Here is a 60,948-nt window from a genome sequence, read left to right on the forward strand (position 1 = left end):
AACTGCAACCTGAAGTTAACTCTTCCTTAGCACTGACTTGTTATAAAAAGAGCTGGAGTCACATTTGTATTAACTGCAAATACTGTAGGAATGTGGTAGCGCAGTCAATTTTCTTCCTTCAGTATGGATCTCTTAAAGACTCACTACCTCCCCATGACGGGCCTAGAAACGAAGTAGTGCTTTCTCAAAGGCGATATTCAGTTTGGGTGCTCAGTTTCAAAAAGGTAGGAACAAAAGAAATTTACTTTGCTAAACTGTTACAAGAATGAGTTTAGATTCTTCTAGAAAAGTAAAAGCTGGTTAGCTATGATAACTTGAACATAGGAATTCATGTAGTTCCTTCTTGTTACCTCAGCCATCCTCACAACTGTTGGGCATTTCAATGCTGTAGTGAAGCAGCAGCTCCTAGATTTTTCTCTCAAAAAAGCATTGGTCAAATCTTAAGCCTAAAGCATATTCTGTAGATACAGCAGGGAGTTTGAGACTGATAGACACATTAGCATTACTTAATGTCAAGAAAATTAAAAAGGATACATATGGGTTAATATAGCTTACTTAATTATCCACAAAAATATAGTCTCACTTTAATTTCTACATATGTCTGATAGAGCAAGACCTTAAATAACTTGATAGGCTTAATTCATGCCTATCTTTCCATTATTTAAGGTAATTCACCACAGTGGTTGAACAGTGAGATAAACCTCATTGGTTGAGATGAATAGTTTGCCCAGTCCAATATGTTTTCTTCAGCAGCAGTACCCTTGTACTGGGAGCATCAAGCTTGGCCATTGCTTTCTGTTTGACCTGTACCTTGTCCCTCTCTTCCTTCTCTCCAGCACGAAGATTCCTATCCTTTTTAGGCTCCATGCCTTTAATCATTTTTGTTGCCATTCCTTTCTAACTCTAGTGCATCACCACCTCTGCTTAAGGTCCTATTTTCCTGAGGCAGAAAATACAATTTAGCAGTTCACTGTTTAAACATGAAGTCCCTTTATACGGAACAGTCATGAGGATGACAGCAGTAATTCAGCAGGGCATATGAGCCATATCTGGAGGAACAAAATCCATGTCCCTTGCTAATTCTATTCAATTTCCTCCAGACATAGATCAGGCCAAGGTCATTAATCTCTATTTTAATTGCTTTTCTTTCTCATTAACTCGTCTATGTTAGAAAGCTTGATTCATCCAGCTGCAGAGAAGGGACAATTAAAATCTTTTTGATGGTTATTGCCTAAAATCCAATCACAAGTAAAAAAAAGTTTATGAGCAGAAGAGGAAGGATTGGTCACATTAGACATTAATGTTAAGAGTATTCCAAAAGAACAGCTTTCAGTTTTTGATTTTTAAAACTTGATATCTAGTGAATGAGAGTTTTGTATCTAACATTTTTAACAATAGAAGGATGCATGTCTTCTGTACCATTATGCTTATATGTTTTAGGTTGTGTTTCCCATAAGCTAGCAATATCTACATTGTATAATTTGTCCAGCCAGATGAACGAATGTCCCTGTTTGAAATGGACATGATATATTTCTGGGTATTTCTTCAGTCTGTTACAATAAATAAGAGCTAGTTAATAATGTCATTCATTACAGACTTTTCTTTTTTACTTTTCAGAAAGGAGATTTAGAAGGAATAAACGAATACGCAGCAAGCATTCTAGTAAACCTTGCCATGAAACTTCTACATTTTTTTCTGTTCTAGTTATACTAGCGAAAGTATTATTTTTTTTTTCCTCTCTGTTTTGTTTAATGCTAAAACACAGCTAATGATGAACTGTGATCATTTTAATAATTACTTCCAAATGTACTTCCTTACATTAGAATATTGGCCCTGGTATTTGTATATCTGTAGTTGTATTTCTATTTCGCTATGCATCTTTTCTATTTTAATAAGAAAAAATTCCTTGGTGTCATGTTCCTTGAACTTTTGCTTTCAGGTCTACACCATTAAATTTATCTTCTTTCTTTATCCATCTCTTATGGTGGTTACAGTGATGTAAAGAGTAACAGCACAAGAAAGCTGTGCTGAACAAATGCTGGCTATAAGTTCAGGTACTGAAAAATCTGGAAGTGTTGGGAGTAAGTTTCTCTGTAGAAATATGATTTAAATTATTTTTTTCTAATATATTTTCATACTTATTTCATCAAATATCAAATGATCAAATCAAAGAAATTTTTTTTTCATAGTCCATATTTTATTTTTCTTAAAGAAATTCTCAGAAAATGGTGAGAATTTTTGCACTCAATTTTCTTTGCCTTGAAAATATAAGTAATAGAGCATGCAAGCTCAAACACTTAAGATTTTACAATTTTATAAGCAATGAGGTCTTTATATAAGATCTTTAATTACAACACAGGCTACTGCACTAATCTGCTGCTTGGATTACGACTGAGTGCACACTATGTCACGACAAGCATGTACCCTGGATGACCTTAGCCTGAATGAATGCTAAACTCACAGATCTCTTTTGCTACAATTTGGCATCCAGCATTGTGTCAGTGTATAGAATTTGCTCCTGAAGAAATACATCTTGTGTATATCTTTCCTTTCCAAATTGTGCAAGGTCCAGGAAAGCCTCATGAGTGATGACAGATTTTTCCGCACACAGGTATGTGCTTTGTGTCGCTCTCCATTAGACACTGCAGATAGTATGTTCTCTCTCTCAGATCTTTGGCAAGGTCAAAACATACTCAACTAAAGAGAAATTCATTAGGAGGACCAGATTAATCATTAGTAAAGGCCTTCTCTGGTGACTTAGGTTTATTTCAAAGATTTGGATTGATTTCCTCTTCCATTTTCTTCCCTCCTGTGGAGCAAAATAATGACAATTAACAGACGCATATTCTTTTCTCTTAGCTTGATACTTCCATCTTTTGCAATGCCTATACACATACAATAACATGAACAAAGCAGCATACATCTCCAGAGGTCTATTGCCTGTTTTACAAATCACCAATACCATTTTTTTTCCTGCTTATAGTATGACTGAGCCTGGCCACACTCCTCTGTATTTGATTACTTAAGTACAGAAAGGAAACTGAAATTTTGTTGGAGAAGTCCTTTAACATATCTCCATGTTTTCCAAAAAAACAAAGCTCACTTTCTGAAATTAATATTCCCTTTAGGCAACTTGTGATGCATAGATTATAGATCTATTCATTTAATGCTTTGAACCTCCACACAGAAGAAACTTTCTGCTGAAATGTTACCACTTCTCTTGTTCACTGTACACTTTTGGAAGAATCATTATGATTATGTAGCATGCAATATTACTGTTTTGCTGCCACACTAAGAGCTCTGTGGAAGGTATCTGGTGTTCATTAAATAATATCATATTTTGTTTTTATACTTGTCCATGGTCTCAAAGAAAAACTGCCACAAAACCAACCTATCTGTGAACAGTAGAAAAATGCTGTCTTTGATATCAGAAGCTTCAAATTCAGTTCCCAACGATACTGTTAGCTGAGTAAGTATTAAAAGATCAGCTAAACTCCCTTTTAAATAATAAAATAGCAACAACACTGACATCACGCATAAAACACTTCATGATCTATTGAGCAGAGGCCCTAAAAAAATTAAAATAAAATAAAATAAAATAACAGAAACACAATGAAATTTTTTTTTTATGTGTTAGCTACTGCTTTAGTATACCTGAAAATATGTGCTCTATTCATTTAATGCAAGGGCAAGTCAATAACATTAGATACCTGCATTTCATATATATCTTCAGAAATAAGCTTTTTCTGCCTCCTCTCTAATTGTAATTTATTTTTATTTCAAATTATACTCTCCTGGAGTGTAAGTATATATTGTACTTAGCATACCTCTTTGTTTTGGTCTTTCCATGAGAATATTTAAAAGAAAGTGCACTTGACTGTGACACAATAAAGAGTATGTGGGGAAAAAAAAAAACAAAATTTGCATAAAAACAATTACAATATTATTGGCATTTCTATAACATAGAAGTCTTGACTACTGTACAGTACTGCTTATCTACCCGTTCTGGCATTCTCCACAATAACTTTCATAACTGTTGGCTAGGTTTCAATATGCTTAAAAGAGAGACGTGGCCCTTAACGCAAATCAAGTTTGTACAAATTTCATGAGGTAGACTATTAATTAGGAGGTAAAAAATCTTGTTCACAAAACAATAAAACAAATCTCAAACTTTTTAGACACCCAAGAATCAACTTGAGAACAAGCTGTTAAGTGTGTTCCAAACACAGAAAAATCCTCAGCTGAGGATTTCTGCAGGTGGATATTAGATATTAAAAGTGTTCAGCCACAAGATGTAAATCTATTGTCAATCTGGCTCTTCTAGCTCCCATACCATGAAAATAATTTTTCCCTCAAAAAACATTTTCTAAGAAGCACCATTGATATAAGCAGATTTGTAATGCGTTTTGGCATATCCTTGGCCAGGCAGTTTCTCCAAGGAACAGAAACTGACCTCTTCAAGGTATTTTGTATGAAAAGTGAAGAAACATGGAGACTTTAGCTGTTTTGGATGGAGCAAGCAGTCCTAGGACAGAAATGTTATACAGGAAACAAATTTTTCAAATTGGGATGCTCTGGAAATATCAAGAACAGTTCCTTTCAGTTTTTGGCAGACATTAATCTGAGCAGAACATTTAACTGGATTTAATATTCTTGTTGCTGCTTCTAGTACATTGACTTGTGGTGGAAACTCAGAAGGGATAATAAACGTTATGAGTCAGAAGTTGAAAGAGGCTAAGGCAGAACAGATTCTATCACAGTTAACAGACCATCCCTACCCATCAGTCCATGCCATGCGTAATTTTGTTTACCATTGTGCTATATCCTCTCTACCAAATGTTGCTTTTTCCACACCAAGGATTTCTTTCTGAGCTGGTTGTACTTCATGTGTACATCATTCCAATTACACCTTTCGTATCTTTCTCTCAGAGTGAGAAAGAAAGGAGGATGAGACCAGAACTCCATACGAGTTGTCAGTGAATCACAGATTTATATGGTGGTGTAATGATGCTCTCTGTTTTATTGTCTTCTCCTTTTCTAATAATTTCTAACACTGGAACTGTGGTTTTGACTGTTGTGAGTACTGAAGCATAAAACCAATCATGCAGGAACACATAACTTCTCACTTGTTTATTCAAATGTAACAAAATATTCCGAATAGAAAAGGCAAATACTTCAGATTTTAATTCAGCATTTTTTGCCATTTATGCTCCCTCTGAAGACCTATTAGGGTATTAAAATGGAGGTGTGTGAGCCCTGTTTGTATAAAATTCATTTAATAGATACTTTAAATAATTAATTTGGTTAAAAATTACTTTGTAGAATTATGAAATGGTATGTTTCTTTGAGATTATTTTCCTCTGTTCTTTAGTAACATATTTTAATAACGTCCCACTTATATAATTGTTAATAGGGCCCATAAATGTAAGTAATTAAGCTTAAGAATTACTGAATTATGCCTTAATGTGATTAATTTTTACATTTGAAAAAACTATAGAATAAATGAGTAATTATTATAATTGATTTGCCATACTCATTAGTTAAGTGCAAGTAATAAATATGGGGTTATGTGTCTGATTCTACAGCCAAAATGCTGAAGCCTTTTCTATTCTATGCCATTTAATCCTGTGCTATATACATATATTTAGAAACATTTTTTTCAGATTTTAAAAATATTTAAATTACAACATTGTGTCATAAAGACTGAAAACAAAAATGCCATCTTTGAAAACAGGAACATTCCACTGTTTCCTGCTTTTTTTTTTTTTTTTTTTTTTTTTTTAGGTAAAAGAAACCCCAGCAGTGTAGAAAAAAACAATGAGTTTCTTGTAGAAATTTTCAGATTTTTCATGTGCCGTATTCAACTTTTTAATACGTGTCAGCTTCTATTCTCTTTTTTATTTTTTTATGGTTAGACCTCATGCAAAAAATTTTTTTTCACTAAATTATTAACATCAATCAAAGCAAGTGTGGTTACATTCACACTCTGTTATAAAGCTTTGAGGCAGAGCAGCTTTCATCTTGACTGTGTCAAACTTCCCTCATTTTAGCAGGTCAGTGGTATCTAATACCTAAAGGAGTGTTCAGCTCAAGAATTCCTTAGCTTTGTCTACTTATTTATTGTACCAATAAATATTGACTGTGAATTCATTTCATACCAAATTTCAATATTTAGTATTTGCTTTAGCTACCCGTTATGAAGCTGAACACATGCAGTACTGGTAAACTGCTCCTGTGGTTAACTGCTAGTGTCACTGTGAAAGTTTTATAGCTCTTTTACTTTGAGTTTCATTTTACTTTTAACTAATAGCTTCAACTGTCTCTTAATTATTTACTTTCTGTTATATCCTAACAGATTATGATCAAATCACCTTATAACCATCTCTGGTTTGTATATTTTGCTTCAAGGTGTCTGCTACATTAGGTTAACAAAGCTTATGTCCTGTAAGACTCCATTAGAAAGACATCCTTCTCTCAATTACGTTTGAAATGCAACAGATCACAATTATTTAATCAGTATAATGGCTGTCCCATTAAGCAGCGATGGTTCTATATTTATTGAAGCAAAATCAAATAAAATGCCTTGTATAAATACAGGTCATCAGTGGTTACCTTTCCCAAATACTAATCTTGTTAAAACATAAATTAGTTTGAAATTGCGAGTTTCCAAACCCCATGTTGATTGGATACATCGATTCAGTTATTTATTATCTGAGCCCGTAATTTGTTGGGATTAATCTTATGTTGATGGGCAAATAATTACTCGGGGTGTCTCATTAGCCTTTTACAAAATGGTATATTTATTTCTGATCTTTTCAACTTTCCCATTATTTTGTAACTTTGCAGAATTGAAAATTCTTGACCAGTTTTGAAATTTGAATTTCCCTCTCCCTCTCAGGTCTGCCCTGGTAAGGCCCCATCTGGAGTACTGTGTCCAGGTCTGGGGCCCCCAGTACAAGGAAGACAGGAAGCTGTTGGAGAGGATCCAGAGGAGGGCCACAAGGATGATTGGAGGGCTGGAGCACCTCTCCTATGAGGGCAGGCTGAGGAAGCTGGGTTTGTTCAACCTGCAGAAGACTGCAGAGTGACCTCATTGCAGCCTTCCAGCACCTAAAGGGAGCCTATAATCAGGAGGGGAGTCAACTCTTTGAAAGGGAATATAATAGCAGGACAAGGGGAAACTGTTTTAAGTTGAAGGAGGGAAGATTAAGGTTGGATATCAGGGAGAGAGTGGTGAGGTGCTGGAAGAGGCTGCTCAGAGAGGTTGTGGATGCCTCATCCCTGGAGGTGTTCAAGGCCAGGTTGGATGGGGCTCTGGGCAGCCTGGTCTAGTATTAGATATGGGTGGTGGCCCTGCCTGCAGCAGTGGAATTGGAGCCTCATGATACTTGAGGTCCCTTCCAACCCAAGCCATTCTATGATTCTATGAAACTCAGGTACTGTACTTAAGTACAGAATTGTAAGATATGTATCTCAAAACATACGTTTTACATACTTTTTACATGGATTATATTTAATCATCGTTTGGCATTTCAAATTTATCATGTCTTTTTTTAAATTTTATTTCTTCTTGATAGGAGAATGTAGAAGTATGATTCTGTCCATTTATAATAAGCTTGGATAGTCTTTGTTTCTAGTGATCACTTGTCCTTCAAATACTTAGCCTTCTTATTTTTTTTTATAGTCTACATCATCATTTCTAATATCAGTTTCCATATTTGTATTTTAGACGCACTTTTGTGTTTATATACACAGGGACATTCATGAAGAATAAATGCATAGTTGAAATATATTTAAAGCACATTACATTTTTATTTTATATATGGATAGAAAATATACACATTTCAAGTTTACTTTAATTTCGCAAAGTATAGATTTTAAAAAAAAATAAACATGTGCCTTTTTTTTTTCTGACTGGGATATGTTAAGAAACTATGAAATATTCTTTAACCATTTCCCTCTATCAATCATTGCAGTTTTTTCCATTTCAATTCTTCCTTAAATTGCCTTGTTTCATAATTATTCCAAGTCATTATCTGACAACCATTATGCACATGTGTGTATGCATATTTTTATTTGTATAATTTTTTCTCATTGAAAGTAGCAAAATAGCCATATCATTTTTGTAATTAAAATAATCAGGCATTATCTAGCAAACTAGAATCCTCCTATTTAAAATAAATATATTGATTTTAATTACCTTCCTCAAGGATAGGTGTTAATCCCATTTCAATCCCCACCCTGAGTTGGTATGAACAAGATTAAGTACTTATCTCTAAACAGAGATGATTAAACAATACAGAGATTAGCAGTTTGCTAAGAAATGAAACTGAGAATTCACCTTGTTGGGTGTAGCAGTATGGAAATTGGAGGCAAAAATTAAAAAAAAAAAACAAAAAACAGCGTGGGAGAGTCTTTACAATGGCTTTAACAAGTACTGTACCCCCACATAGTAGAAATACATGCTGTATTTTCTACTTCTCATCATTCTTCACTTCTGGGCTCTTCTGGGGACATACATATTTTTAAGATAATGTATTTGGTATAATTTTTTCTTAATTGAAAGTGTATCAATATTATAATTGTTTAAGAGATCTATAGGTCATACACCAACAGGGCGTGATTATTCTAATGAAATGGAAGTCATTTGGCCTTCAACTACACAGAATTTAATATGCACCTGAGGCACAGATTAATGACCTGCTAATATATCTCATTTAATCTCATTTCTTAATAGTCTCATTTCTTAAATAAACCAGTTCAAGTGATCTTTGGGAAACTATCCAATAAATAAATGAAAAAAGCAGTACCTGTTATGACTTACTGAGTGCGTGTTACTAAAATTTGGGTAAATAGAAAGTATTCTTTGAGGTTTAGGTACTATTTCAAAATTCAATCTGTGCTGCAAGTTTTCTAACAGTTAGGACTGTAAAAGAAAAGCTCCTAAAGTTCCATAGTGGGTCAGACACTGAAATGGATATTATGCTGAGTGATGAATGGAAAAAAGTTAACCAGAATGTGATGTCTACACATGCGGTGAAGGTTCTCAAAGGGTGACAATTAAAGGTTCACAGCCTTTTATTTTCATTGCTTGCTGTGACCTTGATGTGGTGGATGCTGCACCTAGAGAGAGCTTCTGGCAGCCTTGAAGATGGATAGGAGCACTTAGAGTAGCAGTGGGACAGAATATGAGCCTGGATGTGCCTTTGGCCATGTAATGGAGCTGTATCTTAAATGCTTTCATTCTTCCCGCCTGTTGCTGTGGTCCTAGGAAGCACCATATTCTCTCCAAATTGGTTGCAACAAAAAGGTTCCCCTGTCAGCCACAAGGAGCACCTTTAAGGCTGTACATGACCCATAGTACACCCTAGGAATGTCTGCTAGGAGCATACCCCCGTTTATGTTTTATATTCATTATTCATAACAATATTACATATTGTTATAAATGTTTAATATATGAAAGCTCAGCTCTTGAGGGCTTCACAAGGATCTTTTCCTATACCTACATAAGAAAGAAGGTGTCAGATACAGTCTACAATGTTGACTGAAATTTATAAAATTCTGCTTATTTTTTTCTGCTTTCCTTGCAGATTTTTATATTCTGTGCTTATTGTTGTTAGTTCTTTTGCATATGCCCATGCTATTGACATGCTGTGTGGTTTTTTTCCTTCGCATGCATCTGTTCAACGATCAAATTTAGAATCTTATAAATAGCACTAAGCTCATCCCTGTTAACGCAAGGGGATATTTTAGGTGCTTTCCAACATGTAAATTCAACAGACTGGTGTTTTCATCAAATATATTAAAAAGTAAGTAACCTTAGCTCCTAATTTTTCTTTAATAATAAAAAAAAAGCTTATCTTTTCTGAATTCTACTACACAGACAAAGTATGCACCTGTTTAATTAATTATTTATTTCCTTGTAGTAATAGTCTTTAATGTTCTATTAAAGACTCACAGGAATTGAACTATTCGGTTGGATTCTGTAGTCTTTTAAAATATAATCCATGTAAAATCTGTATTAAACATATTTACAACATGTTATTTTATTTCCTAAATCTGGAAATCCTGCATGACTTTTTCAGCAGTAAAGAAAACAACATTAATAATTGAATGTATTGGATAAATGAAGAAATTTGGTCCTCACAGATTCAGTGTGAGTAATTGCAATGCAATTTAGAAATTTTAATATGCATTCAAGGTCCCTGTTGAAATACTAATCTTTGTAACTTTTACCTTATAAAAATTGCTGCAAAGATCTTTACTGGAAGCAGCATGTGTCTGACAAAAAAAGAGATGTAGTAAAAGTGAAGAGTGTTTGGCCAATGATATTTGAGATGTTGGAAAAAAGGGCAAAAGTAAAGAAAAGGGGAAAATGTTAGGTTAGTCTAGTGTCTTATATGAAAATGTAAGTAAATCAGAAATTGTTATAGTTAAAAGTCAAGTTGTTGAGCAGAGTTTAACCACGGAAATGCTAATCAATTGGTAAAACATGTACGTACGTCTGCGTGTTTTACTTGTGGTCTGGTGTTTACATCCAGGCAAAGGTCCTGCCCAGAGCTTCAGGCTGGAGGAGAGCTCAAGGGAATCCTAATTGTGAATATAAACGTCCAATGAGAGGGACTAAAGATGAACATTAAGTCAAAAATCTAAAAGTAAAACGTAAAATAAAAGTAAAGATCACCAAAATTGTAATGCTGATGTGAATGAGTCCATTCTTAAACTTCTGTATGCTCTTTTATTTGTATATTTCTTTTAAAATAAGGAAATGAACTCCTTAGAATAATAGTTTATTTATCTTCTTTCTCACAGAATCGAAGGGATTGGAAGGGGCCTCTGGAGATCATCCAGTCCAACTTAGTGCTAAGGCAAGATTCCTACGGCAGGTTGCACAGAAAAGCATCCAGGTAGGTTTTATATATGTCCACAGGAGGAGACTCTCGGGGCAGCCTGTTTGAGTGCACCCTCACAGTAAAGAAATTCTTTCTTATGTGCAGATGGAACTTTCCATGTTCCAGTTTGTGTCTTCTGCCCCTTGTTCTGACAGGAAGTTACATATTAGTAATTGGAGAAAGTTTCTTCCTCCATTCTAATGCCATGTATAAAGTAATATACAGTAATATGGAAACTGAAGATTTTTTTTTTGTCAGTTCCTTCTTTGTTTCACTTCCTAACATTCTTTTGAATGCGTGGCTTAGGGCAGGTTAGATATTTGCTTGTACAAAAGAAGATTTTATCAATATACACAATTAATTTATATATATATTTTTTTCTCATTAGAATGGCACATTTTGAACAGTTTCACTGTGACTTTTACCAGTCCAATTACAACATAGATGACCAGGAAGATTACAGCACTTGTGACTCTAGTGAAAACTTGAGTGGAAATAGAAAGTAAGTATGCTATCAAAACAAAAAGAAGAGAGGGATTTCAAAACTGAGGTGAAATTAATGACAAAGAAAAGCATTCAGTTGAAACAAAAGGATTCCGTGAACAATACAGCTGGAGTTTAAGGGTGAAGTAGAAGTTGTAGCAGTAGAAAGATGAAGAAAATACGTTTATCCCTTTTTCAAATGTATTTTTTTGAAATCAAATGGTGACTTGTGCCCCTGGAAGAAAGACACTGAGGAAAAGAAGTTCTAAGTTAAGGAGATTTCTAAGCAACCATGTTGCAAGAGGCTGGATGTTGTTGCAGCCTCCCTGTTCAGCAGCTGATGGATTTGGCTGGTCCTAGGACTTGCACAGGGAGATGAAAAGGCCTGACCTGCCATAAAACTCTCTGCCCTACAAAGATGTTCATTTAGCCCTACCCACAATGGCAGTGCTCCACAGAGTCTGCACCTCCCTTCTGGAAAATATCAGGGAATAAAAAATAATTTTGATTGAAACAGAAAGATGGGTGTCAAAGGATGAGAGATTAGGCCCAGCTCTCTCTATGCCTTCTGGTCATACAGAAATAAAATTATATATAACAATAATCGGGAAATCATGGAAAATAGAGCAGCAAAGAGCTTTGAGATCTATACCTCCCCCAAGGCTGCTTTACTTATAATTAAGCCTATCATAGCCTATTATAAAGGATTGGGATCTGCACTAATGTTGAAAATAGTTGAAAATGTAAACCATGGCACATGGGTGAAAGAAACAGTTCTAGGGAACCATTGAGTTGCTCACTGCCATCATTTGTTTCACTGCAATTTGCTTCTTGTCCCAGGAGCCAGACAGGACACAGACCTCTGGCTGGTGCTTTTGTCCCCTCAGAAATGCTGTTGCCATCTCAGAGTTACACAGGTCAGATTTTACAGCCAACAGTTCTATACAGTTCCAACACTCTCTCTCACCTTAGCTACACTGATGGTTTTGATGAGGAACCTCCTTTGCTAGAAGGTAAAAATAAAACCAAGGACAATGCATGTTTGTATGCTTCTGTTTCCTAACTAGTGTCAGCCACCAGAGTATCTACAACAGGCGCTCAGCCTGGCCGTTGAACTTGCCCTTGTGAATTCAACTTTGTCCAACTACTCCTGTCCTTAAGCCTGAATTTTCTTATCTGAGGTCCGTAAGGGTTAATTCATTATGTCATTTATATGGCATATGCTTTACTACCACTAGATGACAGCATAACAATAAGTTTTACATTCATATTTCCAAATATTTTTCTGCTCCATGTTTATACTGCATGCATACTGGAATATCTTTAATTAATAAATATTGATAATAATCTTATTTGCTTATCTAGTAATAAATTTTACAGTTTGAAGATGCTAACTAGATTGTTTCAGTGTAAAGGAAATGTTTAAAGCTGCATTCAGCTTCAATTTGTTGATCATTTAACTGCATGGACAACATCATTCTTCATGATGATTGAATTATCTTAATGCTAGTGACTGACCTGTAGATGAACATTCAGTTAGCAAAACACCAGTACTACCTACATTAAGAAATAAAATAATAATAAAAAAATTGTGACTACTCCACAGTTATATAAAAGGAAAGTATGCAGCCTTTTTTTGCACTACTTTAAACCAGCAAGATCATTCTGAATGACATGGATAACTTCTAGACCTCCAACTCTCAGTCCTTCAGGCATGTAATCACACGGGCAGCTCACCCCATGAAAAGGATGTTGAAATACAACTACTTGTGATCTGCAGAGCTGCAGAGACATTCATGACTGTGTCAAATAAATTGACCAAGGTCAAACATTTTAATACTGAACAACCTTATTTATGTAATGTTTTGTCTTAGTTCGAGATGATGGATTGGTGAAGAGCTAGCTTTTCAAACAGCTCTAACATATTGTCAGTCTCAGTCATTTTGGCAACCAGTTCTGAATCTAGCTTTTCCTTGCTGGAGCATCTCAGGAAAAATGATTGATCTTTCAAGATGAAGTGTTTCTGAAGAAGTCAGAAAAGAAATCTTTGCAGTATCAGAATTCCTATTGACTTTAATGGGAAAGAAATTTGTTCTGTTTCCAGGGTTTCCTGTAATTACGTTTTAAATGCAAAAAGCTTATAAAGCACTCTACAAAGTATTATTAACTTGCCTTGAAGGAAAGAATGTCATTTTTAAGTGCCTCTGGCTGCTAAGGCTTAAGACATATCTCTTGTCAGACTTACCAGAATTAAATCATATATCTGTGTCTTCAGTTTTCCAGAATATCTTGAATTCTGCAGTTAATGTTAATTAGCATATTTTTCAGCATCTAAGTTAGTGCGGTTTATATATATATATATATATATATATATATATATATATATATATATATATAAATATAGGAAAAACAAATATAGGAAAAACAAATATTAACTTGAAAATGCTGAAGGCATTTCTTGACTCATTAGATTTAATAAAAAAATATTTCCAGTTTAGAATCAGAGCTGACTCTCAGCTATACTGGATGAAAATGTACAGCATGATCTACTACAGAATATATCATTCTACAACATTATCTTCATTCAAGTGATTAATTTGTTTAGGGATTTGTGATATCTACTGGGTTACTGTAAAAGCGTTGTTCTCTTGTAAGCAGTTCTGGAATTTCTCATTGCAGAACTTGGGATAAATTTTGAGCACATATGGCAAAAAACTTTAACAGTTCTAAATCCAATGAAACCTGCAGATGGCAGCATTATGATCGAGACGGACCTCACTGGACCTGTGGTTTTCTGTTTGGCCCTTGGAGCAACGTTGCTGCTGGTAGGTTGTGCTAATTTAAGTGATCAATTTTCTGACAAGTTAATGCCTCTGTGATTAATGTACATGAAGTAGCAGATGTAGATCTGACAAATATATGTATATATAAAATGAGTCATTCTCTGCTATTTTCCCAATATTACATGTAAAAAAGACTTCTTGCTTGAAAGCACATAATGTTTAATTGTAATGTAGATGTAATACAAGTAAAGTAGTGTGTTACTTCCAGTGGAAATAAAAGATCTCACCATTATTGGAGGTAGGGATTAATATGAACAAAGATCTGCACAGTACATAGGCTGAGGAGGCTCTTAACACTTGAGGTACAACATGAAGTAGATAAGGACATAAAAGGGAATTTCCAAAGGAGGGAAAAAGAAGGCATAGCAGACCAGCCCAGTTTTTAAAGCACTCTTGCTGCTTTTTTTTTTAATTATCCTCTCTCATTAGTTATTCTGGGGAGTGCGGAGATATAAAATAAAAATATATCTATCTTTATGCAACTAAAAATATTTCATCAAGAATTTCAACTTATTCTACCTACCTGTCAAAATTTACAATACCTTTCTATAAATTTTGCTAGCATCTTCTTAATCTACACTCTCTTTCTATATCATCTGCTAAACAAAATATTTAAGCCTGTGCTTAAATTTTTTCCTCTTCATGAATAGATTTTCCTACAGAAGGAAAGCTGAAAGAAAGATTGTACAATAGTCCAAAATTCATCTATTTGTCACTGACAACAGAGGCTCTCTGGTGCTGCTGAAGGACGGCTTTGATTGTCAGCAACCATTTATCAGACAGGGACAAAGTGGGACTGTTCTGGGGAGGGTTTGCTGCACTGACACCTGAGGGGAGAGAAAAGGGGCTCTAATTCTCCTTTTCCTCTGTGATAAATAGTGCTGAATCAGAAGACTTGAAAGTTCTTACTCAATTTGTAATGTCAGTGCAGTACCTTGACTGTGCAAACTGCAATATAAAAGGCAAGTGTTATTATTTATGTGCCTGTAAAACTGAAAATATTTTAAAAGAGCAGAAACAGCAGCAGGAAATGGAATTTGGGAAAAGAAGGTGGAAAGCTACAGAAGATGGCCTCTCTCCCACCTAGAGAAATAAAGATGAGGGGAATAAAGGAGAAAGTGCTGAATTGACTACAAACAGAACAATGGAAGGAGAGTGTAAAAAAAATAGTGCTGTTGATTTTTCTCCTTGGACAGTGAGATATTACAATGAATATTAAGCTAGTATTATTGAAATAAAGTACCTAAATTACCATTTTTATTCTAAGATATTAAACATGTTGTCACTGGAAAAACAACCACTTTCAGTGCTCTAGATTTTAGCAAGAACAACTCCTCTGACACAGTCTACTCTGTCAGAGTTTTTGTGCCACAGTTTCACAGGAAAATGTTTATGGGATTTCCATGGCCATTTTAAAAATTCAAACTTCCTATTTTTATTTTGGATACATTTGAATACCAGAGTTGCTCTTGAGCTATATAAGTTACAATATCCTTTTATACTTCATAGGAAGTATACTTTTATACTTTATAGGAATGTAATTTGGTTAAAAGCTTGTTTCAAGGAGTAATTTAGAAATTTTACTTACTTTCAGCTTTTTAACTATGAAAAATATGCAAAGATGTTCTTTAAATGTTAACATTTCTTTTGGATCACAGAGAAAATGAGAAAGGGTTTCTTAGGCTGGCAGCAGGACTTGTTCTTCCTCATGCTGGTGAAAAGCAAGGCAGCTCCATTGCAGAGAAAGAAACAACAGCAGTGCAAAAGTTTGCACGCTTTGCATTTTGCATAGTCATTTGTCACAGGACTTCTCCATATCCTGAAACTGAGGGTAGCAGCACCCACTCCAGGCAGGTGCAAACAAGCACACAAGGTCTGACTTTCTTCTAACCTTGTTCCTTCCGCAGGACAAATTTAGTACTTTCAATTCATCAAAGCCTGCCAGGCTAATCAAGTCTGATTCTGGTTTTGCTTACATTGCTGTGAACTGGGAGTATTCCCGTGTGCGTGAGTCAGTATATTTACATAAGTTAGCAACAGCTCAAATTGGAACAAATGCGTTCAGCTGCGTTTTCTCTCTCATTCCCCTGCACCACAAATCAAACACTGCACCAAATGGAGGTTTCAGTTGGCTATGCTCCCTTCATCTCTGTCTCAGTAATTTGGTAATCTTAGATTAAGCTGCCAAATAGTGCTGTATGAAACCATTAAAAACACCAAAACAAACAGCCTAAAATATTAGCTTATAGTCATTATTGCATCTCTGTGAGACATAATTTTTCCTAATTGACCAACAGTATATGCTGCCCCAAACAGCCACACACGTTAAACTTAATACAGAACTTTAGAAACTGAAATTGTGACTGATAATAATTCACCTATCACTGCTCTTCCATGCTACCTCTGTCATTAATTCTATTTGGTGAAGCAATTTTTCCTGATTGTTTTTTACAAGTAGTATGCAAACACTAGCAAAGGTCTCTTTCTTTAGCAAGCACTTGGTCAATGCAAGACTGGGTAACCTGATTCTATCTAACTCGGAAGCAGAGGAGAGGTCAGCAATGAGCCAGGATGAGCTGAAAAGCAGATGGTGCTGATGGAGTGTCAGGTCTTACTAGCTGAGTCTGCCTTTCATTTAAGTGCTCTTTCTTCGTAAGATGAGCTGACACCAACCTGCAACTTCAGGGTTTTCAACTTGTGCCACCACTAGATTATTCTCTCTCTTTTACATTTCTTTATATCTGTCCACCTCAATACTGCTGGCATCCCGTGATTAGCTTCCATACAAATGAGGGACCAGAGAAACAAGGTCTTCAAAGATGTTTAGTTTCCCCCAGGATTCATTAAAATATGAGCTTGAGGACAGTAAATATCAATCCTCCTAAACCATTGTGGATGAGATACCTGTAAATATTTTAAACCAGGAAAAGACTCAGTAATATTTCCATCTTTTGCACCATAAGAGAATCCAAGCATAAGCTACAAAATGAATGGAAAACTGAAACCCTCTCTAAGCTTCAATTCTCATGCAATTTATCCTATGCAGTATGTAATGAGTGACATATAAAAGTATACACACAAATGCATCTGAGTGTTAAGTATGTTTATATGTATTCTTACGTGTTAGAAAGGTGATGCATTGTGGCACTTCCTTTGACAAGTTTATTCCACAGTATCGAGCTGAGGGTTGAGTCATACATACATACAAGTAAAAACATGAGTCATGCAATGGCTTGGGTTGGAAGGAACCTCAAGGATCATGAAGCTCCAACCTCCCTGATGCATGCAAGGCCGTCAACCTCTATATCTAATAAACCAGGCTGCCCAGGGCCCCATCCAACCTGGCCTTGAACGCCTCCAGGTATGGGGCATAATGAGCTCAATAGGAAAAAGAAAATAATAGTATTGTTTAGGAAATGTAGAACCACGTTTTAAGTTGTATTGTTCAGCTTTGAAATTAAAGTCTGCAACATCCACAGTTCTCAATCTAACTGTTTTTGCAGTTGACTTTCAGTAGTAATTTGGGAAGTAGCAGCTAGGTCTGCTTTGCATATGGATAGATGTGTGCAAGGCATCTATCCAGGGTTTAAGCTATCCCCTTCATAAATGCGTGTTATCTTTAAGAAGCAAAGTTCCAAAACAAACAAACTTGTCTTCATCCCAGATCACCGTTTATTTTGGATGAACTGATGTTAAAATCACACTACTGTGTACCTGGCATTCAGTAGTTCTTTTGTTAGAATCTTGAAGAGAGAGAGAAAGATTTAGCAATATATCTTGAATGAGAAATGCACTCTTGTCTGGAGGTAATCCTCCAAAATAATGGCAAGAGATTAAGAAATTGGTGGTGCTATGGCCACTGGTGCCTGTTGTACTAGCTTTGTGTGTAAATTACAGAACATCAGACCCCAGGCTGTCAGGCTGGTACCTTTCAGAGGCACTAAATTCACACAGAGAAATAAAACCTGGAAGAAGGAAAACAAAACAAAACAAAACAAAAACAAAAAACAAAACAAAACAAAACAAAAACAAAAACAAAACAAACAAAAAAAAATCAACAGCCGTCTGGGGGATTTTTCTTTCAGTGGAGAACAAAAGAACATGAGCTGACTGTTGCTACTACAGTTTATCTAGAAATGAACGTGCTGTATTGATCTAACCACAGAGATGTGTCTTTCTCGTGATAGTCAAGGGGAAGAATGGTCACATTCACCTTGAAAAATAGCATAGTTTCAGCAAAGGCTTACTAGCTTTTGGGTTGTTGATTTTTTTTTTTTTTTTTCAGATCTACTTAAATCTGTAATAAAATGAAAAGTGTTTTAAGTGAGGCTGTTGTTTTACTTGGGACACTTTTCCACTGACCTACGTACTGAAATCGTGAAGGTTTTCAATTTCCACAGTCTTTGAATTTGTAAAGATTGGAAACATTTTCCTGACACTAAAAAGTGCTTTCCATGTCCATAATTTGTTCTCAGCTTGTTACCAGTTAGATCTTCACAAGCTTCCCTGACCAACTGCTGTGTTACTTCCGAGCCCAATGAGAATAAGGCTGAGAATCAGTGGGATAACTTTAAATTAGCAACAACCACATTGTCACAATTTTACCTTGGAATGTTTTGATGCAAAAATCACCCAAAAGTAGCAGCAGTGTTTTACAATTGAACCAATGAAGACAAAGTGAGGAGAAAGTGACTGTCAATAAAAAAAGTAGAACTAAGGTAGTGCTTAATTTCTTCCATCCACCTTGCAATTATTTGTTCCCTTCCAACACTATTTTTGGTATGTTTTTTCCAGGCAGGAAAAGTTCACTTTAGCTATGTGTATGGAGTGAGTATCACTGGGTGCCTTGTTATGCATGCCCTGCTGAACCTGATGAGCATCCCAGGAGTCTCGCATGGCTGTGTTGCAAGTGTTTTGGGCTACTGCCTGCTGCCCATGGTGATCTTGTCCTCTTCTGCAGCCATCTTCTCGCTACAGTAAGTACCAGTGCTTGGTAGCAAGAATCATCTGAAGGACCGTGAGTCAGAAGTGTTACAAAAATGTTTTGTAAATGGTTATGTAGTTAATTTTATCTTCCAAAATTGTGAAGAAATACACCATTCTATGTAGGTGAAAATGGGCAAAATGGAAGAGGAAGGTCTGTGTTTGAGAAGGGTGATATAAAATCACTTTAATATGATTCCACTATTTCCCAAGGGGACTAAGAGTGGCTTTGATTTTTGCAGCAGCCCCAAATATGCTTTTTGTTTTCCAAGAACCAATAGTATCCAAACTAAGGTATCAATTTTGAAAGAGACTCATAGACTTTGGTTTGACATAGCTGATTCTCTTGGTTGCTTTTTTTTTTTGTTTTGGTTTGGGTTTTTTTGTTTTTTTGTTCATAATACCAGGCTTCCATCCTTGTATTTCCTTTCTTTCTGTAGACTGACTTCTGTGTAACAGAATGAACCTTTAATGAAGTGGAGCATTAAGATGTAGCTAAGTCCTATTCTCCAAAGAATAGTTATGGTATAATCACTTTGAAAAAAATAATGTGCAGCACTGTATATACCTCTGTGAGTGTATGGAGGAGTGCTAATTAATATACATAAGAATTAAGAAATTTTCATGCAAGCCCCTCCTTCCTCTTCATTCCCTAAGCTTTTTGAGATATGGACTGTGTTTACCTCTATGCTGACATAAAGAAAAGCATAAAAATGTTCCAGGTCTTGCCTGAAGTTCTTTGGGCAGTACTTTTTATCCATAGTGAACACAGTATTAATAATAGCTCCCCTCCTTGGTCTTTTTGAATATTTTCTGAACTCTCCAACCAGCAAGACATGGGACTTGGCAGCTGATGAGTAATAAAATTACCTGTTTCTTTTATCTGATAAAACTGCAATTTTAGGTATGAAATTATTTTTTAAGGAAATGATACTGCATTGTTAAGATTTTAGCATAATTGTTGCTTGTTTTTGTAGAGCTATAATATATTAGACTGACCTTATTCTGTATATTCAAGTGTTACTCAATTGTCCTTGAAAAGATGAGCAGCAGTGACACTAAAGAAGCCACTCATTCTCTGTTCTCCAACACTTCCATATTTGCTTGATTAACCTGTTTAATAATCCACCCAAATAAAAGGTGCAAATATGTAATCAGAGGACAGATGGGGCTAACTCCAAGCCAGCTGTTATAACTGCATGGGATGCTGTTGACTGTACAAGGAGTCACCAAGCACACACCATAGCCTTGTAAAATGCTGTGAGTTTGAGAAAGCACATCCTTTGAAAATCTATAGTCTAGTGAGATAGACTTTACAAAAGTAAACTATAATTTCTGAAATGAATTGATAAGGTCAAGTATCTGTCTCTAAGATTCTGCAGTCCTTTCTCATTTGCTATATGAAACTCCTTGAATCAATAAAAAGTTATGTATTGCACAAAGATCTATTATTAACTTGTACTAAAATTAAGTAGCAGATTTAAATCCAATATGACTCATTGTTTTTAATTTTAAAGATTATTTAAAATTGCAAAGGAAAAACAGCAGTACATTCATGCTTTTTTTTTTCCTAATCTTTGTGAAAAGTTATTTCAACCATTTCAAATTGTAAAGAATTTGAAAACTTCAATCTGTTCTCATAGAAAATATACATAAGATTGTACGCATATAAAATGAAAGATAAATATTAATTCAACAATTTGTGGTATTCATGATCATCTATTTCAGTGTTAATTGGGAATGACACAAAATGTGAAACCTTTGGATGCTGAATGGCACCATAAGAGAGGACCAGTTCTCTTATTCAGACTTGTGTGGAACCAGATTCTCTAAAGCTTCACTTGTAGCCATCTATGCTGATGTCATGCTGAGGCCAAGCTGATTAAGCGATCTTTCTGGAAGAAATATCAGCAATTTTTTTTTTCCTGGAAATAAAAAATAATTCTTCACTATCACCTCTATGAACAGGCTGACCACAGCATTTCCTTGACTGAATAGTGAAGAAAATGAGTTCAAGATGGGAGAAGAGATTTATTTGACCCATCTGATGTACAGGACTCATTTGATGACTCTGTCTGCAAGTTGTAATAGAGAGGGAGAGGCACTGCTCTTGTTTGCTCACCCAGCTCTATCTTTGTACTCCTCCATAAACCCTCTAAGCTACTGTAAGCATGACACCTTTTCCTTGTCCATCTCCCATGCAGGATGATCTAAACCTCATCAACACATGAGACATGCTGTTTGCTAAAGCTAGCCTGCTCATATCAGCATTTAGTGTGCTGTAAGATCAAGGACTAAATGTACAAGTGCACAGATTTATCCCTTGGCTCCAACAGGATTTTATGTCACCTTTCCATCTTGCTCTCTGCCTGTTCTGGAACAAACCATTAGAGGCCATTGGATCCTCAGTGCAATGCAGAGCTCTAAATTGTACTGCCTTGTAATTGGCCCCTAAAGAGTCATTACAGTAGCTGCAAATTATCCTCAGGCAGCAAGTTCCTGTAGATTTCTAACCTCTGCAACCATATGGATAGATCAAGAAGCAATCCATACTAGCTCTGAGTTTCTGGCTAGCTGGTTAACTGAGCATCTTTGTGTCTCTGCTTGGAGAAGAGGCTTAGTTCACAGTGTAATCACAGTGTAATTCCCTGAATGCCTCTGCATAGGCTTAGCAGGACACTTCAACTGAGAATAATAAACTACATGGTCTTTATTGTTTTATTTATAGTGCCTTGATGTTGCAACAAGGTGCTGAGTCACCTTAAAATCAGTTTTCTCCTTCCTTTCCAAAGCTGCAAGAGCTAAGAACATCAAGTACCTTTATTGGCTTGGAGACAGAAAGAAAGGAATGAAGTATGACTTTATGTAAATGCAATACGTAAACTAAGGCAATTAAAGGAGAGCTTTATTCACTGTGGTTTAATTTAGTGAGATTTTGGAGGATTACCTCCAGCACAAGATTAGTAAAGATTATTTTTGACAAATGAGCCTAAGTAGGTATACGTAGTCTGTTTCTGATTCTGATTCTGTTTAGCTGGTGCTTTGGAAGAACAGAGTCCCACAAAGTCATTTAGCAAGTGGCAGATGTTCGTTCATTCTGGAGGTCCTTGAGACTGACACAGCAAGTGTGTGTAACACAGCCAACTCAATATGCACCTCAGCAGCATTGTGCACATGAGCTCATGCATTTTATAGAAGTAGACTGCAAATACAGTGCGCAAATAAAACATATATGAAACATTATTTATTGGCATGGTCTTGCTCCTACAGGGATTAATAGCCAAATCTCTAATATGCAGGAATATTTCAGCAGGCTTCTGACCACAGTCTCATAATCACCCATTCTCCTGGCCACCCTGCACCTGAGAAGCAGCAAAAATTAACTTTGGAACGGCTTAGTTGTCGCTGAGGGGCAGAGTAGAAAGCCACAATGTGAAGAGAATGTCAAAATGAGCAAAAATACATTTCCTCAGTGTTTCTTCTCCTGTCCCTTACACTACTCTAGATGTGAAGCTTTTAAAAGCCCACTTAGGCTTTCTCTTGGGAGACACCTACGTGCATGGCCAGCTGAGTGTACATCCTGAATTGTTGCTCCTCAGTCTGAGACACACTTCAGACCTTTGAAGTGTTACAAAACTACATCACCTCCAGGTCATCATTCTACCTGATGGAAGAGTAGGATTGTAGTGTCATTATAAATCCTAGTGACTTCTGCTTGATGGATTTTGGCTGAATAAGATCTTTGCTAACTTAAAAGAAAAAAAGAGTCTTCAGCTGCTGCATCTATTGGAGACCACAAAGATACTGGAAACCAATTTCTCTTTTTGGCAGTACCACTGATGACACTGCTGAAGGAATTACCTTGGTCTCTTAGTTCTTGCAGCATCTGTTATCTTATCAGTAACGAGTTGCCAGACATGAGCTCATGATTTGATGCTACATGTGCTAACAAACGCACTTTTTTGTTTCTTTTGTTTTTCTTGCAGTGGAATCCTGGGAACTTTGTTAGCTCTGTTTGTTATTGGATGGTGCAGTTTGTCAGCCTCCAAAATTTTTACCTCTGCCTTGGCCATGGAAGGACAGCAGCTCCTTATTGCATACCCATGTGCTTTGCTGTATGGACTCTTTGCACTTCTGGCAGTTTTCTGAAGCATATTTCCTGGTAGCCTTATTACAGTCTGTTTATGTTTGTTGGAGGGATAGGAGGTTATTTAGTCATTTTTAAATTGTGCAGAATTGCATTAAGTTCCATTAACAAAATTAGATTATAGAACTTACCTTTTATTTGCTTAATGGCTGATAATAAAATAAAAAAAAAAAGGAAACTAACAGGCAGATGATTGTATTGCTGATGTTTTGAGAATCTTGCAGCTTAGAGAAAATAGGTTTGTATGGAGAAGATAGTAAAAATAGTAAAAAAAGAAATAAATGACAATTAAAAACAAATCTTGTCTTTTGAGTGATTACAATACATATAGTATATACACTGGAGAGTAACTGGAAAGTAATAACACAAATATTTAACAGATCTAGTGATTCTAGTGAAAATGCACATTTGTTTCAGAAAAAAAAAAGCCTATTATTTGATTACTAACCACACAGAATTTATGCAGTTTTTTCAGTTATTATTTTCTATATTTAACAGAGGATTTAGTGGCTCTGCTTTGTGATGTGGAATGATTGTCCAAGTAACAGGAAGAACAGGTTGCTACAACAGAGGGAGGAAACTAGAAATGTCATCTTGTTTTATTTTTAAGAGGTTTTGCTGTCCAAAACCCTATTGTACTTTTTGTAATGTACAGTAATGTTAGATTTTAAAATTGCCACTAAACCACTACCTGCTGTCACTGCAGAAAAGCACCACACAAAGCAAATGCAGCTCCTAAAAATGTCTCCTGAAAGGCACAACTGTATTTAAGCAAGCGAAATAAAACCTCCACAATTTTATCTCCTCCCCCCTCTACACCCCACAATCTATTTGCTGCTTTTAGTCTTATAGGAACCTAACATTTTTATAACAGCAGTGAAGCACAGAATGCACAAGATGACATTTCAATACATAATATTAGAAGTATCGAGCCATCAACAGAAAATAGAGATGTGTGTGTAGTCATAACAAGAATAAAATCCAGTAGGCAGTGCTAGAGAAAACACATGTAGCTGTAGAAACAGTTAGGAAAAAGAAATATGAAATAAAGGGAAATGTGAAGGAAAGAAATGGCTGCAGATTATTTCATCAGTGTTCCAGGGTGTCTTCCCTCGTGATGAATGTTTTTATTATTTTAATTATTCTTCAATTTATTCATCATTTGAACTGTTCAGTGAAGTGCCTGAAAAATATTTCTCTCACTAAACAGAGGACAAATAATTCTGGTACTGAAAAACCAGAAATGCAAAAAAAATGCAAAAGCTTAACATGGAGAAACTGCCCAGCAATACGTGAAAAGAGCTGTCTTCTTAACCTTTTTCATCTTTTTCAGGACAAAAATAAGTTAGATATCAGTTTGTTTTCATGCTAGTGATTCTGTTTCTGAATTGAAAGAGCCACTGATAAAAATATTTCCCATTGCTCACATATTTGTTTTCAAGAGCACTTGAGGAAACCTTTTTGGAATTCACTGTACTGAACTCCTGTGGACAGAATTTACAGTTAGTAGACTTGAGAAGTAAACAAAAGTTAATGTATATTTATCCAGTCCTTAAAAATCACAGCTCATTTATAGAAAAGGACTTCTTGCAAGGCTGTGAGGACAAGTAAGGAGAAGCTGAAGGTATAATCCTGAAACTATGGATATTACTACATGGGGTCTCATTGCATGTAAGTGGGAACTTTGTGAATGTGGAAGATCAGCATTTGTGAACATGACAGATTTGGCCCTGCTGCATTAAGGAGTAAATTTGCCATTAATGAGATGCAGATAAACACACTGTGTGACTCCAGGGTATGGTTATAAAATCAGGCAGTTTGATTTACCATGCACTAATGCCATTCTCATCTCTGAATAGGGAAAGATTCATATGATCTGGTGTGCAGATAAGACTGTTTAGAAAAATTTAGATCCATTTTTGTTCCACACTTTCTACTGTCATCCACACAGACTAGAACAAGTATGAAATACCACTGTTGCATAGTACTTTATATTCATTTTCTTCCTAATATGAATGATATGAATGGCAGGAGAACTAGTGAATAGAGCCATCATTTTGTGTTTTGATGTCAGAGACAAGTCACATTACTTATGGAGAAAATAAACACCTTGAATATTTCCTGCTATATTTACAAAGCAAACACAAGTCTAATTACAGCTTTATGTTTATTCTCTCAGGATTTATAACTTTTTTCATTCCCGCACCTGCTTCATTTCAATTGATAACTTCTCATTTTTAATTACTTTCCTTGCTTTACTGGTGAGCTACTCTGTTCTCCTTTAAACTGTCCCCAAAATATTTCCACCAAGTGGCAAGTATTGGTGCTATACGCCCAGCATAGCATTCTTCAGGGGTCTCTATGTTGTCTGTGAGGATTTAATCCTCTTAACCATACTCCTTCAACTTCTTTTAAACAAGAATCTTCCTTTTTACATAGTTCTCCTTTCTGAAGTTGAGAATAATCACAGTGTCGTTTTTGGCCCCGCTATTCCTGTGTGGTTCCTCACATCAATATTACAGTACATATAGAACGTATATTATGTTATTATATGTTTTTATACAAGCTGTTACTAAAAGAAATGTTATTTTGATCTAAAATAAAAACACTTCAAAACATATACTCTGTAACATACCCCTTTTCCATCTCTTTGTGCAGGCTTACCCAATACCACCTCGTTTTCCTGTACTTTCCCTTGTCTAGGCCATTGTATTTCACTCCCTCACATCATTCCATGAAAATTTAATACAAGTCTGGCAAGTTATTGCTTTCAACTTGCCAAAGAGAGGATTATAAAATAATAATGGGTCACGGTATGATTTTTAATTCATGCTTCCTACCCTGAAGAGTTACAAAAACAGAAGACTTAAATATAAGCTTCAAAGCAAAAGGAAGAATACGGTTTTGGAGGAGGAAGGTTGCTGATCTGTCTTTGGCTTCTTGATTTTCTCTGCATGCATATGAAACTTCAATTCCGAATGCATATTTGCACACAAAGCCCCATAGTTTCTTAGTTCCTGGATGTTATTTGTAATGGCAGATTCAAGTGGTAAGGGTTCACCTGTATTCTATTGTCTCTGCTGTGTGCCAGACATCCCCAAGGTCACCTTCAGAAACCAGCTGGAAGCATTTTGCTATAGTCTAAACATTTTGCTGTTACATTGTGATGGAACACAAAAAAATGTTAAACCGTTCATATTTTGACTGAGGGAAGACTGTTGTATGGCTTGGAGCAGGAAATGATGATAAAATGGGTATCTGAACAGCCATTGCTTACAAAATGTTGGGTTGCATCCAGGGAACTGGTCTTCTTGACAAGGAACAGGTTTGTAGTGAAAAGATTGTTATTTGTCAAAAATCATCTTGTCAGATATCATCTTTAAAAGGTTACAATACAGGCCTAGAATAGTTTACTTATTGGTAAACTGAACTGAGGGTCAAATGCTGCTGACACAGTGAATTGGACACACTCTCTGTGTCTTGATGAAACAGCTCTATTAATGAAGGGTACAGTTTTTCTGTTTTTTAGCACAGAAACCACGGAAGGATTATATAAAAAAAAAAAAGCAGTGAAACTAATTTTGTAACAGCACTGAATATGTCATTTAAGGAGACATAACAGCTTTGTTTTTTGTCCTAACCCTCTGTTGCCACAATGTTATTTCAGCCCCTTACTAAGCAGCCACCTTTACATGTTGGGATTTCCGTCCACGGAATGATCTTAAGTGAATTTTGCAGTAATGTTGAATTATTGACCTTTATTTCTAGTTTTAATGGGTATAAATTCTATAAATTGTGTGCTTTAAATTTCCTTTTCCTCCCTTATTGTCAGGAGCATATTTAGTGGTCAAGCTGTTGTGGGCTTGTTCATGCCTGGTACCAAATATATACATATATATGATAGATTTCAAGACAGTGGAGCTGCAACAAGTTCTGGGCAGTACATCTCTGATTTCTGAGGTCTTAACACTAGCAAACTATTGACCCAGCCTGGAAGATGATGTATATGTTTTCAAAGAGTTCAGTGGCTGCAGCATCCAATAAATCTTATGGACAATCACAGCATGCAGTGGCAAAGCTCACAATGACACGATGCATTTGGTGGTTAATGCATTTTCTGGCAGATAACAAGAGGCCAGTGGATCAGCAAGAATAGACTGCTACATAACATCTACCAAAATAATCTAGAACATTCATGACTGCTTGCCTAGGTTGCTGTAAAGTGAAATTGACTTCTACCTGTGTTGGCAGTACTAGTAGGTATGTTCCTTTTCAAAATCTACTCTCTGACAAAATTTGCCCTTCACTGATTCCATTCTGATTTCACCACTTATACACTTAGTCTAAGCAAACTTCAACGGTGCTGTTAGCAGTACTGATTTTCCAGCTGTTGCCATGTCTTCTCTGGTTAACCAGTCTCACCTGCCAGAGATTCTTGATGGTGCATTCTTAAGAAAGGTCAAAGCATGCACAAGGGCTGAGTTTTAGTTGTGTTTGCCAATACTTTTGAAAGAATAACATCTGCAACAATGGTAATGTTGTGATTACCAAGCACATTTATTAGACTTATGGTCTCAATGTTAGCTGAAAAATGCCTGGCGACCTTGGTGCTGAGTCACTGAACCAGACAAACGATGCTATTCACAGTGATCTGCATATAGTTGCATAATAAAGACCTTGGACAACATAAACCCTCTGCTATGGTAGCACTTTAGTTACAAATGCAGGAAAGAATCCTTACTCTTTTTTTGCCGTGATGTTAACTGTAGTCATAATGAGTGAGAAGACCCATACAAAGCACCAAACACATGTAATTGTGATTATAATAGACCACATGGGAAGTCACCACTTTGTAGGGAATTAGGGGTAGATTTTCAGAGGCACAAAGGCCAATCTTTCTGAAATTCACTGAGAACAGAGCTCAAGCTGTACTTTGGTGATTCTCCTGACAGCCTCTTGACAAGCACTCCTGAGCAATCAAAGAGCAAGGAGCCACTGAGCCACCACGGTCAGTCTCCCAGGGGACTGATGTGATTCTGGGTAGAGACAGCTACAGTAATCAAACAGAAGATGCTATCCCAATGTGTCTTGCAAAATAGGATCTCTGGCTAAAACACTTCTTTTGTTTCATTCCAGTTTATTTAACCTTTAGCTTTGGATCTTGAGTACTTGCAGCTTGTCTTACTCAAGTACTCGCTGCCTTTTAGCTGTAATTATACTATATGAACACTGACTGGGCTTGGGCTTTGTTTTTCAGCTTGTTAGGTTATTAGTTGCTCTCACTTCGGAGTCTTAGCCCCTTTCCTAACTATAACTGTTATCCAAAATTTCTTCTTGTTTCTGATTTTAGCTTTCCTGTTATCTGGTTCCAACTTTTTTTTTTTTTTTAATGTGATAATCTTAACCTTTCAAAAGTCTGCATCCTTGCTGTATTTCTTTGATGCTCTATTCTCCCTCTAAAAAATGAAGTGGGAAGAAAGAATGCCAGTGAGTAATGTGAAAATATTTCTGAAATAAAATCCCATCAGCACTTGGCCATCATTGTTCCTTTTGGTCTACAGCTGACTGAAATCAGCTGCAGTTAGAGAGTACATGTCATCTCAACAGTAATACTGAGAGAGAAACTCCTAATATATTTTATGCATTATCTTCAATGTAATGCTTTCTTGGTACAATCAGGACCCTAGGAGTGATACAACTGCATATCTAGATGAAAAGGCTCCAGAAAAGAACATCCTAACATATAGGAGGCATAAAGCAATGCATTAGACTTTATCTCTCCATTGTAGAACAGTATGATAGTTGTGCATTACTGTTCAATTGCTCTTCTGAATTGCTAACTCAGTGGAGGAAGTATATTGTTGATGCACTGCAGAATGTGAAATAGTTTAGGCAGTTATTCCTTGTGAAAAGTAGCAATGGCACTTGGCTCTTCAGAAGTAGGCATGATAATATGATCTACTCTAAAGTGCACTTGTGCATTTTGCTTGGTGAGTCAATTTGCTGGAGGAAGATGATACTAAATGACACTAATAACCACAGAAAGGATGAGTGCAGCATAAATTTGCTTATATTTCAGACATTGTGCACATGGCGCATAGAGATCTGCAGTGTTGCAGAGTAGCAGCACTGCGATACATCTCACCTGCATAATGAGCTCTGCTGAATAACTGTTGGCACTGAGTAGGAAAGCCTTTGACTGAGATATGAGCATATCTAATGCTTCTGCCTTATAAAAAGGACCACTTCTCAAAACTGAAATTTGCCCTGGAGACACATGAATTTCTGAGAGCAGACATCAAACTGATCTGTTTAACTGAGCCCCTTTCCTTCACCAACACCACTGCCTGTGTAGGTTACTGTCTCTTTCTAGCACACTGTTCTGGTTGTTGATCAGGTCATACTGCAGATGCGGAGGATCAAATTTGTTTCTGAGATCAGTTGCTGAGAATACCTCTTCATGCAATGATTCTCCTTCATGCAAACATCCACTATAACCACAAGCTGGGTTTGGTGAATAATACTGAAGCATTTTTACTAAGACAGCACACCTGTGCTGCTGCTGTCTCATTCCCTGCTGTTCTTGGCCAGAAGATATACATATATATACATATACATATATATGTATGTATACAGCATTTCAGCTCTTGCGCTGTGTCTACGGCTTAACAAAGAGCTGGGTTCCTCATGTGAATGTTGTTTCTGCATCAAAACAAAATAAGAATTTTGTTAATTTCATGGCTTCTGTTACCATTTGGGTCCTTTATTAGAACTAACAGTTCTTTTCAGGGGGCCTTTCTACTTTATTGGGGTTCTCTGATAAGTTTTCATTGTTATTCCCCTAGACAAATCTTCCCTAACAACACATACTCAGTATATAAGTAATATGGATATATATATATCCGTAGAGATTAGGTAGATAGAGTAAATTATAACCACAAAGACTGAAGCTCCTGTCCAGCCATCTGAAGGACTTCTGGGCCTTCAGTTAAAGGCAAGCTAGATGTAATAAATATCTTTAAAAACTACTAGCTTTTGGTGCTGGATAGACAGGACCTGAGTCATAGAGAATTAAAGGAGGAGAAATTAAATAATTAAAAGCATACATATATAAGCTAGTAACAAATTATGTATAGCCAGCATTGAAAATATATGCCATACACAATGCAAGAGTATCCTGCACAAATTAAAAGGACAATTCATTACATGCCTCAGGGAGTGCCTGAAGAAGGTATTGAGGAAGATCGGGTACCTCCCCTTCATACTCTTTGTTAACAAGGTCTCTGAAGAAAATCACCATATCCATACGACAAGAGGAGCATTGAGACATCTTGGAAACAATAGGATAGCTACTGCTTGACACCAGAGAACACACCAATTAACAAATGTAAACTTTGATAAGACTGTGAACCTGGAGTACCCATCCAATGGGGAAACAGGGCAGGGGGATGGGCAAAGGGGGAAACAAGATACAAAAACTATCAGTTGTGTTCTTAGGAGCTCTCCTGCTTGCAAGACGCTCGCCATTGCAATTGCAAATAAAATCTGCTTTTATCAGAAGTACTGTCCTGACAGAAATTATTTGGATATTCCCAGCACTCACATGACCATAACCATTTCAGTGTCTTTGTCTGAAATGTTACAATTATGTGATCAAGCAGAATGAAAAACATTTTCCTATTTCACTAATTAAAATTGAACTTTCTGTTATAGCAGCTGAATAATTATATATTCATAAAAATTCAGCCTAGGAAAGAATACTTGGAGACCATTTAGTTTATCTTCTATCTCGAAGAAAAAATGACATAATTCCTGACACCAATAGAATATTGACTTTCCTTTGAAACTTTAATCTTTCTCTCAATAAATTTTTCAGATGACTGCTGAAGATGGACACCTTTCTTTTAAATAGTAGATGGACAATGAATGGCTTTATGTACAGGTATTAATGTACTGGCAGAAATGTAAAAGGTACTCTGACAACCTATTGGTTATCTGGTTTTCAGTGATGAAGTTACAACAGAGAAGTTGATGTAAATCAAACTGCTAGGAGACACTTAGTCTAGTTTTATATTTGGCATATATCCTGCTAATTGCTGGAAACTCAAAGTGGACAAGTCACTCTACACATTCCCACTTTCTCACATTCTTTGCTAAAAAATATAGTTTTAGACATTGTATAAAAGGAAAACTGAGCTAGGTGGGGCTTTAGTCTGACCAGAGACCATCTTTCTTATGCTTATTATTCTCATCCTCATGGTTATTATATATTACCTAATGGCTAATTAGTAATGATATCTAGGCAAGGTACAAGCAGAGAATAGTGTCTCTTTTCCAGAACAGCTTATGCTAGTGAAATGTGACTGCTATAGCAGTACACAATTGATAGTAGCACTGCATTAAAACATGGCAAAGCTTTCCCTCCGTATAGCCTGGCTGGTGCACCATAGAAAGCATTTTGCACTGTAATCACTGCAGTGTGGTACTAATGAGCTAGTTAGGATTTGTGTGCTTTACTGCACAGTTTGCATACTTCGTGTACTTGGAATACTTCAATTTTTTCTAGCTATTTCACTGGTATTTACATTCTGACTGCTTAACAAAACAATGCTGCTCATTTAAGGGGTTGTAATGCAAATACAATGCATGGCAACAACAATTATGTACTGTGTCTACAAATCCCAATGCACATTATGGCATATATTCAGATGTGAATGAGCTGGACAGTGTGAAGCTATGGGCATCAGTTTGCACATGAATTCTTTGTACATAAATTCCATGTACACGTGCTTAGCAAGATTTTTAAAATAGCACTGAGTTCAGGGAAGGTTTAGACTGTAAGAGAGCAGGGACTGTGGAGTGTACATAGGTTCAGCTCACACTGGATTTCCTATGAGATAGTGGGCAGTGATTTGGGCTCTGAATCTTAGAGACCCTTACTGATGCATTCTGCTGATTTCTGTAAGAGAAAGGCATCTGTCAGTATCTAGTCTTCTGATTCCTCACAACATTTTCACATTTCACAACTATTCTGTGAAGAGAGATTAGCTCCCTAAGGATTACCAGGAATGCAAGTGATGGAGCCTAAAGTCAAGTCTCACAAAATAGCAACGAAGAGCCAGTTCCCAAACTAACAAGTTGCTTTTTTATTGGGACACAAGCTCCTTGTGACAGATGGCTCCCATCTGTCCATCTGCTCCCATCTGGATCCACCACAGTGCTTGCTCCCTGTTAGGTAGAATGCTGTAAATGCTCAAGTGACTCCTACAGGATATTAGTTCTGTAGTTTTGAGCTAAGATGATGAAGGGCATGATTTCATAAATAGGCTTCACTGTTTTAAACAATTAAACATCTCTATCAGTCAGTTTGTTTCTTCAGGTTTCTCTCAGTTCAGTGAGTTCCAAAAATGTCTTTGCAGTTAAATCCACTAATACTATTATTATACAATTCAGTGTGACAAGATAATGCGCATGGTCAGCAATAATTCATTACTACAGTTAATCCACTATACGCTGCTGAAATTCTTTTTATTGCTGGCTATTTAGAATATCTTCTTTGTCCTTGAGAAGGCATACTCTTTTTTAGTAAATTTATTTCATTTTTTGATAGATCTGGAAGGAAGGTTTTTATCTGAGGCCATTTTCCTGACAAGTCTGCCTATTTGTTCAAAACAGAGGTAAAAATCCCCAATTCGTCTGAGCAAACAGCCATACAACTGAGTTCTGGACATTTGAGGAGGAATTAGAATGTCAGTAGTCATCAAAACTTTAGAAAAACTGGAAAATCTTTCCCTTTTTATTTTGGCAGAGTTGGATAGAGTGGAATAGAATAGTTCAGTTGGAAGGGAGCTACAAAGATCATCCAGTCCAACTGCCTGACCACTGCAGGGCTAACCACAAGTTAGAAGACATTATTGAGGGTCTTGTCCATGTGTTTCTCGAGCACTGATGAGAGCAGGGCACCAACCACCTCACTAAGAAGCCTGTTCCACTGTTTGACCATCTCCATCATAAATAAATGCTTTCTAATACCCAGTCTGGCCCTCCACTGATACATCTTGGTGCTGTTCCCATCCCACCATTACTTCTCAGAAGCAGAGCTCAGTACCTCCTCCAGGAGCTAAAGGGAGCAGTGAAATCACCTCTCAGCCTCCACTTCCCCAGATTGGGCAAGTCGAGTGTTCTCAGCCTCTCTTCACAGGACATGACTTCCAGCTCTACCAGCAGCTTCCTTGCTCTCCTCAGGACACATCTGATATTGTGGAGTGCAGAACTGCACCCATTTTCAGTGCTAAAACCAGCAGGAGAATCACCTCTTTTGAACCTAACTGGCTATGGTATGTTTAATGCATCCTAAAATGCAGTTTGTCCCTTGACTGCCAGGGCAAACTGCCGACTCATGTTGAGCATGTGCGTAATTGGATCATGTTTACCACCACCCCCACCCAAAAAAAAAAAAACAAAAACAACAACAACAAAAAAAAAAAACAACAAAAAAAACCCCACATCAAATTGACAAATATTACTTAGTGGGCAGTAAGGTTGGTGGAGGAGTAGGCACAAATAGGTAAGATGACCAGAAAGCATGACATAACAAGGCTCATCCATTTTCAGTTTCAGGAATACAAAGCTTACTTTAGTTGCTAGGTCTCAGATTTCAGTTGACTTGGATCACTGAAAAAAACACTGCATAGCTCTGTATTACTTGGAAGCATGGAGAAGAGGAAATTGTGCTATACTATGTACTTTTGAATACAAATACAAGAATTCAATGCCTTCATCAAAGGAGTGCTTTTATTATTTTGCTAGTCTCTTTTTCTCATGCAGTAGCATTTTAAAAAGTTGCATTCCATTGTTAGGTAATTCAAACTGAAATCAGTTATCAAGGAAAACGAAAGATAAGATCTTCTATCAGTCCAAAGTATATCTTCCATACCAATTAATCTGATGCTAAACAAATATTTCTACAACATCAAAGCAATTAGACTGCATAGAGTATTTTCATTATTATTTTTTTTAATCTGTTGTTCTTTAGATCAGTTTCTGAAAAACAGCAAGCAGTGAAAATGATTTTCTACTTCATTTGGGTCCTGACCCATCACCCATCATTGTCACTAGAAATTCTTACACTAGATTCACTGGTATTAGAGCTTTTATTGCCTGCTATGAAAACAAAGAATATACTAATTTTTTGTATTGATGGTGCATACCATTTGAATTTTTCACAAAACTGTATACCAAAACCAGTATAATAGACATCATTACGTATCCCAGTATTATTAAAACTTCTGCAAAAAGAGCAAGCAAACTCTGGAAATCTGTATGAGGAGCAAAAGGGAATTTGTGTCTATTTGTTCCTTTTGCTAATCAGTCTGGTAGGTGGATAGGTTGGGACCTTTCAGATTTTTATACAGGTGATGACTGGTAGTGTGACCCTGCTTTCTTCTGGTACCATTATCCATGCACAAGGAGATGCTTTGATCAGCAAATATCTGGTTTCAGTATACAAAGTGATTTTTTCTGTGTGTCTCATGGACATAAGATGGCTAAAGAATTTAGTGAGCTGCTACACTATGCTTGCTCACCACACCAAGAAGAAACCTGCTAAACAAAGTCTTTGTCAGTCTCTGGGTGCTGTCCTTCATCTCCTTGTCTTTCTCTTTGGGATTTTATAACCCTTCTGCTTTTTCCTTTATGGATCTGCTACAGACTTCCTCACAGGTCTCCCTCAAAATGCAGAATTTCATCAGCCACTAGAGCTGGATTTTGTAAATTGGCCAGTCAGCACTAAGCATTGGGCCATTCAGATGAAGTATTAGACAGGTGGTCCAGGTGGTACTACAGTAAAAATACAAGATGCTGCTGAACAAAGGAAATTTGATTATTTTTTACCATTCCTTCTTTTCTTCTGCAGTCCTTTATCTTCCCACTGTCAGTACACTGCCCTCATTTATCTTATACTGTACTTCCTGGGCCCCTTCTCTCTATACCACCTTCCCCTAGTAAAAAGTTCTTGGCAGAGTACTACAATGATGTGCCATGCCATCTACATTGTCTCTTACAGAATCACAGAATGACTGAGCTTGGAAGGCACCTCTAGTTCAGCCCTAACCACAGCAGGGACACCAGAGCAGGTGCCCAGGCACATGGCCAGGCAGCTTCTGAAGATCTTCAAGGAGGAGACCCCACAGCCTCTGGGCAGCACATGCCCAGAGTGCCCCATCACCTACACAGAACAGAAGTGATCCTGGTGTTCAGAGGAAACCTCCTATGTTCCATTTTATGCAAGTGCAACTCCGTCACTTCAGGTTGTCATTTTAGAGTAATAAAGACTGTTGATTCTGCAGGCTGATCTCCAGGCTAATGCTGAATATTTGAACCCATAAACAAGTTCCTGTGGTACATGAGAGAAGTCTAAGAACTAAATACAATTAATACAATTTCTAGTGCTCATAGTGGAAAACTATGCAAAGAAGAGAAGGTCATTAACATATATCATTGTATGAATCATAGGAATATCAAGACTTATATGTCTGGTAAAGTCCACTTACAAAGGCAATAGTGGGCTATTGGTTTAAGGACAGAAAAAAGAAGAGCTTTCAACTTTCTGTGGAGTATAAAATAGCTGTGACAGGCCTGAGAAAGAATAGTTTGTGTTAGCAAAATTGCTTTCACATTTTTAATGAAAAAATACTTGAAAGTAGATTTCTTCTGGTTCACACAAACATTAATCAGTGGGAGCAGGTACTTGTAAATAAATTAACTGGTGCAATAGCCTTCTCTAAACTTTTTTCTTTTCACAAGCTGAAAAAACACAATATACCTCAGGGAAAATGGTCTTATTTGGGGTTAGAATCTAAAAACGTCCTTGCAACAAAAATAAATGCGAAACAGAAGTAAAATAAAATGCTTGTCTATAAAGAGAAGAGGGAGGATGTTTGATTGGTTTGTGGTTCTCAGCATCCACAAAATTGAGGTCACTATTGTGAAGGGGATCAGCCAGTTTCTAATCTATTTCTTTAGTGAAGCACTACCTATTCATCAGAAATTTATAGGGAAAAGTTCAGCAGAATTCATTATTCAGAACCAAACTTTCCCTTTACAAGATGGATATTCAGTGCAGCAGCTGTATTTGTATCCACCAAAGAACCATACCAAAAGCCTTTCCTAGATAACGCTCTGAAAGGTCTTTTGGAGATGTCTACTCTATAGCAAGTCTACACATATTCTTAAGGGAGTCATGAAGTATACCCTTATTTACTTTTAAAGCCGTTTTCATAAATTATCAGTGCTAAGATTTACAAACAGAACAACTAAAGTCTGCCCACTGATCCCATAAATCATGCCTGTAAAATCAGTTCCCCAGCCACTTTTAATATACAAAGTGCATATATTCACTCCAAGGGAAAATAAAATATTATTTCACATTGTTATTTATACTGTCTTGGTGAATGCAAGCCTTGATGTGTTCTACTAAGTTTTATTTTTTTCTTTAAATGAAACTCAAAAGCTATGGACCATATGCTCACCTCCTTTGTGAAACATATAGGGCAGCAAACACACTCTTTCCCAGCAGCATGGGCTCAGAGAGTGCCCATTAATGCTGAGCTACCCCTAGTTGGGAATCCTCAGCCTCACTCTGTTGTTGCACTTCTTCTGTGGAAAAAAAAATAAATACAGTGTTACTTGGCTGGAGTAAGTTGGTGTTAGAGAGATGGGGAACTGACCCATTCTCTTTACAATATTCTGTCTATCTGCCCCAGTATTTTGTATCAGGTGTGAATGTAAACCTTCGCTGAAAGTTTCTTTACTAACATTGCTTCTCTCCAGGCTTTAATAGAGAGTATAGAGATTCCTGTTTTAGTTAAAAAAGGAATTATGATCATTGGTTAATAAGTCACGTTCTAGAATAATGGGAGGGTAAGAGGCAAAAGAGGATTTTGAATGGAGAGTAAACCATCCTTCATAGAAGTCTAAGACTTGGAGTTTCAGTCCATATTCTCTATACGACATAAGGCTCCATGTAGGTAACAAAGAGACTCTGCCTTTCCTTCATCACCATGTTTTTCATATGCAAATTGGAAGAAAGGATTGAAGCTTTGCTAGATACCTAGAATCCTTGTTGTTCTTCAACTTTGTGTTCTTCGTTGTTCAGTTCTGTTCAACTAACAAGCTGTGTTCATTTTTAAATTAAAAACAGCTTTCCACATACATTTTTACAGAGCTAAGAAGAAGGAATGACAGAAACTCACCACAGAGTCATACATTTGCTGTTTGGAAGGAACATCAAAGAATCACTTTGTCTAATGTCCCCTCTCCAAATACGACTGTCTCATCACCCAGCTATGTCAGCCATGGCTTTTCCCATCCAGGTCTTGAATACTTCTAAGTGTGTCTGTAATACCCGTGTACAATTTGTTCCAGTGCAACGCCATTCATCTGATGAAATTTCTCCCGATTTCTGAGTCTCTCAATCCATAATTCTTGGTTATTGCCTTTTGTTACACTACCTCCTATAGTTGAGGAGAGTTTGGCCTTCCACTTTGGTAACTTCAGAAAGTGGTAGGTTGCAATTAGATCGCTCCTTAAACTTCTCATTGCCCATCTAAACAGGCAATGCCACCTCAGACTCTCTTCATGGGGCATTTGCTCTGAGTACTTCTTCCATCTTCTAGCATCATGATAATTTTCAATATTTTTGTAGGAAACCTGCCAATAGCTTTAATAAAGTAAACATACGAAATGAATCTTAACAGTTTATTATAAGGGCCAGTACAGTCTACTGAAATATCTAAAGCGATCTGATTTAATGAGTTTAACCTAGTCATATTTTACTGAAAATTTAAAATTAGAATGTCTGCTTTCCATATGGGAAGTGATTGTACAACACAAAAGAAAAAGCACTGAAAAACTGTAACATACACAGAAAATGTTCAGATCAACACAAAAAGCAAGCCACCATCCTGGGGCTTGTATGAGATGACTTCAGTTTTATCAGAATGTGGATGGAAACATGGAAGCCACTGGGAACACTGTAGAAATTCTACAACTGTTTAATTTAGCAGACAATAAATGAAGTGTTATTTTGTTCCCTTTACAAGTAGAAGGGGGAAAACTTACAATGAAGTTTGGTACAAAGTATGCTGCTTCTGTAATTTCACAGCAGAGCAACCACAGACTACTTAAAACCACACAGTTGTAGGAAAACTCAGCTCTTCTAAAGCACATATCACCCGCCTGGGCCTTATTATACTGAAGGCAACATAAAACTGTAAACAGCATATGCTGAGCTTCTGTACTGTAAAACAAAGGGCGAACATCCTCTGCTTCAGAAAATGGCTGTAGCATGTTCAGCTGTAATCAGCAAGGTATACAATTCCTGCAGATTCCAAAAAATGATTAACCTACACCAAAAGTTACCTGTATTCAGCACAATGCATGTGGGGTCTTTTACGTCAGAAATAGGATTTCAGAACATATAAAAAACAGGCATATGCTTGCATTTTGCCACAATAGCTTGGACATTCAAAACTCCCATATTCTGAATTTCTCTATAACTCTGGGGAGGCTATCCAAGCAATTCTAGGCATAAACATAAAGGTGCCTTGGATATGTAATGGTACTCAAGATATCAATTTTGTAGAAACTAAGCTTTGACAACAGCATGCATCTTATGCCTGAGGGCAACTAAAATTCCCAGACCGGACATCTACTCTTTTCCTCACTGGAGGAGGCCAGCCTGCTACAGATGTTAGTATTTATCTCCCGCAGAAAGCCGAGAGGAAGAGCCTCCTAGGGCTAGGGTTTGAACAGTCATTGAAAATAATAGATACAAAATTCCAGCAACATGCCTTAGCTTTCAAGTACGCATTTTTCTTAGGACAGATATTCCTGGCGTGCCAAGATTACATACCTTTTTTGCAATATTCCGTGTTCATTGGAGAGTAAGAAAAAAAATAAAAAGATATTTTACTGTAGCTTATTCTAAAAGGCTAGCAAACATAAATTCTAACCGAGCAAGCATGTAAGTATTCTATGCAAAATATATTGGAAGAGACAAAGAGCCTTTCACATGTTTTGAATTTTTATTATGCTGTAGGAGATGTGGGTCTAATTCAGGTGAGAAATAGAGCTGCACTTTTCCCATATAACCATTACAGGATTGAATAAAAATGTGGCATACTACTTCCATGCAAATACTCTGAGCATGGTTAAGTGACAACTGATTTTCAGTAGCTGACAACCATATTGAATACTTATTTCAGTTTAGCTTAAGGGACTGTATGTTTTGCTGTATGAACGGTTTGTTAAGCTTGCTGGCCTTTGTGAGCCCATTTGTTGTATAGGGGAATTCAGATGCTTAGCTCTGAATATGGATTCTGCTGAAATTAAATGCCACAACTGTTAGGATTAATCCACCCCTACCAGGTTTTCTCTCATCAGCTTTAAGGAAAACAACTCATACACTCCCTAAGCACAGAAAAAAGTCAGATCAGAGTGATAAAGGCTTTATTTTCCTTCTCCAAGTAGGATCAATAGAAAGCTGCCCAATGGGTACCTAGTCAGTACAGCTAGTAAAATGGAACACTTCTGCTTGTATTCCTTTATTTATTCCCTTTTTTTTTCTTCCCAATTTCTTTTTCTTTTTTAATTTCTTACCTACATCCTCTCCTAGACATACAGTCTGTTTCTATTTATTCTTTCCTGTTGTTCCTAATTTTGATATTTCATGCCTCTTCAGTATTTGTGGTATACTTGCACAGGTAATTACCACTTTGATCAGCAATTACTTTAAGTTAGTAACTTTTTTTTTGCTATCAGTAATATTTCTCATCTCTCTACTTCTTATGTTGCTACCTTGTTGGTATAGCCACAAGTCAGGATTAGATATCTGAACATACCTTATCCCTTTTTTGTTCTCTTCAGGAACTTACAATTTTTCATGTTATTTTGTTACTGTAACTGTATGCTGGGGCTGGCCATTTGCCCTATATCCTTACAAGTTTGTGTTGTGAATCTAATACCTTTTACATTAATTATTCACTGCAGTGGAAGATTGATTTAAAGTGCCCCTATTACAGGGGTACAGATTAGTAGTACTCTGTTATCTTTCATTCTTGAGTGGCACAGGAGAAATGTTGCCTCCTCTGTACCTTCATGCAGGAGATGTTGGTTCATGAACCTCAGAAAGTTTCAGACAGGGACAGGAATATTATACCATCCAAAGCTGCCATGATACAACTTAAAATTATTTTAAGTTAATTTTCCATATGGAGGAAGAGAAATAATTCATACAAATAAGATAATCATATTAAAAGGCCCAATTGTGTTTGCTTCTAAATGTCTTCCGGATATGCCCAGATTGACAAAAAAAAATTACTTATTTAACTATTAGGGGAATTTAAAAACAAAAATAAATACAGAAAAAAACCGAACACATCCTGGAACCTGGCTTCAGATATTCAGCTTCTTCTCTTCCCCCCCCCCCCCCCCCCCCCCTCCCCCCCCGAAGGATAATAGAAAAAGATTACCAGCTGTTTCTGTCCTCATTGAATTCTCTCTGCTTGGATGATTACTGTTTATATTGACTGCATGCTTTCATTTTTTTGAGTTTGGGGCTCTTCTATCCTAAAACATTTTCCCTGAAAGCAAAGAATGCTCTTCAGTAGTCAATCTTTATGCCTAGCTCCTAATGCTCTGTGATAAGGACTCCACATAAATTACATGGATCACTACATATATACTGGAACGTATACCAGTGTATATGTAGACTGTATTTACTGTGTGTGTGTATATATTATATACATATATATATGTATATAAATTTATTATTATTATTACTATTCTGTAGTGGATAACTAATGCAAATGACTTAAATTGTTCTATATCAGTTCTGCTACTTCAGCCCAGGTAGAGAATTCTTAAGAGTCTTCTCTCCAAGGACAGAGAGCATCTAAGCAGATTGTACATGACAATAGAAATCAATTCATGCTCGAAGAGTTTCTATTATTTGTCAAAAGAAATCATATCAAGTATGTCACATCAGCTCTTTGCTGCCCTGACACAGGTTGACTGAAAGCTCTATTAAGACACTGCAAGCAACCTCTACCAGTGGTGAAGCCCTCCTGGAGAGAATGTGTACTGTTTTGTGGTTTGAACTGTCTGTCTTCTCCTGTAGAAAAGTAGGAGATAATTAGAAAAATTATGTCTTTGAAATGTTTTCATAGAATATAATTTAAGTTTTTTAACATCTGAATGGTAGCATGTTCAACTAGCTGAATACTTCAGGGAACAGTATTGTTATTTAATGTTCCATTATGTTGTATATTTTGTCATATGTAACACGTATGAGCTATGTAGTTATGATATTAGGACAATTTTTTTATAGTAACAACAACAAAAAAATGCTTTCCATTCTTTGCCTCAGTTTCCCTATGTGTGTTGCAGCGTTATTCATAACACTCATTTGTGGGTACGGCAGCAATGGGTTGATGGTTGGACTGTGATCTCAGAGGTCTTTTCCAACATTAATGATTCTATAATTCTATGATTTGCACAGTATCTTGAATACACTAAGGTATGTGTTGCTGTTGTAAGTTAGATTGGATGGTGAATTTGCTGCAGGTATGTTATATAAAATAACACTACTTATGTTTGCTCATGATTAAGCTTATGAGTTTGTTTTACCCTTATATATATGTAACTTCAAAGAGGAAGCTCATCAACTTTATTGTACGTATTCTGAACTGCAGTTTTCTGTGACTACATTATACATGAGTGTAAAAATCATAAGATAGTGAATGAATAATTGAATGAACAAATGAATGAATTGCACTGTCTCAGTAAATTAAAAATATGCAATTTTTCTCATTAAACCTAAAGCCCATTTCATGATCTTTCAAAGGACTATAGCTTTAGTTGGATAAAATATGAGCACAGTCTTAGTTAAAATAAACAAAACAATTGGGGAAAAAAAAACCAAACCAACAACTATGATTTTTTTAAATTGTATTTGACTGGATCCAAAGGAAAAATCAATTGATTTTTTTGCAGATGACATAATCTTTGACTGAAACAAATGCAACATGAACTTTCTTCTGAAGAGGAATGTATCGGCAAAGATCTTCAGCAGTGGAATGGGAAACTGAATGCTCAAATGAATGAAATCTGCAATTTTGTTATTTGTCTAGCACTCACATTTATATCTCAGAATCTCCATTGTAGTGAATAATTGGGGCCACTGAAATCAACCAACTTGCCTGAGACCAGCTGAACAATCAACAAACCATATTAAAAAAAGAAATGCAAACAAAACTTTTAATCTTGAATTTTCAAGCTCTGCATTCCCAGTCAATCTTTTAAAACAGCAACTCTTAAAATTTTCTACACAACTATGGTCATTAGCTGAACCTGTCTAGACATTACTTTAGTTGCTGTACTGTAAATGGGGAAGTGAATACAGGGAAAAGAGAAGGGAAAAGAATTCCACTGAGAAACTAGAGGGAGAATAGATGTAGCATATACTGTTCCAAAGGCTTATCTGAAATAGTCATACATAGTGTATTTGAACATTAATTAATTATATAAGCTCAGTAAACAGCATGCTTGTAAGTAGAGTATTATTGATTATAAGAATTAAAGTATCAGCATTTAAAATCATTCCAATATTATATATTGCATCATTTCCAGTAAAAATGGAAAGAAACTAACTTCTGTCACCGAACTCTTAGACATCAAACTACTTCAAATAAAAGTGAATAAAAGCAATGATGTGATTCCTTCAGACATTTACCCAAATGCTCCATCCAACTATAGCACTACAACGTTGCTAAAACAAGGCACAAAGAGACACGCTCATCTGCAAACCCTTTTCTCCCATGCTGCTACTTCCTGCAGTGTTAGGGCATGGGACAATGTACCAGCTCCTCTCACACTGGTACTCTAAATATCAGATTGGTTTCCATGGAATAGATGCCATTTTTCATCACCTTTTCTCAAGGGGCAAATACTTACAGCCTTTTTTGAAAGTTAAACCAACAAGAACTAGGCATTTGCTAGAAAAGAGAAGTTCAGAAATAAGAAGATGCAGATAGGTATATCAGACTGTGGCTGCACTGTGGGATATGGGAACCCCTGATGCCTGATCTTAACATCAGGTTCCTGCATGGCACATCAGGGTCTCAGGAATACAGTGCTTGCCCTGAAGGCTGAGCAGACTTTTCCCTCTCATTTACCTTCTCCCTTCCAAAAAGTATTTGAAGTAAACGAGAACATTCCACCCTATTCGTAAAAACATACAAGCAACAAATAGCTGCGTGTTGTTGAACTGATTTTCTGTACAAACCTCCTCCTCATCCCTTTGTCGTTTAAGACAAGCTGGTATTCCTGTAAAAGAAAAGAAGATATGGTCCCACACAGGAAAGGAATTGAGGAATATTATTTGATTCGTAGTGGTAACTTTATAACATGAATTTGATAGTTTTGATTATAAATTGTCAAACTAATTAATTAAGTGCCTCAGATCTCTTCATTTTAAACATTTGAGGTAATTTTGCTTGTTTTTATATGGAAAATAGATTTTAAACAATCATTTGTTTCAGTACGCACAACAAACAAACAAAAAGAAAAGAAAACACATACATACTTCATTTGCGGGGAAGAGTTGAGAAAAAAATCAAACGATATTTCATAAAAACATAATATTTAATAATATTATTTTCCTTTAGAGAAAAGGGAGACTAACAAAACCAGTCACCTCTGCAGTGATGTGATTGTGGGTGAGAAGATGAAGTTCTGTCTTTCTAAGGATATTTATAATGATAATATTTAAACATGTCTCATTTCATAAAAGTAAGCACTGAGATCAATCATTAAAGCTTGGTGTCTCTTGCTAAAACTTGTGTCTAGAAAGGAATAATCTACTGCAGGATAATTATGCAGAGATGGTATATAATGTCAAGAATATTATCCCTGTTAATATAGCTGTTTACATAAGTATTTTAAAGATAGATACTTCTGACAGAAGTTACTCTGTTCCCTTCTGCTACCAGGTAAAAAAAGTCAGGTTCAGAAATATTAAAAAAAAAAAAAGACATACAAATGCATATCTTAAACTAAAAGCTTCAGTAGAAGTGGTAAATAACAGCTAGTTTTCACTTTTGCAGAGGAAATTGATGAAAAGTGTATTTAATGTGGATAATTAGGTTGACTTGCCATTTTAAATATCGTGCCTGTTTTTTTTTTTTTTTTTAATCTTTGCAGTAATTATATAAAATAATTGATGAGCTGATATTAAAAAAGTTGCTTAAGGCTGAATCAAATAAACAATTAAAAGCTAGATCAAAGAGAAAAAAAAATTGGAAGATTTTGTACTGAGTCTTACAATACATAACTGTTTCTATCACTCAGAATTATTTTTCTACCTATTCTTTTGGCCACTATAATCTGGGTATTGAATTCTTCTCTGCTTCTGCTGCTTTCACAATTGTTTTCTTAATGCAAAGGCTATGAAGACACACACTTATCCTCCAGGGGATTAACAAAAATATAACAAAAGGCAAAAAGCAGTAATTTGTGTAGTCATTTAATTTTCTTCAATAGAACAAAATGGACTTACTGAAAAATCCTATATCATTTGTAGCTTGTATCACAAGTCTGGTGTGTGTCACCATAACTACATAATATTGAGGTACTGTGATGTTCAAACTGCCAGCTTTACATAAAACCTTTTTGTTCAGTATGTTGCTCCAAGTCATCAATTATGGGCGTCTTAAAAAAAAAAAGAACAAGAAAAAAAAAAGAAAAAAAGCTTATTTTTATATTAGCAAAGCAGAACACATTTAATTTTTTGTTTTCTGCTACAGAGGAAATGGCATTGCAGGAACCAATCTAATACTTATGCAGAGCAGCATCTATTTTTAGTAAAGCAGTTTTCACTAGATATAATTTGGGCAATCTGAATGGAATATGTGAACCATTTCAAATTTAACTCCTCTGGGGTAGGAAGTAAAGTCAATGGTGTACGTGACTGAGGGGATTTTCTAACTTCAGAATATGATGGTTTTGATCTGTTATTGTAAAAGTGCAAAATTATAAAAGGCTCCTGCATTGGCAAATAAGCATGATATGCATGTGTACTTTTTATTACATCAAGAATGTACATAGATAAACAGTAACTCAAATTCATGCACTTTCTAACTGTAATTTCTTTTCATTAAGATACTGGTCCCAAATATCTGTGCATGGAAGGCATAACCCAGCAAAGCACATCTATTTTTATTTTTCATGGTGTAAGTATTCAACATATTCCACATGTATCTCCTCTATCCCCAAATACATTTTAGAAGAAGCAATCTGTGTCAGTCCATTGTAGGTTCAGCCTATTAACTCTTATCTGTTTATTTGCCTGCATATGTAGATTTTTCACATGAAGCCAATGAAAGTAGTATCTAAGCAACAGCCTGAACATTTCAGCTTTGTCCTGAGGATTCCATTCAGAATTTCGACTGGAGCATAAATGCAGTAAGTTCTAACAGCTACTGGGATTTTTACCACTTTGCTTACCTTGGTTTGTTTGAAGCAGCTATAAGCAGTGTGACATAAATAGGTACTGTCTTCTACCTGAAACACCACTCTCACTGTTACCCATAATGGTACTACATCATCAGAGGCGCTAGCCCAGAGAACTGTTAGGAGAAAGGCAATACAAGAAGCAATATCAAAGAGGGAAAAATAATTAATGCTATACTCTTGCAGCCTCTGCATCTGGTTGGAGGCATAGGTGGGATTTAGCGGGATTTACTTTTCAGATATTCAAAGCAGACTAATAAGTTATGTATGATGTTATTTGGATTTTATTTATATAAACATTGCAGGGGCCCGCCATATTTCTTCACCCATAGCACGTCTCTTGAAGGCTGCTTGAAGAACTCCTGTCGACTCATTCCCCTTCCCCACCAGTACCTGAGGCACTGTGGACCATCAGTGCTGTGGTAAATTTTTTTCTCTCAGATAGAAGAGCTATGTATGAAACATAAGTTCTTTTGGCTGGCCCTTTACTGTGAGAAAGTTGTTTGGCAGACTCATTCTGAATTTTTACCAATTCATGATGATGAAACCTACAGGGAAAAGATTCCAAAAGATGGCATGAAAAGAGCTACTAAACCTGATGTGTGAGACTGAGTTTTCTGGTGGCTGACTCAGTTGCCACTGCTTTTGAAGACAATTGAAAACTATAGACGCAATCAGGCAAGCAGAAAAAAAGAAATCTCTATATGTAAATCTTGTCTGGAATAGAAAATTGTACTGATTGCACTACAGCTTTGATTGTACTTCTGCAGTTTTTGATGCAAAATCTGGGAACATCAGATGTGGAATGTTTTCAGTTAAAAGGACTGAATATCATAAAAAAGAATTGTACTTAGGCTAAAGCAAAGCTGAAGCTTAACAACGTTAAACATGGCATGAACTTAGGGACTTAGAGTAAGAATTTCTTCTATGAGCAATAGAATATTCTGTTGGAAATGACAGAGAAGCAGAAATATTTGCTTTCATAAGTAACTCATTGCATGTCACAAGAAATAGGTAAGATGTCATACGATACTGACAAGAAAGAGAAGGGGAGAATGAGATTAATTCTGGTGGGAGGACTTAGTTTAATGTGTTTGCCTGTGATAATTTTCACCTAACAAATTCCCAGTCATTACCCACCTCTGGGACACTGATAATTCTTTGGATTCTTCCTTTTAGCTATTATGATAAAAATTTGAAGTTTCCACATACATTGAGAAATATTTTCTATAGTTCTGTTGGGATATAGAGAAGTACAGATATACTTTGAACAGGACAAAAAAATCACTTAAAGGAGAAGTATTAAAACTGAATATAATACTGAATAGTAAAAGACTGTGGCTATTGGGTTAATGACTAAATCACTGCACTGGTACACAATAAAAGTTGATGCACCACAGCAAGAAAGCAGAAGTGAGGGCATGCTCCAATGGTCTAGTAAAATACTGTTTAAGCAACCTGACTAAAAGAGAAAAAAAGAATTAGTAAGGAAACAAAGTGTGGGGAAGAATTTAATTGGTACAAGGCAGAAAAATATTAAGGAGTGGGAAAATAATAAAAGAATGAGAAGCTTTCCTTATCTTGTCATTCTGACAATTGTGTGCCAACATATGACTATTTTAGGATTAAAAAAATCTTTTTTTTTTCACAAATAATATTTCAGATTTTCTTCTTTTAGATTTCTACTATATCTCCTGGTAATTTTGTTTGCCTCTTAACATCATAATGTCTGTTCTGTAACTACACTACTTTGCTTGCTACTTCATTATTTCCTCCTTTGACTCTCCTGTGTCTCTTTTCCTTACTTCATTTTTTTTTCTTTTTTTCTTTTTTTCTTTTTTTTTCTGGCTGGTCTCCATAGAAAATACTGCAGTATATATTTTTTTTCATACTATTCTTGCCAATAGAACAGTATCCTTGACAAAGAGAAAAAATAAGCTGCTGCTCTGGAGGTGGCTAGAAAACTGGCATAATACCAGTGAACGTAATCCAAGCCTGGCACAGGACAGACAAGGCAATCTAAAAACTTTTTCTTACATCTAACATCAAGCTTTTTGTAGAAGCAGTAAGGGAAAGAAAAAGATTATAAACCACTAAAATCTGTCATGACTTTTTAATTTATCTGTGGAGGGCTTAAAGGTCTCCAGAGGTTCTGTCCTTAAACAGTATTCCACTCTCAGAGTTAAATTTGCATTTAATCTTTTTTAAAATTAAATAGCAATAAGATACCTGCTTTAACTACTTCAGTTCAACTTTTTGCTTCTTTTAAGCAAATGTGACAAAACTGTGACAAGAGCAGAGGCAGTGATTCTTAGGTAAATTTTCTGCTGGGAAAGAGTGGGGTAAGCCCTAGATCAGGATGAGAGTGCGTTGGATATGGGTTCTGGCAACACACAAAATGTGGAGGAGCAACAGAGTCAAAGATGAAGGCAGATTCCAGAGCAGCTCCTATCCTGGGGACTGTAGCATATCCATGTATCTCCTTTTCTCCTTTTATTGTCTGTTATCAAGCTCAACTAAATGTACCAAGAACTACTTTAGAGACTGTACGTCTGTGTAGAGGGGTTTCCTCTTGCCTTTGTTTTGTACATAACCTTCAAGGAAAAGTACTACTGTATGTTAGATGCATACATTTAATAATTTCAGTCTTGTTCCCATTATTATTCACTTTGGAAACACTGCAGAGACAAGACACATTCAATAGAAGGCAAAATACCCTCCCTCATCCAAGGCCATGCTGTGTCAATCCTTAGAGAGATGTTAAGCTCATTTATTAGCACAGAAGCCAGACAAATGCATGATAAAAGCCACACTGGCACAATAAATACTGTTGTGAATGTTCAACAGACCTTCTGACACAGTAATTTGACATTTTATTTTTCCTCCTTGGTCAGCTATGCATCTATATGCAACTGAAGTACAAAATCACCATTTGATTAATAGCTCTTATTAACAGAAATTCAGGACTACTAAATTTGCAAAAATAAAACTAGAATCATTTAAATATTTAAGGATTCATCCTAGATTTGGAGCTAGTTTGCATTACCACTTCTAACACATAGGACTGAGCCTTTTATTTTCAAATCTTGCTGTAAGCCTTTGCCAGCCTGCTTATATTCCCCAAATAGCTTCTGCTTCACTACATTTCCATCTGTACAGAAAGGGCATGGACATAAACACTGATAAACAGTGAATGAAATCTTCCCAACCTCCCAGCTGAAGGCAGGGTACTGGCAGGCCATATTTTTCTTTTCAGAAGGTATTATGTTAGGGATTGAGTCTTTATTGTGATTTAAGAGGGATTTTTACCAGGAAGCTAGCAATATCAAGCATTTTTGCTAGATGTTGCACTGCTCTATGATATATAGGTGTGTGTCTTTTGACTGCTGTAGCAATCTTTCTCAAAACTAACAAATAAAGTTCTATTAATTATATCTTCACCATTTAATTTTTTGTGGTAGATTTTAGTCCTTCTTTTTGTCTGAGTTTCTTTGTGCTTATTAACAAGATTGAAGATTGTCATATAAGTCTGCATAGAAGAGGGAACATAAGAACTGTACTCCCCTCTGTGAACTCCTTGCTTCAGGAAATCATCTGGCCATTAGTGCAAAGCAGATTTCATGGGGATGTTTTCTCCTCTGTTAAATAAACAAGAAACACTTGGAAGTCTTTTTCTTGCCTGTTCCATTACCATAACGATAACTACTAGTAGAAAGTTATCTGAGCTGCTGAAAAATTAACACAGTTATTTTCATGTCTACAGCAGAAAAAATAGTCCAGAAATCATTAGAATTTTATGATATCCCAGGTATCAGGTTTGGCTAGGGAATTACAACTCCAGATAGCAACAAGTTGATATAAAATTTTAAAAATCAATAGAAACAGATAAATCACTGGAAAACAAAACAAAACAAAAGAAACAAAAACCAAAACAAACAAACAAAACCACTCCAAAACAAATCAACAACAGTGAAACCCATACTAACCCAAAGAGTAAAACTGAGTTTTCAGTTCTGTTCCAGGACAGAACAGGAGGAAATCCTCAAGATGAGATCTTGAAGGTCAGCATGATATGGTTTGCTGCATATCAATCAAGCAATAGGTATGATAGGGATATAAAGGTAGTACATATTGTATATTGAAAGAAATACTAAGTGTTAGTGCAAACCAAAGGCATACCTGTTGCTGAAAACACATTTCTATATACTAGAAAATTACAGTTAGATTACTTAGTACAGACAAATCTTTTTCTATAACTAAACTAATATCACCATAACTAAGCTCACATAATTCTCATTAATATAAAGTGGAATATGATGCCTAGAACAAGTAGAATGCTTATGCACCTAAGAGAAGCAAATTTGCAGCTGATTAATTAGTAAAAATGAGTAAACTTTTGTTAGCTTCGGATCCAACATGCATTTACATGTTGTGCTCTGCATTCTTGTAAATCAGCATCTATTCCTGGGTCCTGAACTCTCTTGAAACATAACATAATGGTATAAAATTAAGAAGTGTAAAAAATTTTCTTTTTCATTTAACTATTTTCCTTTTATTTCTAGGCTGTTTATCAGAGTTGCTCCAGTCTGCAGCTGCTCCCTCACACGTTTTTCACAACCATGTTCTGAACAGCTCTCAGTGAGACCTCACAAGAAGCCACGGGGGCAGCTATGGGAATACACCCCAAAAGGTGCTGAGGGAACCTGCTAGAATTTGAAGATCAGACATAAATGCAGTTAATACAATGTTTGAGAAAATTACTGCCCTAGTATCTATCATGAAGTAAAACCGGTGGGGAGAAGACTACAATAAAGAATTGCATTCTTTAATTGTAGATGCATGGATTTGAAAAATATCTAGAATTCTACTCTGATTTTGAATGAAAATAGAATTATTAAGTGATTGAAGAGGACAAGAGTGATAGATATGGTGGAGGTTTTAAATTGTCAGTAAAGATAAATGCCTAAACTCTCACTGCTGTTTGACATGATGTTATGATGGTATATGAAGGAAAAGGCCATAAGCACTTTAAACATATTCTCTCAGCACTCCCCATTTTTCAAAAACATAGCAATCATAAATTCTCGTACCAAAAATCGATGTGGATCAACCAATTCTTTGGATGTGATTTGTAGTTATCAAAAGTATCCAAATCATTTTAACATTGCTTGGGCATTACCCCATCTCCTTAGTTCGTCTGAATATTATGTTCCTCCTGTAACTGTACAGAAGCATAGTGAACAAAAAGCACATTACAACAATGTGCAGTGGCTTGATGTGGAGGACTGCACTTCTTAAAGTTCTACAAGACTGTCAGACAGTGGAGAGTCTTCAAATTGTTGAAGCCAAAGAATTCAGGAATGATCAAAAAGTTCCAAAGGATAAAGAAAGTAGAAATTTGCTAGAGTTCCCCATTATCCTACTTTGCATGCCTCAGCGTTTGGTGAAATTCCAGACAAGGTAACCTCAAAGTAAAATCATTAAAATATTTCTGATAATGTTTTCAGCTTCTCACACTTCCTGTGCATATGTTCTGAAGTAGTAGTCTGTGCTAAGAAAAGAATTTCTCAATCTCTTCTTCTGGGATAATTGTTTCTTCCTTCTTGGTTCATCCTGCTATGCATTCCCCCCCCCCCCCCCCCCCCCCCACCCCAAAAAAAAAAGAGGTGGGGAGACTGAAGAAGAGAAAAGATGATTTTCTCACAAAAATTTCCCCCACTGGCCACCTCCAGCTCTTCCAAGGACTGGGTGCACTCAGTCATGCAGCTCTTTTTTCAAACCACTCTGATAGACAGCTACTAGAAACTAATAGTCACACCATGAAGTAAAACTGTGAATCCAACGAAACTATACACTGACTATACATACAAAGAAATCGTCCCCTTATATATTACATCATACATCGTCCAGTTTGTTGCTCTCTTCTGCCATTTGTCACTTGCTAACTGATTATCCAGGTATGCATGCATCTTATTGAAGAAAACACATTAAATTTTTACTGTTATCTGTAAGTGACGTGTTTGGACTTCTATTAGTTTGCTTATTCATTTCTGTACAGTACATGTGTATAATAATTAAATGTTCTATATTTAAGCCTTTGTGTCAAATCGTGTCCTACACTGTGAAAAATGAAAAAAAAATAAAAAAATAAAAAGGAGAAAATGGACTGAAAGAGGAAAGATAAAACTGAGTGATTTAATCATCAAACCTTGAAAGCATATTCAGTCTACAATATAGATTTAATTGCCAGATAGAAAGCCATGTGTCAAAATCCTATGATAAAATATACCTTATTGATATAATATTCATGACTTTGTGTGTAGGTAAAGGACTGGCAGAGTAAGGCCAATTCTGGTTGATGAATAAAGAAATGTTGTTATTGATACACACTGAAAAGAGTAAACCAATTGCAAACTCCTAGAGTAGGGGTACTGTTGGAACTACTGATCCACGCTTGTCAGCATCTCATTAGTCACTAATTACATTCAGTGTTATTTTTTATAAAATCTTTTTCCTGTACTATCTTAAAACCTCCCAATATGCAGGAAATTGCACTGCAATTACAAGAGTATCTAAATATAGTGAAGACAGTTTTGCTTCCTGGTTTGTCATAGCGTTTGTTCATATAACAAGAATAAGAAAGACGGACTTACATGTACTTCTCTATCTGATATTCTAGTTCTTCATTTAATGAGACCTGCTAAATAAGTTGGACCAAAAAGGACTTTCTTTCTGTTTTAGTGTTAAACTTTCACTTATAAGAAGAGATTGTGGATTCACTGAGTGTCCTTTTATATTTTTTTGTCCTTTTTTCTGGTTATTTCCTTTTTCCAAATGGCTTTATAAAAGGAGATGAGGCAAACTGGATCAGTTAGGATCTTGAAGTTAAATACTCCTGGAAGCATATTACTTTAACTTCATATAATAGCTCTTTGGATTTATATTACAGTATAAAACATCTCCACTGCTTAGTGATACGGTATTGTTTCAGATACCTCATTTTGATAGTATTCTGGACCATTCCTAAGTTACTCCTGACCCTGCATTTGTAGCTTTTAGGTGGTTTTGTAATTAGACCCTCCCAGGTAGTAGGAAGCTAGAGCTTTGGCTCCCTAGTTAGCAGCTGTGCTCCCAGCTGGGTGTGTTTATTGTAAACGAAAAAGACTCCTCAAATTTCCATTCTCAGCATGACCATGCTTGGCTTCATTCTCCGTTTCTGGACGTCACTAAAGATAAACATTAAAGGCAGTCTGAATGCTGCCTCATAAAGATTTGCTTGACATAACGTACCATAATGATATATTTCTAATCAGGCTATTTAGTGCTATCAAAGGATCTTTTAAAGAATGAATCATGACTTGTCATTTGAATATAAATGTAACCTAACTCAGACAACTCTCTGTATAACAAGCCTAAGCAGTATAGCAATTGAATATGAAATGAAATATTTGCCTAGAGCATGCAGGTGATAGCAAAACAATGGGACACTGTTGACCCATGGTGAGAACATTTCACTGCTCATTTGAAGAAAAAAATAAATTGCATTTCTATCTCATTATAAAAACTTGAAAATGTGCTCTCTGGCATTATTCACAATAGCATACAGTATTTTATTGTCTTGCTTACACACAATTTGGAAAGTTTAAGTGAGATTTAGGGCCACAGGCCCAGTACTAGCTCTTAACAGAGGAAGGTTTCATCATTAATAGCCATAGATCAGACATAAACTCCTATTCAAGAGGACACGGAAAAACAGAATTTAAAATTACTTTTCCCTAGAGTCTCTTGAGTACATTTTTGTAGAGCTGGAGGTTTTTGTTTCAGGTGATATTTTTATGTATTCAAAAAATTATTCCTTTCTACTCTCCCTACTATTTAATCCCCTAACAGGCAATCTCTCCCTCTGCACCTCCCAGCACTTTCTCTGCATTTTTGCATGATTCATTGAGCTTTTTGTCTCAGATATTTCATCCAAGTGTAACAAATCCCCTCAAGCCAGCATTGGTTGAAAAAAGGCTGAAGATAGGAAAGCGAGTTATTTCATATCAGGGTTAAAGTCTTTAGATTACTGTTCTGTGTTTTAATAAGTATGAATTTGTCTACTTGGAATTTTTAAAATCAGAGTTCTGCTTGAGCTTAAAGATAAACTCCAGATTTCTTAGTCTAAATCCTGTCAAAGTAAATAAGAGTTTTGCAGGAGATTTCAGGAAGGCCAGGATTTCACTCAATTTCTTTACTTTCTAAGTCTCTAGGAGATAAATCTCTGTTCTGCCATCCTATTCTGCCCTATTCTCCTTTTCAGTCCCCATATGGTTATTCTTATAGATCAGTGAAACACCAAGGTGCCTTCTTCCAAGGTGACTTCCATGCTATGGAAAGCAATCATTTTCTTCCCTGGAAATATGCCTCCCCATGACCAGGTTGTCTTAATCAATTATTTAAGAAGCATTATTACTTATCAGTATGAAAATATATTTGACACACTGCTCTATTAGAAATGCAGTAAGATAACATAATTTATTACCTTTCTTCAACTGTAGGCTCCTGCGACCAGCGTCTCTTCTATGTTCTGAGCCATTATCATCACTGAATGAAGGTAACTCTAAACATAACCATGAGGTAACTAAACTAGGAAGCTTTTGGAAGGACCAGACAAAGTGTTCTGTCTCTACCTTTTTCCAAATAGGAGAATTTAAATGTATTGATCCTTTGAGCATGACAGCAAAAAAATGTAGTTATGTGTCCTAAGTCACTCTCAGAGATATTCATGAATATGAAATTGAAACTGTGAACACTTGAGCACAGTAAGAATGTGTGGATGGCAGCCAGCCACTGTACTTCATCTGCAACCAGCCTCTGTGATTAACTACCTAGTAGAAATCTAATTATATGTCACAGTATCATACCTACAGGGTGAATAAACTGGTTGAGACTGTATTCTTCCACACGCGCAAACTCTGGCTACACTCATTCCTTATTTAACGTGACTGAAAAAATAGTGCTTTTTCTCCTGGAGATAAACATGATCCCATAGGCTGAGTTCTACTGATTTATATGCATTGCAGTCTCAATAGGTAAAATTATTAGAATTTAGCACATTGTGCTTCTGCACAATTATCTTCTTCTATCATGAATCTTAGAAAAATGATGTAGTTCAGTTTGGAAGAGTGAAGTTGCTTTTGGGCATGCCAATTAAATCTATCATCAGCTTGGCAGATAGGAATTAAGCTCAGAAAAAGAGTGTAAGTATTTGTGTAGGTCACATTCTGAAAAATTAATCCAACAGAATCACACAGAAGGGTTTTTTTTTTCTTCTTTTTCCTGCTTTCTTCTCCAACTCACTCCAACTTACAAAAGGTTTTGGCAGTAATTTGTTGCACAGCAAAAAATACATGAGAACTAAAGATAGCTTTAGGTCAGCTTAGATAATTGCATATATTGAAACAATCTCTGGTCCACTCTAAATGATGTGAGCCTTGAAGAACTGCACACTACATCCCTGCAAGAGTAGACAGGAGCAGCGAAGGTACATCCAGTAGATTTTTCTGTGTGGACTTACCATGATACCTTTTAATTTCTCAAGTGCTGCAAACATTTCACTGTAGAATCGAAGAAAATACTTGATAATTTTACATTATAAAAAGCTCTGAGATGATATTATGTAGGCCACTTGCACATCCTCTGAGGAGGACGTGATTTGTATTCAGTTAAGGTGATGTTTTCAACATTTTGTGATTAGCAATCCCTGCAAGGAGGTATGACCTACTATGTAGTAAACTTCAACCTCACTGCATGAATTCTGCTTACCTTAGCTGCATTTTGGTGACCCTCCAAGAGCTGACAGAGCACAGGCTGGCAACCACAGTTTAAGACAAGTGTGAAATTCACACAAAGAATAAATAAAGTCTACCTCCTAAAGTCAGGTGAATTTGAATGTTTTGTTGTTTGAAGAATATGATATTTCAATTTCCAATTTCCAGCAGATAGAAAAACGAGCAACATTAATAATATTTCAAGAGTTAAAGTCATAAAACTGCAATCAATGTTAATGTTAATTCAAGGCTTATTAGTCAAATCCATAATTATATGGCAACGTTCTTAATTCTATGTTAATAATTTACTTGTATTTTAAGTAGTAAAATTTTTATTATATTCATTCCTAACTTTAGAACCCACTACTTTTAGTATGTTCAATAATTGTGTTTAATTATCTTCTGAGTTCCCTAGTACCTCAGCCCTTTCAATTCTTAGTTTCTCTATGTTTGATTTTTAATAGAACACATCTCTGTTTCACCTCTATCTTTAGTTTTAATTTCAGGTTTAAGCTTGATATCTTCCATACTTACTTCTCCCTCACATTTGTAGGTTTTGTGATTCTCAGCAGTATTTTTGTTCAAAGTATTTGAAAACATATTACGTAGAAAACTGTGTCTGTGTTTTACCTCACATATACACTACTAGCCTCATTTCTTCCACTTGATTCTCTCAAACCTATGACTAGGTTAAGAAAATCTTCCATTACTCCTACGGCTCTCTTGACCTTTCCATATACCTTTTCATTTCCTCAGTCATTTCACACTCGAGCTGTTCTTTCTGAAAAGGCAGAATTTACAATATTCCTATAAATCGTTTATTCTCTGAGACTTATTCAAATTCAACCCCTAATGATATTGCAGCCTCAGGAATTGCCAGGGGCCCACTGTTCTTCACTTCAAGACCAAGAAAATCAATGTTGATACGACGATCTACCATGGAAAAGAAGAAAAAAAGAAACCCTTCTCTCCTGGTATGGCCATGCACATTGAATTCAATGACTAGTTTAAGCTGATAGAAAAACAGTTTACACTCTTTTTCAGGTCATCTGCCCTGAAGTAAAAGGGTACCAAGTAGTTGCATTCCAAAAAGCAGTTACTTATAGGGAAGTTGCAGTTTTCCCATTTTGCAATCTTCCCATTTCACATTTTTGCTGGCTTCATTTAAAGTGTATTTTTCATTGTTAATAGCCCAGTTAATGTAATCTTCAAGCCATATTTAAGTTATGCCTGTACTATCCTACTTTTCCTCATATGACTAGCTCTCTCATTCTGCTACCCACATTCAAACATCTTTTCATTTTTATATTGGCATTTTAACAGCCTTTTAGTATTGAGCTTACATTACTGTAAATTAATGTCTATATGTTCCCCATTAATCTCTCATATATCACATTTCCACTACAAAAGCTCATTTTTCTGTTAACATTTACTCTGTTGTTTTTTTTTTTTTGTTTTCACCATCCCTATGCACAAATTTGCTAGACAGGCCACATTCAACTGGGTTTTCTTAAATATATTCAGTTGACTGTAAGATACTACTTTATCAATCATAAGATACTCTTCTGACAGCACAATACAAATAAACTCTTGAGTACTGGCACACTCAGGTAATTTCCAGAAGTCCTTCCTCTCCCCACTAAATGTATTAAACCAGTCAAGGACAGGAGGAATCAATATACCTACAATTCCTTTATTTGATATAAAAAGCCTATAACAGTGAATTAGATATTCACAAGTTTTGTGGGAGTTTGTGGGTATTCACAATAGCAGTTTACTTAATATACTTTAATATAAAAAATACACATATGTATGATCAATAAGAAGGCCTGTTCTTACAAAACAAAACAAGAATGTCAGTCACAACATGAAATAATCTAAAAAGATGACAGTAAGGAGAAAATGATGGTACAGTCTTTGAATTGAAATACGCCTTGCTTGGTGTTATTGCCCCCTTATACTTGTGTTTCTGTGTGTCTGTTTTTTTTCTATTTTCCATTACACCTGTGAAAATCCTGACTTCATCTTTTTACTGTCTTCACAAAAGTGGGAGGCAAACATGTCTAAATCCTTTGGGGAAGACCAGCACTGGTGACAACAATTTTGTTGGGTGAAAAATCGAATGCACATTGCTATTCATAGCTAATACTTATTTTTGCATTCACATGTTAAATTTACTGTGCTATTCGTTGGAGCCTTGCCACTTTCATAATTTTTCTTTTACTTTAAACCTATCATTAATTTATCATTATAATCCATTCTGCAACTTTCTTTTCTGAATGCAGCTCCCTGCATGACAAAGAAATTCTATCTTTATATTCTGATTTTGTTCTTCAAAAGAACATTAGGAAGAAAGTATCAAGTACATAAAGAAGGAAGAAAAAATATATAGAAGTTATAAACAGAAATTCATATTCCACAGTGCTATTCTATCTCTTCCAGAACAAAATGTGTAGACAGTAAGCTCTAAAGCATTATGAATTATTACTTTATTCACTATATATTGTTTCATGCTAATGAAATACCAGTGTAACTAACACAGAAGACTTAGTATAATCTCCCAATACTGCAGAACAAGTGAATACTTTTGCATTGATCAGTACTCTCATCATGTACAATGGGGCTTTTTATAGATTGCAAAAGTTTTTATATGTGCAGACTCAAAATAGTACTGAAGCACTTACCTCCCGTTTAGGCACTTTGCTCATATGAATTCCATTGAATCATGATAAGGTCTTGCATATCCTGTTATAGATCTGGCCTTAAGTGTTTTGCAGAATCAGAGCCATGCCCAGCAGTTCCTCTTACTTTTTCACTCATCTAACAGAAAAGTTGATATACAATATGACAAATTGTGATATTACCAGAAACATTATGATTATTGGGTTTGTGTATGTAAAGACTCAAGTATGATTTTGAATTGTTCAAGTACTGTGTTTTATAATGTCTTTGATATTTTCTCCCTTAATGAAGAAGGAAAAGATCGTTATCATCATCCATTCCAATGTTAGATAACCTACAGCAAACAGAAAAAATCTATACCGAGCTTAGTGGAGCCATAATTTGTACCACTGTAGGGAGATCCTGAAATAAACACCACTGCATTAATTTCCATGTGCTAGACTGCAGATATATACCCACTCAGACATTAAGTGCCTACTTATATGAACTCCCAAGTACCACAGACACAAACTGAAGCCAAAGGGAGCTATGATTCCATAGAATCTATCAAAAACAGAAAAATCAAAATTTTTATTGACAAAACAGTTACAGTCAGGCTGTAGCTGTCCCAGCACAAGGGCATACCACCACATACACGTGCTATCTGGGTTTCTGGTGCTTCCCGGTTTGCTTCAACTTAGGTTCATAAAGAAGTAGCAGCTAGAGAGGTTCCTGGATAGCAAAAAGCATAGTTGCATCAAAACTCTTGCTATATTAAGCGACCATATTACTTGTTTAATATTCAGGACACAGGTATTAATGAAGTAATCTAACATCACTCTAATGAAACACTGTGGTACCGATACAAGTATGTTCTGTCAGGCTCTTGATGTTAGCAGGCTCTGGGAAACTGCTGCTTGAGAATAAGAAAGAAATGAGAAGCTGAGTGGAATGTCAGGATGCAGGATTCTTATGAAAATCCCTTCACACTGATCAACATTTTAAAGAGGGTTTTTTAAAAAGATATGTGAATGAAAATGGAAAAATAATAGTACATTCAAATGCTAAATATAGCCAACACTGAGAAAAGTGAGAAAAACATCACTGTTATACTCAGGTTACACTTGCATAACTGTTCAGGCTATTAAGCCTAATTAACGAGCTAACACATTCTTGCTAAGGGGTGTTTATATGCAGAATATGCTAAATGTAGAACTTGCTACAGTGAAGTCAGAATTTAGTTAGACTTAGGTTAGTTTAAATTCACAAAGAAGGTACATTTCTGTTCTGAGAAGGAACTAAATGCCTAAGTACTCTGGGAATGCTAATTCAGACTGCTATATTGCTTTAGCCTTAATGAAGGAAAATAAATAGTGAATTTTTCATGTAACAAATCCAGTAACACCATAAATTATTCTCTTGTATATTTGGCTAAAAATAAGTGAAATATCATAAAGAACTTAGACAGATTTATAATTCCTGAGCTTATCCTTTTTATGTGTGTTCTTCTCTTTTGTACTGTGGCGTAGTATGGGAATAGTTTAAATGGATACAGTACAAAAGACCAAGCTTTTTCTAACTCCCACAAGTGACTCTGGATCCTAAGAGCTCATCAGGTGAAGCTTGTCCAGTTGATGCAGTGAATCATTCAAACAAATCACTTCAGCCACAGCACAGCGGAGCTCATTTAACACTGGTAACCTTTGTACGAATAAATACTTTCAGAAAACATTAGCTGTCAGTAAATGAAACTTCCAGTCCTTGAGAAGCAAAACTTGCTAAATTCTTCTTGATTAACGTGTCTGAAAAGGCTTCTCAGCAATTTTTTTTTTCCCTGAGAATGCATAATCTTTGAAGCATTAATAACCACCAGCTACTTTTCAAAATCCAACTCACATTAGAACAATCAATTACTACAGACTGTAAAGAAGAAAGTTCTCAGAAACAAGCGTGCAGATTAGTTTTCCTTGATTTTAGTCCCAACAGTGCAAATAAATAATCTCTAATACTAATTTAAATGTATGAAATGTTGTGTACACTTGCAATGTTGTTTAGGTCCTGAAGGTACAAATTCCCACAGTACTAAATTTATACGTGTGCTTCCATTTAACTCTGAGAATTAATCACATAAATAAAATAATTTTTAAACTCTTGTAGGACAGAGTTCTAATCATTTTGGAAAATTGCAGTGTTACATAGAAGTACCTTTAAGGTTTAAAAAGATGAATTTGGGTCTAGAAAAAAAAATAAATTATGAAAAGAGAAAGCCATTTCTTGGGAATGGTGCTTTGTTGCCAGTAGGGAACAAGATCAAACAGAACAAGAATGATCTACAAGTTCTTAATATGAAAATATTAAGAACTAAAAAACAATGACAGAAATTACAACAAAAAGAGGAGAGAACCATGCAAGTGGCCAAATTTTTCAGGATTTATTGAGCTGGAGTACAGTTCTGTTAGAAATATGATTCTGCTGGCAGTTTGTCACACTCTTGTCTACAATTTTAATGCCATTTTGGGGGGCTGATGACTTTTTGAAAGACAACATAATCATCTTAA

The 60,948-nt window shown here is 36.0% G+C and overlaps 1 protein-coding gene and 1 long non-coding RNA gene across 3 annotated transcripts; one reads left to right on the plus strand and one right to left on the minus strand.

The window, feature by feature from the left end:
* Nucleotides 1-9,716: 9,716 nt before the first annotated feature.
* YIPF7 (Yip1 domain family member 7) lies at nt 9,717-23,547 on the plus strand. Of its 2 annotated transcripts, none has more exons than XM_048942987.1 (7): nt 9,717-9,809; nt 10,813-10,907; nt 11,281-11,394; nt 12,216-12,388; nt 14,055-14,200; nt 19,013-19,194; nt 23,188-23,547. In XM_048942987.1, exons 3-7 carry the CDS (start codon nt 11,282-11,284, stop codon nt 23,348-23,350), a joined length of 777 nt encoding a protein of 258 aa, XP_048798944.1. In that variant the 5' UTR covers nt 9,717-9,809; nt 10,813-10,907; nt 11,281; the 3' UTR covers nt 23,351-23,547. The 2 variants fall into 2 exon arrangements, with proteins under 2 accessions (XP_048798944.1, XP_048798945.1); XM_048942988.1 differs by having other exon boundaries at nt 14,124-14,200.
* A 20,020-nt stretch (nt 23,548-43,567) lies between these two features.
* Nucleotides 43,568-46,006, minus strand: LOC125692378 (uncharacterized). Its single transcript, XR_007376629.1, has 3 exons — nt 45,912-46,006; nt 44,965-45,116; nt 43,568-43,733 (listed from the first exon to the last, which is right to left on the minus strand). It is a non-coding gene; the product is annotated as an uncharacterized LOC125692378 (long non-coding RNA).
* Between the last annotated feature and the right edge of the window lie 14,942 nt (nt 46,007-60,948).

This window comes from Lagopus muta, chromosome 4 (genome assembly GCF_023343835.1).
Source record: "Lagopus muta isolate bLagMut1 chromosome 4, bLagMut1 primary, whole genome shotgun sequence".
NCBI lineage: Eukaryota > Metazoa > Chordata > Aves > Galliformes > Phasianidae > Lagopus > Lagopus muta.

Bases quoted from the DNA above. Each gene is read 5' to 3' on its own strand.
- YIPF7 (XM_048942987.1), top strand. From the start codon at position 11,282: ATGGCACATTTTGAACAGTTTCACTGTGACTTTTACCAGTCCAATTAC. The intron at 11,395-12,215 runs GTAAGTATGCTA...TTCTTGTCCCAG, and splicing joins AACTTGAGTGGAAATAGAAA to GAGCCAGACAGGACACAGAC. The intron at 19,195-23,187 runs GTAAGTACCAGT...TTTTTCTTGCAG, and splicing joins GCAGCCATCTTCTCGCTACA to TGGAATCCTGGGAACTTTGT.